A 72,089-nucleotide genomic window follows, 5' to 3' on the forward strand; every position below is an offset into this window, starting at 1 on the left:
AACGAACACTGGAGTTCGCTTTATTGCGAACTCCAGTGTTCGCAATGAACACTGGAGTGTACAACGAATCCTCTTGATTCATTGTACCTCTTAGAAAAACATATTTGTTATCTTTATATATTTTAATATGAAAAACAAGAATCACCAAAGAACAGTTTTAATATAAAAAACCACATAAAATTAGAAGATTGGTGTTAAAAAAGGCATTGCTAGAATTTACAGTATAATTGGGTAAACCTCATAATTAACCTTCGTAGGCTACAGCACACCTCATATCTGAAAAAAAAATATTCATAAAGATTGATAGTTCTATGCAAGGTCTTATAATAAAGTTTTTTTGAAGGAGGATGAATGCTCATTTAAACAGATAAAAATCATAATATTTGTTCTTCCTTTTCCAGAATTTGGTGAAATTTTACCACATAGTTGCATTCTTTGGTTACTCCCATGACCTAAAGCAGAAAATGTCCAACAGTCTGCAGTAATTAGCAGTTTTAATGAGTTGTCACACATACTTTACAGCAATGGAACTCAAAATGCTGGAGTGAGAGGAAATTAAAAGGATTGGCCAGAGAGGGAGGAAAGACATTTGACCTTTTGAGTCAGTTTTCAGCTTTGCATTCCAGAGAGCTTGTTATTTTCAACAGATCTGTGTGATTTCTAGCTCTCTCAACTTCCTGTGGCTTCTAACCTCACGCAAGGAAGTAGAGTTTCCACATGTCCTTCATAATAACCACTTGACTTTGGATTGTGCTCTGTGCTGATTTCATCAGACCTTCACCTTCTAAGGCTAAATTTACTCAGCCATCTCACGGTGAGGACCCACTGCTAAGCTTGGTTTTGCTCTATAATTACTGACCAACCTAATATTACAGAGAAGTACCTCTAAACATATACCAAACCAAGGAACATTACTTCCCGTTTCCAAAAATATCAGCAGATAACAACTCACGTAACACATTACACAGGCCCATCGTGTGCAACGTTTCTAATTCAAAAACTGTATGAGAAAAATTGTTGTTAGTTTAAGAATCCAAAATCCATTGCTGATCTTCCTTCACCTGTTTTACTCAGGCTTGTTTTTTTGTTGTTTGTTCTATGCAAACTTCTCTTGTAAAATAGTTTTATCCATTTAGACAAATTTGTGAATCTGAGAGCAAAACAAAGACCAAGGCAAGATTCCCAGATGGAAGACACAGTGGCACAGTAGTGGCCTGCAGACCACAGTGTCCAGTAGGGAATATTCCATTGTAAAAGCACCAACAATATTCAAAGAAAAAAAACAAATCCCTTACTTGTGGTTGGTCTTTTAGGTTGCAGCCAAAAAAGGATAAGGGTGGATCACCACTGGGTTTTGTCTTGATGTGTTGTGGTTACCAGATTGCCAGTCTGCTACTGCAGTGCTTCCAATGCCTCTTTCTCCTTAGAGGGCAACAGGTTCACACGGATGGCTCAAAACAGACACACCCTCAGCGTTTGAGGGATTCTTCATGTGAAATATCTGATCAGACTTCAGGACAGAAGTGCCTGCTGCAAATCTTACTGAGGCTCGAGACTGGCAGCCTACAATTAACTATAACTATTATACAGAAAGGAAATGGCACAGTGCTTTCTATAAAATGAGAGATCAAGAGTTACTATGGGAATGATCTCATGTCTTCTTTTCCTGAAAACATTTACGTAACCTTCGGCGCTGAAAATATAACAAAAATGGTAGAAATGCAGGCTAAAAATGGTATTTGTGGTTGAGTTTTATTTTCCTGGAGGAACCTCGCCAAAGATTAATGAGGTGAGGTGTTTAATTATAAAAGAACACGTTCAGGCAGACTCGTGAAGCTTTGTGTATGTTGAAATTATCAATGAAACTATTGTTTTTCTTTGTTTAAGTGCCTTTGAGTATAACTGACATTACATAATTACTACCTTACTCTTGATTATTAACTTTGGGGGTTATCTAACCACTAGAAAACAACCAGCCATTATCCTTAATTTATGGTATGGTTCTAACAAACAGACATGCATTGACTATTAAAGTTTAACAATAATCTAATGCTTTATCTTGGAAGTTTGTTGGCTTTTTGTACTTCGCTGTGCTTTGGAATACAAAGCACAGCAAAGTGCTTTGTAAGTGCTTTGGCGAGACCCGAGAACAGGTGAGACCTGATATCGACTGGTATTGGTCAGTATTTGCTTCTGTATGGTCGGCCTGCTTTTATCCTCTCCCTTTGCCGCCTTCAGCTCCTTCTGTAACTCAAACACAATGCAATTAAACATCTCACAAGCGTAAATCCCAAACAGGGACTTCTTTGTGAGACGTGTGTCTGGGTGGGTCAAGGAGGCGTGTGTGAATATTATTGTCAGGTGGTAACCACCATCCACAGGTCCAATTGTGTGCCCACAGCTGTCTTAGGGTACTCAAGCCCTGTGGGGGCACACTGTGTCAGGTCCACATGCTTTTTCAGGAAGTTATAACAATCCTGAAGCATGTGGACCTGACAATGCGGCAGCAGCAGATAGTGGATGGGAGCTAAAAGTGCCGCAGCACGTTACAGCTCCACCACCAGGCCGTCAGTATCAAACCTAAACGTGACGTCACGTTCAGTTCTCTAACGTAGGTGGAGTGAAAACACATTCTGATGTCGGCTCCCAGAAAGTCTGACAACTTAGCATACTGTGACACAGCATAGTCTGTAAGTGACTGTGAGTTCAGGGAGCCAACCTCATGAATGTCAGACTGGGTGACTTCCATGGTGTACACAGCATAGCTGTCAAATGGCAAATGACACAAAGATAAGTTTCAAGTTACTTATGATTCCAAAACACAAACTCATATTAATTGCGCAATTACGCAAACTAATGTAATGTCTTAAATAATAAAATGTACTTTATATGTTAATGGGTATATAATAAATTTATGTTTACATGTCTCTATGTGTCCCCCATGCGTCCCCATGTATTCAACATGTCTCCCATGTCCAACGTTTCCAGCCAACGTCATGTGTCCAACGTGACCCATGTGTTCAACGTGTGGCCTGCAAAGAAAAAGGAAAACTGAAAACGTTTTACCACATCCATGAAGACTGCACTTTGATCAGTCCATTTTGAGAAAATAGGGCCACAGGGGTCAAAATGTTTTCAAGAACCAAACTTTTTCAGGATAATCGCTCTCAAGTTCTTGCGTTTTAGATCCCAACATATAAAGGGCAGGTATTTGCAATAACTCATGGGGAACTACATTTGGGGGAAAACTAACATTAATGGTTCTCACAAATTTAGGGAAAAAATAGTGATATAGTGGGTCCTGCTTTTGATGTGGGACCTTAACAGCATTCAGAAAATCCGGTGCCATCCATCTGCTTATTTAAACCAGGCAGTCAAGGAAAACTGGCTATATAGCTATTATCAGCATAAAATGAAATACATTTTACTTAGCACCAACAAGTGGCAGCAGGGACAAAGACCTGGGAAATAGATTATTGTGGGCCTCAGCTAGGTGCAGATATTTTAATAGTATTTCAGACCAAAAACGATAACCTGGACTGGTTTTAACTTGATAGGGTCTAAGCTGTAATTGACAGCTAAGTCACATTTATGACCTAAGCAATTATCCCCTCAACCAAGTATTGGAATATTGGTTGTGAAAGACGGATATGATTGACAGAACTTTATTACACTGCGATCCAGTATGAAAACGATAAGTTTGGGTGGCTGTCTCTTGTGTCATGCCAAGAATCACAAACCATCTCTGGTGCAAGTAGCAAGGAAATTGACTTCATGTAAGCAGAACCAAATGTGTTTATACGAAAACAAACACTGAAGCAAGCAGACTCTTCTGAACCATATGCTGCCACTGCCCGTCTTTATCAAACATCAAGTGTTTTGATATCAGTGTCTAAATACAGTCTTTCGAATATTCCAAAGTTTCCCCAAATTGCTCTTGCGCCATTTTGTCATCTAGGTCAAAACATGTGGTCAGAATGACCAGTTTTATCGGTCTGTACATCAGTTCATTGTTTTAGCTTCTTCTTGCGTCTACAAAAACAAGTGTGTTCCTCTGAAAGGTAAAAATCATAATTTGCAGTCCACATGTGGACTGAACTTAAAACTGGCAACTGAAATGATCAAACTAAACAAAGACAGCAAAAAAGGTAGGCCCAAAATTATTCATGCACCTGGCAAATTTAGATTGAAAATGTCATGATGTGAGAGTTTAAGAATGGACCTAAATGCAGACAGGAGCTGGGAGCACGTTAATGGAGAAATACATACAAAAACTTACAAAAAACCATGGGAGCACAGGGACACAGAGCCAAACAAAAACCAAGAATCCAGAAAAAAACACCTTCAGGAAAATCCAGGAAAATCCCATTGACTGGTATCCAGGGTCAATGGGAATTAACAGGAGGAATTAGCAAGGAGTATGAGCAAGAGAAAGGTTACCAGGGTCAATGCTGGAACAAAAGATCTGAGCTGATTAGCTAACAGGTTGCAAGTGTGAGGGGAGAGAGAGACAACGTGGCACAGGGGGCGAGAGAGAGCACACAGGAGCCAAGAAAATAAATCTAATACTAAGGAATAACTCAATCTAAGACACATGACAAAGTAACAAAGAATAACTAGAGACAAGAAATAAACTAGAATCACCAATAAAACAGAAAAAAGACGAGATGAAGGGAACAAAAAAAAAGATAAACAAACCTCAAAACAACTAACAGAAAAGGCTTTTCCATTTTTACCAAGAAGTTTGTTTCTGGAAGGAAATAAGATTGGCATCGCTGCAAAAATGATCAATCTAAAAAGCGCAATTTGGGTCAGTTTGAAAAAACAAAAGTATTTTATTTACATTTTTATTAAACAATGGCACACTGATATTTATTATCTTCTCAATCAATGGAAAAGAAATATGGAATTACAGCAATTAAAGCCTTAATATGGTTGCAAAACAGTTCTTCACATTTCCACTGGTATTTCACAGTTTGTCTTTGGAGCTTTCTTTCAATAATCTTTAGAAAAGATTGCATCTACTTTAGGATTGATGGATTGTAAACAGAGGGACCCAAACGCAAGCCTCTTTTTTTTTTCATGCACTTTTATCGACCTAAGACACGTAGCCTCTGTGTACCCGTACAGACACACCCTGACACCAAATTACCCTACACTGCTATTTTTTTTTTTCAGCTGAAATTCAACCTACAAAGAAATGATTGAAGGCGCAAAAGTCAGACTAAACACTCTGAAAGATCATTCAGAAGTCTCCAGAATAGCTCATAAAAGTCCTGCTTTGATTTTCTTAGCTGGCTATAAATGGAGCTCCTGTGGCTTTTGACAACTCCCCATCCTCCACCCATCCTCTGTTCCACTTTTGTCTTCTCCATAAATCAATATATGTTTGGGAGTGTGGGGCTGCTGATTGTTTTTACAGAGTGTAGATGTGTAATTTGGATAAATGGTATGTACAAACAGTTTGCTATGACGATGGTAAACAGTCTGGCTGGTTAGAAAGGGAGTGTGCTGATAGTCTCAAGGCATGCTATAATTGGTAGTGTATAATCTGAGCATATTTGATTACCCACCTGAATGATAGGCGTGATGACAGGCTCGTAATAATCCCCCTTTTTTTTGTTAAATCGCCCGGATCAAAGTTCCCATTTCTTGTCCCTGCCAGCACATCATTGGGTTGCTTATAATCATAGATATTAGGCTGCCAGAAGGGAGTCCATCCACACAGGTATATTATTTGTGATTTCATACATAGGCTTGAAATGGTAAATTCTATTGACTTTTTTTTTTTTTTTTTAATCTTCCCGCGGTTTTAGAGTGACGCTCAGGAGGAGTGTGGGATGTTGGACAGCGGGGATAGGGAGGGAGAGAAAAGGGGGCGGTGGGGGAGTCAGTTCCCCAAACCACACACAAACTCAGGATGAGTGAGACCTCACACAGGATACAAATCTTACGTTTCTAAGACGGGGTCCAAGACGGTGTATTAATGCTACAGCTGCATTTACTGCAGCCAAGTATTTCTTTGATTTGAAATTGAAGGAATTTAATCCAACTGCTTACTACAGCTGGCAAAGAACTTTCTCTTGCAGCGAGACAATAAGTATGCATCGAACGGAGGATTTTGTCATGTAAGCAAATACAAAGTTTAATAAACATGTTTGCTTCTTATGGTTTTGTTGCTGTAGTTGCTTTCCTCCTGACATTTTTTCTATTCTGGGACTATTTGTGAAGCATGATTAAGTTTTATCAGATTTTTCCACCTGAACCCTGGATGTTTGCAGCTGATACTGAGATACCATAACCCTCCAGGTTGATACTGTACTGTACTAAATGCTCTCTTTGCCAGGCCTTTGAGGATAGGTGGGCAGCCATGTTTTGGAAGGTCTTGGACACTGCTTTCAGATTGAAAGAGATTTCATTCAGGCATAAGTTTTCTTTTTTTAAAGTAAAGGAGGCTTATTAGGGACTGAGCATCTTTAGAAGTGCCTTTATAGCCTTTTTTCTATTTTACAATTATACACTGCTTTGTGTTGGTCTGTTGCATAAAATCCCTATAAAAAAACATAAATGGCTATGGCACATAAAATGGGGGGAAAAAAATAATACTCAGAATATTTCCCTAATTGTTGTCAATACAATAGATGTGTTCATTCTAAACAGAACAGGATGGGAAAGTTGAGCAAATAACCGGCCAAGGCAACAATAATAAAATTGCAATAAAACAGCTCTTATATTAAGCTTTGGCTCACAACAAAGGATGGAAACTTTGTCTAAAAAATGTGTTTCATTTAAAGCTGACACACAAACACTTAATGAACAGGTGTTGGTCCAGCAGAACACGTCATGCATACTTTCTTTCTTTATTGTTCATTTGCATGGGGAGACATGTTCATTATGAACGAAAACAGAGCACTATACCAATTATGGCCTTATCTAATTTGCAATGCATGTCCCCAGATGGAGCTTTATCAACACAAAACAATTTAAAAAGACATTAAACAACATAGCAAGATAATAATAAAGTGAGGATAAAGAGAGCATATGTTAAAGAGGCCTCCCACCGCCAGTGATTCGAAAGTACAAAGCATAAGTTAAGTGTATAAAAAATATGTTTTTACTTTTCAGTTTTTCGATGGATTTTTTGTCATTCCACTTTTTAACATTTGTGTGAAATGAAGATTAATGATTTCAAAAATCTTACAGTGATGCACGAGGCCAGAAAATACACAGCTGCACCGAATCTCTCCTCACTTTTTTGTCTCTTTGGAGTATTTTTCCACTAACTCTAAATTGCACTGTGCCTGAACCCAGATATCCCCAACCTCCGCCCTCTTCCTCAAACATAATTAGAGAAATTTACAGTGAGCTAGCCATGTGGTATCCTGTATATACAATGCACAAGTGCAGAAATAGTTGGGCCTCTTCAAGTGATGTGCCTGGGTTTAAAAAGCTGTGGCTGCATTCCTCATAATTCCTCACAGAAAAGCTGATTTGGGCTAGATATTAAAGATAGGTTTCTGGAAGTTTATATATTTTCAGAATTTTTCAGCATGAAGCCAAGCAGAAGTTTGTAAATCACCTATGTAAAGTTAGCAAATAGTTTGTTCCGTTTACCAACAAATTTCCTATGTCATTAGTGAATTCCAATTATTTTGACTGCAGTATTTGTTTTAACGCAAAATTCAGTTTTATATATATATATATATTTTTTTTTTTTATTATATTTTATATATTTTTTTATTTATTTTTTTATTTTTTTTACATATTTTTTCAAATCTCACTGTTTTGTGACAGTTTGGTATGAGAAATATGCTCCCAGTGCTACAGCTATAAACAACCAATTAGTGCCACATTTTATTGTGATTTTCTTTGATAGAGAAAGTCTTGTGTGGTTGGGGAGTGGAAAGAAAATATTTGGATTACAATTAAAAGTTTGAAGTGTGGCCTTTATTAATCGAATAGTTTCTTGAAAGCACAATGCACCATGGTGGGATAATTTTCCCAACAACATGAAAACGGATTAGAAAATGAATGGAGCTAAATACTGGGCATTGCTGGAAGAAAACCTAGATCTATTAAAAGTTGCAACAGAATTAAAACTGGGGCAGACGTTGTATGATCCAGCAGGACATCTAAACTACAGTTGAGCTACAATGTAATAATTTAGATGAAAGGGTATGTCAATGTGTTAGAATACACCTTCAAACATGCAGACTTAAATCATATTCGGAAACTGTGGTAGTATTTTGCTTGTAGCTATGGACTTAAGAGACTTAAATCTGAATTCAGATTACTACTTAAAAAAATAAAATAAAACCAAGCATCATGAGACGTAACTTAATGTATTTCTTCAATGTAACATTTCAACAAAATATGTTTGCAGATGAATGCGCAGTGGGATTAGTAGGGTAATGTGTGCCACAAGCAATTTCTTTCAGAATCAGAGGTGATGCAACACATAGCTTTGTGTTTTTGTTTTTATAGGTCATACCTGTACCACTGAAGCATACCTGGGTTGATCATTAAGAATTTGTTAAAAATAGGCAAATATCTTGACAAACATATCAGATTTTTACTAAATGTTTTAGGTATTTGTTTGTTACATGGCCAGGAGACCGAAATGATAGATAGGTAGCTGCTGTCGTCACATTCCCCAGTTTTGAGACATGGGCCAACTGTGATCACACACTGGCTGGGTTAAGACATTTCAGTTGTGATTATAAACACACTTCTTAAAAATCCATTCAGGGCAGAGTGTAAACTGTGGCAATGCCTAAATCACTGCACTCCCCCTGGGAACAGTATAGTTATTGACATATTTCTATTTACGTCAATGTATGTTATTCTGTTACTTTACTTTTAAGCATGAAATGTCAACAAGTTAAAGCGTGCCTAACACAACCTGCCTTTTAAGATTCAAATACAACATCTTCTTTACATTTCCTTGCGTTGGACTAAAATAAATCGAGCTTTCTTTATCCCTTCCTCTATTTGATAAAACCATTTATGTGGCACTTTTCTATCTCGGTCAGAGTGCAGGTTTTGCTGCATTCCTGGTTACAATCAATGTCACCTTTCAGAGGGTATGAAGTCGAGCCAGTTCAGGGGGAAATGATGGACACAAAAGGCTCTTTCAGCAGCAATAAGTCTCCCTCCCTAGTCTGACCCAAATCTCCCCCGCGTCCACCCCCCCCTGGCTCATAGCAGCTACTCAGACATTCAGCCTTCATCTCAGCTTTACAAGCAGCAGAAACGTGCCTTTGGTCAGGCAGCCAGCAGCATATGGTGAAAACATGGCCCCTAGAGGTGGGGACAACTCTCTAGAGGTTGTGGATGTTAAAATATAATGAGAACTGATGAGAAATGTGAGACCTTAGATGTTTCATATCAGTGAAGCACCGGTTTGAATTTATTCAAACTGACTGAACATCACTATTTTAAAGCATGACACCTTACCCCATTTCACCCGCTATAGGTTCCCCATCTGCACGCTCTCAGTCTTTACATCTCTGACCTGCAAAGTTTTCTTTAGGTGTACATGTACATGTTTGCACACTCCCTCCAAGATACACTGAACTACATTCTTACCTATGTATATCATCACACCACACCTCAAAACACACACGTGCGGCTCCCTTCAGAGCAAACAGGCCTGATTGATTCTACATGTGACATGTCTAAACGTGATAACAACCTGAAACAGGTTAACATGTAGGTCTGTCTGTAAAAGTGATGAGTGGGCAAGATGATAAGCTGATAGGTCTTTGGAGAAGGACCTTTGACCCTTCTTAGTTCAGTGTGCTCCTTATTGTTGAAGTGAGAGTGAATATCATGGTAAGATCAAGAAAGCTGCCTAAGATCCTCAGAAAGAACAGTGTAGCAACTTCAGAGACCAGATAAAAAAAATGTCTCAGTTGGGTTTAAGCATAGAGATACAAGTGTCAATTAAATTCAGTTCAATTCTGTTCACTAATTTACAACAAACACTTGTCCTCTTATACCACTTCACATGTAATAAAAAAAGTAAATTCAACTCAATTATATAGATTCCAAGTCAGGAAGTTGCATGTCAAATCAATGTTAACGAAGTCATGAGATGCCTAAGTAAAATGGGTATCTCATGGCAACACCAAGCAGGTGATGTAATCCAAACGTTGTTCTGCAGACGTCTGCAGGATTTACAGGAAGGGCTGACCTGGTATGAGAAACCGGAACAGGAGCACAATCATCAAAATAATACAGGAGCAACCAGATTTTATTCAATCTCGACAATAACTTAAACATGTTCGCTTTCTGAGTTTCCAAATTCAGTCACTCACATCTCTCTGGAAAAAAAGGTATTTTTATTTACAGAAAAGCAAATGTTTGGTATTTTCAATAAAGCAAAAAATAGCAGAGGGCAGGAAAATGTGAAAATTCTAACAGGTGCACTGAAATCTGCTGACTTGCTTGTTAGTAAAAATACTGAGAAAATAGCCATTTTCAAAGTTTTGTCAATAAAAGTCTTGAATAAGCTGCTTCAGTACAGAAAATCAAATTAACATGCTATCCAGCAAATAAAGAAGTCGAGTAGCACCAGTAGTAGTAAGCTTCAAACTGTGAAGAACATTTTATACATGAAACACAATTACTCCAGTTAAATGTGCACATGCTTCAGCTGCTTGTTTGTGAAGATACCAGTGTGTATGACGGCTACCATGATGGTAAAATCAGTATTATAAACATTATGGCAACCTACAGTACACATAAATGTTGTCTGATTTAGCTTTACTTCCAATCTGCTCTATGCCATTTATTTCAGTCACTTTTCTTTACCATTTTCACTCTGTTTGACAGAGATTCTTTGAAAAAAAAATAATTCTTTCAAAGCATTTGCTTTAAAAAAAAGAGAATTGCATCGTGTGATGACAAAACACAAAAACGAACCAAAAAAATAAAAAAATACTAAAGCAAAAATAAAGAAAAAAATAATTTATAGCAGGGCATTCAAGGACAGTTCAAGGATCAACAAAGGACACAGCGATGTAGCGAGTGCCATTGGTTGTGGGTAGACCTTCGTGGAGATGAGTCAGGCGTCCTGGGTGCATGAAGCTCCAGCCTTTTCTTGGTGATTCTATGGAGCAGTTGTACCGATGGAAACGGCAGCCTCCCCCCTAATTTGGGTGTAAACAGAGCAGATGAAAAACATTGTGTTTTTAAGATGCCCAAAGTGCAACAAACAAGAACTTTCACCAAGTCCCTTTAATATATCCTTGCTAGACCACAGGTATTTTCATTTTAATGTCTTATTCCAAGCTAGCGTTGCCCCATCGTCTCCAACATAGGAATGTTTTCATGGAGTCAATAGATGCTTTTCTCCAAAAAGAGTTTTACTTCTGTCTCGCAAAATAAATTCTGTTTGTCTGATTTAAAACACTTACAAAAACATCACTTAGAAAAACAGTAAAAACATGCAACTTTGAAGGGATTTAAACACCAGGCCAGAATTAAAGGTTCTCATCAGCTTGCAGTATTAGTAAATTCAAACAGATGTATTTTGAACAGGAGTTGTTAGAACAAAAAAATTCTCAAGGGATATACATAAAATTACATATAATTTGATGTATTATATGTACATAGTACATATAATACAATACCAGGTCAGCCCTTCCTGTAAATCCTGCAGACGTCTGCAGAACAACGTTTGGATTACATCACCTGCTTGGTGTTGCCATGAGATACCCATTTTACTTAGGCATCTCATGACTATATATATATATATATGTATATAAATTACATATATATGTAATTTGATTTGAGACAGAAAATACTGAGAGGCAAAAGAAGTTTATAAGAGAATTCAAAAGAATTCACATTCATATTCATATTCAAAAGAATATGAATTATATTATTCAAGACAAACATTTGCTTAAATTTTATGAAGGGGCAAAAGCGTTTTGGTTAAAATAACCAAAAGGTCCAAGATTTTGTCTATCACCACTGCATCCATTGTGTTTCTGGCCAAAGAAAGAAAAATGACCGACCTAATAGCAATATTAGAATAAACTGCTCTAGTCTAAAGAAACCAAAATGGCAGTATGTGACTTATTTTCAAAATGCATCTTACTTGAAAATCAGTATTCTTGTTGTTGAGAGCGATGTTGATGGTGAAGGTGGAGGAGTCGTGATGGGGCTTCAAGAAGGCCTGTCTGTTGGGTGTGTATTTAACTACAAAGTTCATCAATGCGTATCCCTGCCGTGATAGAACAGAAACACACTGCGTTACTGGCTAGTCAGAAATGAATGCATTTGGAAAATCTGAATGACACACAAATAGGGCCTGTAAACATCATCAGGCTAAATGTTTTTATAAAGTAAAACAATTCCTGAATTGTGTCCTATATTTAAAAGAAACACGTTTCTGGCAGCAAAACAACAGAGCCAGAAGGGTGGAGCTGTGTGTGGAAAGCGTTGCGGAGGGTTGCTCTGTGAAGCAGAAGGTCAGCTGGAGACTGCAGCTCCAGGGAGGAGCTTTGTGGAAATAGTTGGTGCTTTATGAGAGATCCAAGGTTTCCTCAAGCAAGAATGAAGGAATCAAAGCAACACAACTTGCATAGCGTTTTCAGGGTATTACATTAGAATCTGGGGAAAAAAAAGTCAATTGGACATTCTATTCATGATATTGTTACCTCTCCCATCCCCCGGGGGGTTTATGAGACAAGTTTTAGCTTTTAGAAGAAAGAAGAGGGGTTTGAGTCATGTCAAACTAACCTTTGTGTAATAGCCGGAGAAAACCTTCAATGTGACGGGCGATATGAACTCCCGGAGAAAGTGCAGCCACTCCTTATCAAAGCCAATTTGTTTCATGTGAATGTCATCCGTCGGAACGGTCTCGTAGCCTCCGGCGATCCTCTTGTCCTGAAAGAAGGACGATAAAAGAAAGTAGTGCGATTAACAATGGAACAAATGACCCGCCGTTCTCAAAAGTGTGTGACCACAGCTTTCACCGTGATGATGATGCTGGTGTGTCTGTGTGCCAATAAAACCACAGGCAGGGCTGTTGTCTGTCAGCATGAAGCTTAATGACCCATCCAGGAGAGTCACTTCCCGAACAGAGCTATTCAAAGTGTCTGTATGAATTCAGTCTGTCCCGGAAAACTCACAGACACACCGTATTACCAATTTAAAGCAACATAAAACAGGCCAAACACCATGAAAATAAATGTTGATCATTAGTTCTTTCTTTAGTGCAGCTTCTCATTTTAGACATGGGAACTACTGTATGTTAGTTCTGTGTCTATGAGCTTTTCTGTTATAAAGTAGGAAGGCAGCATTGTTAGAGCTCCCAAACCAGGGATGCAATTACTCAAACTTGTAGCCCTGGGAAAGAGATAGGATTTGTATCCTTGCAGGGTATGTATTGAACTTTATCAGGTTTAATTATAACCTATTTTCAGAAGATTTTATGTCACACCCAGTGATTGAAGTTATAACTTCAAACGCTGGTTGACTCTTATTAAAGCCCATGCTGTCATTCAGCTAAGACTGAGATGTATTTGAGAGCATGAAAATATCTTAGCCACAAACTGTTACCTCAAACTAGCTATACATGCTTTTGGATTTTCCATTTATTTATGAAACTAAATACATTTAAAAACAAGGAACTAGCTGTATTCAGCTTCTACTTCTACAATATGACTTTTTACATTGCATATAATCATTGCAAAAAGAAAATTGTAGGAATTGACACATTTTGTAAGCATCTTGGGTTTCTGTAGTGTATTATGCTTTTTTGAAAAAAAAAAATCCATTTGACCCAGTCATTGTTCAATAACTATTGGCAGTGAGGAATTTGTGGTGAGTGGTGACTGAAATGATTATAGAAACCAAATTATGCCATATCATTTATACAGTGAAACCTTAGAACAGGGTGTACTTTTCTCTTACCATAACTGTAGATGTAGCCATTAAATCAAAAGTTATACATAAGAATAAAAGAAAAGAAGAAAAAAATTGCTTAGAAGCAGAATATTATTTTTAAACACACAAAATGCTTATAAAAAGCAAAAAAGAAATCCCAGAAAACAGTGGCCACAGGCATGCACTAGTATTGCAATACCTTTCACTTTTATGCTCAGGAAGTCTCCACCAACAGTACTGACCTCATGTTTGCCTCCAGACCATAAACCATAATGCTCCATCTCCTCAACTATTTCATCACACGCCTTCTCTGAGAGCACCGGGAACCAGAACACATCTGGACAAGGCTGCAACACACACATGAACACATGCATGGAGTGACTACAGAGGAAAGACTTGATTCACACCTGGGGTTGTAGCTGCTGTAATACAATACCCAGACATGCTAAAACCAGATGTTGGGATTTCCAGGCGACATTATGTCACTGTCTTTCTCGCACTCTCAGTCGGTACATGTGAAAGCCACACATAAACACAAACCTCCTCCAACTGGTTCTGAGTGAAAATTTGTGTGTAGTTTGGGTGGATGTACTTCTCCTTCCAGTCCTGCATGCAGAAAGATTTTTAGATAAGCAGACATTTTTTCACGCTGTTTACGGACTTGCATACCTCACAGGGCTAATCACTCTCCCTACCAGCCAGGAACATTTTTTTTTTTGCACTACAGCTTTCTATTGTCTCATATTTCTAATCCTTCCATTACCTCTAATAAGTTTTACAGGTGGCAAAAAATAGATTTCACATGCATGTAAAAATAATGAAAGACCATAATGACTTACCGCAGGGTTTTCAAATATCTGCCACAAGTCGTTGTTGTAACGAGATACGTTGTAATTAGCTGTGGAAATGAGCCTCCCAAACTCATGACGGTTGGTTATGTACATGAATACTCCCTGCAGCAAACAGGGAAATAAATGCTCTTAAATGCCATACAAATGCTGAAGGTGAAAAATCTCTTGATGTCTCACTATTTACAACAGATGTGCGTCTACATAACCATAAAACATGCAGATTTAAAGCTCGGTAAATCCCTTAGTGGTTTTGGCATACGAAAGAGAATAAAAACTGATTTAAGTGTGTCTAAAAACACACTGAAATCATGCTTAACTCTAGGTTCAAGTAGACAGGTGGCATATAAATAATCCGAGATTATTTATTGGTCAGTCTTCTCTGAGTTGCTCTTGTAAGGACAAGACAGAGTCATTAAGGGGTTTGGGGGAGGGGGGAGGAAAGACCAGAAGGGCATCTTGGGATGAAGCAGATCTAGAGAGGACGCTCTAATTTCAGTGATGCATAGGGAGGGTGCTGTGTGGGAGTGGATCTGGACTCACTATCAGACTAGGCTTTGTTAATGTCAGAAATCACAGATTATGGGTCTGTTTGGCAGTCGTGTGGTGCCGAGTTTCCAAATTGCAAATGTCTCGGTTCGTGTTTGCAAAGATGTGATTCAGGCCAAATGCATAAGAAGCGAGGTAAAAGGGTGTGTTGTGTTGGAGCCTAGTCTGAGATCAGTCGGTGTGTTCAGTGGGGGAGGTGCTGCTAACGCGTGATTGGCTTGTAGGGGTAAAGCATCAGAGTAGAGGACTTGCAAAATGACTCTTAAGCCCTTTAAAGTCTATCTAAATCTAAACTGCTTATAAATTTAAACTTTTCACAAACAAAAGGTTCACGTTATTTTCCCCAAAACTGTAAGAATTCTTTTTTTGTTGTTGCTTCTTACACTGTGACAGACACTGTAAAAGCATTCAAACCCTTGAACTTTTGCTTATTATTTTTGTTTTTTTTACATTTTTTCATGTTTCATACACAAACGCAGGTCGTATCTTATCTGTTTTTCTTTATGCATAGTTGAGAAATTGAATGAAAATAATGTATTTGTATTGATGCCATCATACTGGAAGATGAACCTTTGCCTCTTACAGCTCTAGACAGATTTTCCTAATTACAATGTATTTACCTCCCTGCAAGTCTCACCAGCTTCCCTGTCTGTGTTTATAAAAAACAAAAAAACAAAAAAAAAAAACATCCTCACAGCATGTTGCTGCCCACACCACAGAGACCTCTATTTTTCAGGTTGACAGAAATTAATTATGAACTGATTGCACTGGTTTTAAAAATGATGTATTCTTCTCCTTACATGTCACTAATTTGGCAAACTTGTGTGTGGGTTAACCATATGAAATTCCAATTAAATACACTGAAGTTTGCCATTGTAAAATGACAAAATGTGGAAAAAGTTCAAGGGGTCGTAGAACTTTGAGATCGTAGAAAATTCTCGATCTCAATGTTAAATGTTATTGGAACCTGACATTTTAACTTAGCACTACCTACTACAAGAGTCACAATCAATTCATGTCTGAGTGCAATACCATTGAAAATGAAAATATCAGACAGCAGAACAATCAAAGCAAATATTGACCTTTGGGGACCTGAGCATATGGAATGATTCCGGAGAAGGGGAGTCTTTTTCCCTGTGACTGGTCTACAATAAAGGAGAAGCATCATGTAAATAAGGCTGTATCAATTTTGCTCAACAGTAGGAGACAAAGTGACAATTAAAATATGTCCATGTCACACATAGTAGAACTTAGTAGGAGTGAAAACGCGCCCGCATGATCAAAAGAGCAAGATTCCCTCTGAAGCTGATGTTTTTTCGGGGTTAGTATGGGAGGAGTGCATCCAGAGCAGGGCAGTGCTTCAGCTCTGATGAGAGGTGACAAGTAGGTGGCACAGAGCGGAGCCAAGTGAACAGTTTAAAGGTGTTCAGAAAAGAAAAAAAGCAAGAAGCAAGATACGTGTTGTCAGCTGCCAAGCCAAGCATTACAACTGACTGAGATCATGGCAATAATGGTAGCAAAAAACAAAGGATGATGGGATGCAAGTAGAGCAGAGTACCTTAAGGCTCTGTAGACAAACCAAGAACATAGTTGGGTCATGCCTTGGTGACAAATACATTTCAAAACACCTACATACTTCCCTGTTTTTGGTTTCCATTGAGTCACTGACTTTTGTTACAAGTTAGATGTGTTGCATTTTCTACTGGCATTATTAAGCCTTCTTGGTATATAAACAAAATCCTTTTCTAATACCTTAACACTTCTGTCACACTATTGCCTAGCTGCCTTGTATTTTTACTATTCCCAGCATGCCATTAAACACTCCAACATTTGCCATTCTACAAAACTGATATTGTAGCATATGCATTTATCTTAAAAAACATTTTCAGATGTGCCAAAATATGTGCCAAGTATAGAAACAGTGTGGCAGAAGCTTATTAATAGCAAAACATATTCATTGTAATATTAAAAATCCTACACACCATTTTTCCCCCACCTTCTTACCATTTCTCTGGAGTTTCTACACAAAGCCATATCTGGGTCCAGTTTCTCCAGAACAAAATGATTCCTTTCTTTAAGTTCATTCCTCAATACAGTTCCCTTGATGAGGTATATGTGCGCCATGAAAGGAATGTTCCACACACCCCTTAAAGCAAAAAGAAACATAAAATATTTCATTTTACTATCTTAAGGGAAGAAAGAGAGTTTGGTGATTTGATTCACTTCATGCATGATTTAGGATTTAACAACTACTGACTTGTAGTAACTATGTGGTTAACAAAGTTGATGTAAGTTATGTGATATTCAAAAGTTTGTTTTCTTTTTTTTTTTTTTTTTTTTTTTGCTTGGGACTGTTTGGTTTGGGATCCAAGTAATGACATTTTTAGATTATCGTACATATTAATTCCTGCCAAAACTCTTTATCATCCAAATGTCAATTGTTTATATAATCTGCACATAATACAATTACTGTACAATTAGTGTTGCTAATATGGCTGTTGTTTGGCACTAGTATGTTGTGCAGTAGTCTTTTTTTTAAACAGCCATTTTTTAAAATGCCAGCAAGCTCATCTTAGGCTACACACATTATGTTGACAAACGGAGTCTAATCAATCTGTTCTTACGCCTTTACAAAGAGAGTTACAGTGAGAATGATACTGTAACAGTTGTCTAGCAGAACAGCAAAGCAATTTTCTGTCATGAAAAACACAGAACATATTACGTTGTCCTGAGTAGCAATGGAAGGTGAGTTAAGTGTAACACAGCACTATGTAGAATATGTAACAAATGTGCACTTTAAAGGTGAACGTTCAAGTATTTGCACTGATTCCAATGAGCTACTGGACTTGTGTTGCTATGTATCGCTAATAGTGGCTAAAAATGTTGTCAAAACGCTGAGATGCATTTGATAGGAGTTACATCAACACTCGGAGATTAAAACATGCATGCTGTGTTTAAAAAGATGAAAAAAAAAGAAACGTTGTTCAGTGGTATACGCTTGACTCACACTCGTTTCCTTTGTACAATGTCAACATAATCCTCAGATCGTGCATAGTAGCCATCCAGACTCAAGGCTCCCCAGAAATTTGACCAGAGCTTGCCGTGACGAGTGACAAGTGGTCCAATGACTTTTCTGTGGAGGCAAAGTGGAAAAAACGGATAAAACTAGACCACCGTCTAATGTACAGATTCCCTTTAAAAACCTGCCGGAGCTGAGCAATTAACTTTTGCTTGAAATAACTGCCAATTCAGTAACAAATCCCATAAACATTTAATGGAAACCAGGCCCACTTACTATGCTTGATTGAATTAAAATGATTCCCATGCCTTGCCTCTGGTTGTTCTAAAAATGTTTCACTGTGTCACATTTTGGAGGGGAAGTGCTTTGACAAATCTTATTATTAATGAAAATATTCTAAATGTATTGTGAAATATTGTTTTGTTACAGCTTAATAAAAAAAAGATACACCAAAATTGTTTTAATTTAAATTAGGTAGTCGTATGTTCTACGACAGACTCGTGCAAAGCGCATTCTCTATTCTTTTTTTTTTTCCCCAACAGCCCCAGTGCCAGGAGAAAATTCCCATGGTGCCTTTAAATATCCTAGAAAGTCTCTCGCCTTGCATGCTTCCAGTCGGTAACAAAAGCCACAGTGACATCCAGTTTATGGGAAGGTTTCTTCACAATCATACGCTGCAGATGGGGAAAAAGGGTTTGCGTGTTTTTTGTTGTTGTTTTTTGTATGTGTGTGTTTTTTTTTTTTTTAGGTATTTCCAAGTAGCATTTTAGGACTAGTGCGCCCGACTCCATCTGTTTCTATGAGGCAGGGCAAAAATACTGGAACACAAAGCAACCTTTTTAAAACTTGAATTAACTTGGCTGTAATGTTCTTGTGGGTTTGCCACTTTAGGAATGAATCCCACACTTCAGCACGCTGACGTTACAGCTAACTTCTGTAACTTCTGGTATGACTCCTGTTTCAGCTGCTGTGTGAGTACCTGTTTTGTTCAATGAGGAGCTTCAGCGTTTGCCGGTTGGTGAGCATGACATCGGAATCTATGCTGAAGTAGTAGCCACATGAAGCATCTTTGCGGCAAAGATCCCTGATAAAATAAACACGGAACATTGTCAAACATCTCTTCTTTTAATGCATAAGAGAATTTTAAGCACATAGTCTGAGTATCTTTAAGCTTTATGTAGATGATGAATTATATAGAACATTGGTTGTATATTTCATACTTAAGTGTCATCTATCCAGGTAAATGCAGAGAGCATGAATTGTTTATAGTGGGATTCAATTGATTTTGTCTTTCAGACTGGAGATGTTAAGAAACATACATTTAATATATTTAATTTAAACGTATTGAAGATATTTTAACTAGAGATGCACCGATAGATTAACTTTTAAACAAACTACAGGAGGATTGGAAACTCAAAAAAATATTTTTCCAGTCATAACAATGTATGTTAGCATTAGACAGGTTGTGCTCATAGTGCAGGAGTTGTTATTTAAACGGGAAATGCAATTTCCATGTAAGGGAATAAAATTCCATGTAAGGGAAAAAAAAATGCAATTTCCATATAAGCTGTACATTCAGGCAACTATAGTAAAAAACTAAACCTGTGAATGGTTGAGAATCCTTTTTCCTTTTTCTCTAATTTTTCAGTTTGGATAATTTCATAACTGACTTTTTGTGTACAAAAAATGCTGTCTTTTTAATTACAGTTCTTGAAGAAAAGCTTGTGCTAGCAGGTGAGATTTGGTGCATCAGTAGCTTAAATACAAAGGTTTTCCAGAGCTATCCCATTATGAACTGGTTACCTCAATCTTGTTTTGTTTTTCAAGCACAAGATTCTGAAAGATATTTGACTTAGAGGAAGCGGACATACATTCCCATGTTCCTGGCTTCTCCTTGGCTCAAATTTTCCTCTGGTCCCACAACTTTGAAGCTCTTGAACACATCCCTATTCTCCTCCCAGAACCTCTGAATGTGCTTCTCGTGATAAACCTCCTGGGCAGGGAGCCAATATTAACAGATTATTGGGAGGGATTTGAACTGCAGTAATGTAGAAAAAGAAAACCCCAAAAAGCAGCTGCACACACTCACGTTGTTATGAACAAAGAGTTTCAGTTTATCTTTTGGATAGTCTAGAGTGAGCAGTCGCTGGAAGAATTCAGGGAGGAATGGAGTTGGCTGTTCAATGAACACTCCGACCAGCACGTCTGGATACTCCTGTTTGGATAAAAGGAAAGATAAATCATTTCTGCTTTAAACAGCTAATCAGAGTGATGCAACACTGTTTCAAATAAATCAAGAATATTTACAGTTCGCTTCAAACGTACAGATATATAAACATTATGGCTCTGCAGATGTCGCCAACATCGCAAAGCACTAAGTAATGCTTCAACAGAATAGCCTTACTTAGTGCTATTCTTTGCATTGCATGCTTTTCTCCTACACTCAAGCCCAAGTGATGATTGAAGGCACATAAAAGACTCACGAAATGACACTGTGGACATGCTATACATAGATGGGAATAAAAGAGGACACAGAGATGAGGAAAGACTTTCCCATGATACTCTGCTTAGCCCACACGGGCCAGTCTGGACTTGTGATCGTCTTGACCAGTTCACAGCAAAAGGTCTGGGCCAGGGATAAAATGCCTCCTTTGCCGAACCGTCTAATTTGCACGTTCCGCAATGACTGTATTTCAGGCACAGGAAAGGAACCTCAAACATCAAGCCAACACAAGCTTAAATTGTTACACCAGGACTGTGGATAGGGCCGACCAATAAAGAAGAAAAGGTCGCATTGACAGACTGGAGCATTTACAATAAGGTTTAACATGAAGCAGACCCAGAAATTGGGCTTATCTGGATGGCTAGTCTTTGTTGGTGGGTTAAGACGTCCAGTGTCTTTGCAGGGCCAAAGGTTCAAAGTTAAAGTTCGTAAAAGCCACACAGGACTGTCAGTGGACTGAGTTCACCCGAGTAGAAAGGCACAGTGTAGACACAGTTGGAACAGTGTTCCCACGTGACCCGATGTCCTGGTCGTCTCTGTCCCAAACAAACAAAGAGACACAGCGGAATGATATGTCTTCTCAGACTATTTTACTTCAGCAAACATTTCTGCATTCATTGTGAAAGGTCAGCTGGAGGCTTTTTATGTGCCTCAGTTAGTGTGAATGTACTTTTAAAAGTTTAAAACATTTGTAGCCACTGGACATTCTCACATTTGTGACAGGGTAACTGCAAACTCCAGTCTATTTTATTGGTATTTTATATAAAGAAAAACACAAACAAATAAACAAACAAAACAAGGCAAGCAGTGCATACTTGTAAAGAGGATAGGAAATTATATATTTTTCCTTTTTTTTTTTTTCTCAAATCTGAAAGTTGCGTTCAACCCTCCCTTGTCAATTGGTTTTTAGAGCTGCAAGTATTTTGGGGTATTTCTCCAGCATCGTTGCACATTCAGAGACTGAAATCTTTGTCAATTTTCCTTGCAAATTAGCTCAGTGTCAGAAACCGCAAGCTACTGTCTTGGTGGGTTTGTGGTGGCATGAAATTTATAGTCAACATGTGCAGAATTCGCTGAGAATAAACACATTTTTCTCATTTTACGCATTTAGTTCCATTGTTTAAATCTAAACCCAGGTTCAAAATTCCCACAACTTTCTCCTGGACCTTTTCCTGTATTGTTCTACATATTTTTCTACTGCATTTTAATAAACCCACGAGGCCTTTACAAAAAAGCTGCATTTCCACTGAGACTAGAATTAATAATTGTAGTCTCCAAGGTAATTGGTAGAAGTGAAATTTTGCAGGAATATCAGAGTAAAGTGTCCTGAATACAAATGCAAGCCATGTTTAAATTCACTTAGAATTATATGCAATTTTGCATTGGACCATCACAGAAAATTCCTAAAGCAACATTGACATTTGTGGTTGAAATGAGAAAGGTGAATGATTTTTTTTTTTTTCAAACGCAAAGTCCTGATGTTATTAAACTGTGAAGAAAAACTTACAAAAACAAAGCAATAGATAAATAAAAAAGAAATCGGTGATAGATTCCAAGCTCAATGCCCAGAGTGACAAATTTGATAACATTCTTCACAGATTGCAGCACACTGCCTGAGAAGCTTCCGAAAGCCTGCCAGTCTTGCCCAACTCCAGCCTAGACTGACAAATTTTCAGCATGACCGCTATAACTCACTATTGTGGAAAAAAGCCGGATTGCGGAGCCCACTAAAAGGCAGGCTGGTCAACAGTGACTCCCCTTTAAATGAGCACTTCTCAAAACCTCAGAAACCATATCCTGCACCACAGCCATGCAATGCTTCCCTTTTCTCCAGAGTGGATCACATCACGTTTGTGCGCCTTAAAAATGTCCAAAAACGTATGAGGCTATTATTGCAGGAGAGAAGGCCAAACTGACAGCCTCACTTATCTGTTGAAAGAAGACAAACCGAGCTCTGCTCCGTCTGTCTAGACGGTTACCCGGAGCTAGACGGCTCGTACTGGAAATACAAGAAACTGTTTCATCTTTTCCTTACTTCACCAAAAATTAAACGTAAAAAAAAAAAAAGTTTCCATGGCAACAGTTTTAGAAAGAACAAGCATTACAAACAGATGGAAAAGTGCTAAATGTGAATCACTTACATGTAACTGAGACAAATCCATAAGATCGTCATCACAGTGGCTGCACCCATGTTCATAATTCCATGAGTTGGGGACATAGTTCCCCAGGTAGTTCAAGTACATCTGTGGAAAGAACAAAGTCAGTGTATAATGGTTATTTATTTTCTATTCTAGACTTCTATTCAGCAAAAGTGGTCAAAATTAGTGGTGCAACAAAACGATTGGTTTAGAAATCAGAGAATGTTCAGTAATTCATGTAATGGACAAATCTGTGTATTTTGATTACTGTAATAAAAGTAACTGGAATACAACATTTCAAATATTGGTGCCAAGTATACATGACTAGCTCATATGTTGTTGTTTTTTTCATCTCAATTAACATTTTATTGATTTTCTTGTTTTAAGTTGTGTTAATATTATTTTCATTTGAGCCTCCTCTATGTCAGTCTTGTAAAATGAGAAAAAGACATTCTAGTTTTGTTTTTCAATTAAATAAATCCAAAGCGAAACACTTATGTACAGAAAATGAAATTAGGTCATTAGTGACAAGAAGTCAAGCCACCACCAATATTGATTTTAAAACAATCTATTTCACCAATGAGTTGGTTTGTATTACTCTAATACATGAAGCATTGTGTAAACAAAAGCAAGTAGACTTTAGAAAAGTAAGAAATATGTTTGGTAACATTTTTTTTATCTTTTTGTAACAATATTTCTCAGCAATATGTCTCATAATATTGGAAACCCTGTTTATTCCCCTATACATTGTGCCATATAAGTAAGAGACATGCACTGGATTGAACATTTATCTAAAAAAAAAAAAAAAAAAACTTGAGTGTTTGGTAAAAAAAAAAAAAAGTATTTCAAATTCTGACCACTGCAAAACTTTTTCAAGTGGTATCCTAATATTTTTTAAATTATTTACTAAATATCCTGATCTCATTAACTGCTGCTGAGTGCTTGGATATTTATCTTAACAAAAGCATTTTGTATAAGAGTATCTAATTTACTTTGCTAATTTCCCCATGCTAAAGTAAACATATAATCTTCTTGCAACCAGAATGAGCTGCAGATGATTAAACATGAGGTAGTATTTAAATATATGCCAGTTATTCAACTGTCCAGTCCTAGAAAGGCATGGATTTAGTGCTCTACCATTAAGCGCTTCAGCTCCAGCTGGTATGACATTTTGGGGAAAATGACTCAATAAATTGGTGGGTTTCGTTCAAAGCTCGTGTGGTCATTAGTGGAAAAAGATTGTGATGAGTTAAAGGACGGGAAATATCAGACTAAACTTCCGCAGAACTGCAGCATTATCTTACAGACATCCTGTTAACTTACTGACTCTCTTGGACTGATAACTGAATGATGGCATTGAGCAAATGAGAAACACATGGTCAGGAGCATTAGCAAGCAACCTTGACATGGATGAGAAGCCAACTATGGCGAGGGTCATCTGGCAAGTATCCAGTAGGCTGCATTTTTTTTTCCACTCATTGTGGGGGAATGTATCAAGTGAAATACACTATTCATCATGAGTGGTTACTGTGAAAGACATAAAGGACTAGGGTAAAAAGAAATCCATCTAACATCAAGGTATACCAGTTGTGGTTTCAAAACCACCAAAAGTTCTCATTATACTGTTCCTAGAGTTTTACATTCCTTACGGTAAGTTGCCAGACAGACTAAAATATTTCCTGGTTTTATGGAGCATAGAGCAATGTAGTGCTGCTCCTCCCCAACTTGTTGCTGCACAGGTGGTTAGGTGGCTGAATGAAACAGCTAAACCTTTCCCTCACTTAGAAGAAAGACAAAATCTTCTCTCTGGAAATATCTCCAGGTGTGAATAATGACCATCTTTAAAACCTAAACTGGTTTGAACCTTATTTTCCTATCTTATGTGTTCCATCAGGGCTGCACAGTGGCGCAGTTGGTAGAGCTGTTGCCTTGCAGCAAGAAGGTTCTGGGTTCGATTCCCGGTCTTTCTGCATAGAGTTTGCATGTTCTCCCTGTGCATGCGTGGGTTTTCTCCGGGTACTCCGGCTTCCTCCCACAGTCCAAAAAAACATAACTGTCAGATTAATTGGTCTCTCTAAATTGTCCCTAGGTGTGAGTGTGTGTGCATGGTTGTTTGTCCTGTGTGTCTCTGTGTTGCCCTGTGACAGACTGGCGACCTGTCCAGGGTGTACCCCGCCTCTCGCCCGGAACGTTAGCTGGAGATAGGCAACCCTCCCGACCTCACAGAGGGACAAGGGTGTAAGAAAATGGATGGATGGATGTGTTCCATCATACTTATTTCCTTACATGTTCTCCATTCATAATTGCCACATTCTGTTAGTATTGCCTCAGTTAGTTATATGCACACAGTCTACTACAAACAGTAAATAGACTGAACATTTATAGCATCACTTTGACCAAAGCGCTTTAGTGCAAGTGCCACATTCACTTAGTCGAATTAGCTAACATGCACAAACACAAATAGGCAACTTGGTGTGAAGAGGCTTGCCCAAATGCAAACCAATTGCATCTGGCATAGGGGGAGCTGGAATTAAACTCATAACTTTACAATTGCAGGGTAACTACTCGTTCCACAGAGTCATAGCTGCCTCAAGGTGAAATAAAGCACTGTTAAAAGTGCATTCGCTGAACATAGTAATACATAATTTCACAAAAGAAGAAATAAACAAACAAACAAACAAAAAAACAGCTTACATTCCACATACTCAAAGTAAATACTGGTTTAGAATGAAATAGCACAACTATGTGAAAAACTACGATTTTGTTTTATAAATAGTAAAATGTATCTAACAAGAGTTGAATCATTAAAAAGAAAGTCTAGCCAGTAAGGCACCTTAAACTTTGATGTGGTTTTAAACCCTTTTGTTTTTTAAAACCACAACTTCTTCAGTCTTTATTCAGACAGCTTGACTAATTACACAGTTAATATCAAGTAGTTATAATGTTACTCTATAAAAAACAAAGGATAAAAATATGTATGCATGTCCTGTTTAATCAACAACTTTAAAGTTACCACAAAATTTACCAGGTGGTAATTCAAAATGTTTGATTTAGCAAATGGTTAACAAGGAAACAAACAATAAATGTTAAAGATGTTATTTTTATAACTAAAAATAATTATGTGATACATTATCTGAGTAGCAGCAGAAATAACTGTTGCTTTTTATTGTCTGACTGTTAAAGAAAAAAAGTTGGATAATGATAGACATTTTGCATACTTTTGGGGTTGCTTGGAAACTAAAATATTCTTAAAGAGATTGCAAGCCCATTCCCACTTGTACCAAAGGGCAGAGCTTCATACTCACTTTAGTGTTTCCATTTCCATGGACGACAACAGGCAAAGAATTGTACGCTGTGTTTCTTACTCGCACTCTGTCGGTTCCAAACTTAAGAAGCACCTCATCTGCCAAAAAACATAAAGACCACCAGATTTCAAGGTCAGATTTGATGTCAATATGACGTTAGTTCACCAAGAACTAAGTCTTCTCACTAGCTCAGTAAATACTAATAATTACTTACCAACAGCCCCGTTCAGATTCTGGAAAATCTGGCACTTGTGGTCCAGAGTCATGTTCAGAGATTCCTGTAAGATGTGAACATAAAAATGTACTAGGTGTCCAAAACATTTCTTTTGAAAAATGCCAATACAAAAACAAAAAAAAAAACAACGACCTACTCGTTTCAATGGATCCAGGTAAATCTTAGTGTAAAAGAGCTGGTCGTCATCATTGTCGTGGAGATCCCACTGTGAAACTATTCTGTTTACATACGGGGCATAGCCAATTATACCTGCAAATAAATGAACAGTGTGAAATGCATACCAACGTGTAAATGATATGGTGAGAGATGTTTACACAACTGGCAGGCTGCTGGGTGGCTGGCTGGCTTAACAGCCTCCAACTTCATCCGAGGAAGCCATGACGCCTTAAACAAAGTGTGATTTTTGGCAATTATCTGAGGCACACATAAACACAGGGCAGGGACGTTTTCTTTTCCACAGAAAGTAAAAGCGGTTTGCAAAAAGCTGCAATCCATTTGTTGTGACCATCTTACATCACACACTTAAACTCTAAATGTACATTCTCATGGTATACTCCTCTCTAACTTGAGCTCCTTTTTCTTCTCTCACTCTGTCGCTCAAGGACAGCAACCACAGTAACAGATTGCAGGGTTTAGCTATGTTGCTGGTGTGTGTCGTTTTATATCCCATCATTGGGGAAAAACCTCAGACACTGTAAACAAGTCAATGGACAGACATGACATAATATAAATGGTAGGAACGAGGGAAGAAAGTTCAAAGCAAAATCATCAATTTTATGCAGATTATATTGTTGGTATGTGGTTCATTTTACAGATCCTGGGAAAGTGCAGTGAACAGTCTGCCTTAGTCTTCCTATCCTTTAGAGCGAAAAAGACACAATGATCCTCTGATCCCTCTAAAATATTCCTTCTGCAAAATACCAAAAAGTCATGAACAATGTAGCATGAAACTTCTGGATTTAATTGAACACGGTAATAGATTATTATGCTGAATTTACTCCAATTCAAATGTTCCATCTTTAATTAGCTTTATCCTGGAATTCCCAGACATGATCAGAGTTTTTGGGATGTTTATTAAGGCATTATTTTTTTGATGCCTTGATAATACTTTGCATTACAGCAGCTCAAGGCACTCAAATCCTGATCTATGTCAGTGCTCTAATGTTGTCTGAAACTAATTACAAGAAATGTTGTAGTGGAATGTACCAAATAGTGTGGTGTACATGTCTGCAGTCTGCAACCTTCCTGAGCATTTCCAGCAAATCCCAAAAGTGCTAGACCAAACTGTGATCCAATAGAGGTCATTGGAGAACAGTGAACTTATTGCGCTGCACAAGAAGAACAGTATGAGATTAACTGAGCTTTGCAACTTAATCATCATGCTGGCAAGATGAGTTTAACTAGTGTGAAATCTATGATGTAAAAAATTGGAAGAACAGTATGTAAAATTGAGACTTGGCACTGGAAAACATTTTGTCTGACAAAACTTTGCTTTATATCGAGGAGCAAAATGAAAGTGACCTGAAGTGACCTTCTTGCTCTTCTGTTTAAATATTCACAGTCTAACACCAATACGGAATCTCTCCATCTCAACTCCTCCATCCCCAGAGTACTACACTCTCTGTGGCACAACTGTGCATGTCCAAATGCTATAAAACTTTCTTCACTGGTCACTTGGGCGGTAGCCGTAGGAACACAAACAAAACCTGCAATTTCATGCAAACTGTGGCACAACTCAGGGGCCCAAGACAAATCCACATGTCAAGTCAATGACAATGAACGCAAAAAGCAGTCTCTGATCAGTCTGAGACAGCAAGGCTCCACTATGGGAGGTCGCACCAAATTGATGACCACAGGGAAAGGAGCAGTCCAATGCTCCAGAGAATTGGAAACGATGGGGTTTAGGTCAGCCACAAATAAGCTTTTGCTTTGTTGCAAAATGTTTTACCTACGTAGATTTTTTAAGTCTCCATGATGCACCATTTGCAATTACTTTTAGAAAGCATCCCGACATGTAACCGTAATTACGTTTAATGGACCACTGGGAGGATAACAGCTAAAAAAAGATGTCTAAGCATAAGGTTAAACTTTGGGCAAATTTCCTCCTCCCACATTCTGCTCACCATAGACAGGAAATACTTCACAATCCAAGTTTACTTGGAAAATATACTCAAATTTTACACCAGGAATTAGCAATAAAGATCCTGGGGTTTTCTATTTTAAAACTAACACATGCTAATTACTATTCCTTTTTGGTGCTGCTACACTCTTTGCACCGAATACTAGAACAGTGTGATTAGCCCACTGAATTCCAGAAAGAGGCCTGCAAGTCCTCAGAGTTCAACAGCTAATGGTGGAATGTGTTACATCCAGAGAACTGGGGTGAGTAAGTGGTTTTAACCTGTGTAATCCAGCATTACTTCAATTTTCTACGCATGCATAGAGTAGACTGCAATAAAATCTTCTGCAAATGTTAGACATAGTGTAAAGTGTGGTTAAACACAGGTATCAAATTGGGGGTGGTTTAGGAGTTATTGTACCCTAAAGACATAATATAGATGGAAACCCACATATTTAAAGCTCTGTGTGGAATCCCTGTACTTATACTATGGAAATACATCTATATTAGTATGTAAAAGACTGTTATAAGCTCAGACAGACAGTTTAAATAGCTACATAAACAAGCAGTGATCCCAGTGTTTGTTGCACTCTTCTAGATTATGCCTTCAGGTAAAGTGCTGAGACACTGTTTGCCCCTTTACAGGTTTAATTAGATTTTTTGCATCACATCTTCAAACCAATGCTAAAACCATACAAAAACGCCTTAGTAGAAACTTAAAACAAATTTCAAATGGTGAATTGATGTTAACTATCCAATGTTAGCTGTCCAGACGAACCTAGCCCTATGTGAAAATGCATGTATCAAGTTTCCATTTGAGCAAAATTCTGTTTTGAAATATCTGTTATCTCAGTGGTGCATTAAAAAAGAACAAACTTTATTTGATGTGGTACATGTTATAAAAAGCTATTTATGTGTTAAAAATATCTGGCAGAAAGAATTTAATGCATGACTTGAGATACATATTTCATTGACAACTTTTACTGATATCATTACGCATTTTTACAGAACATCTGCTAATATTTGACAATAAATAAATAGAAATTTGAGAAATGTGATTGTCTCACTTTTGTGCTAGTCAATGAATATATTTTAGGTGCAACGTTAGTTTGTAAGATTTCTGTGGGTGAGTTTTACAGTGTGAACAGCAATGATCAGGCTTCCAACAGCAATCAAAACACTTCAGCCCTTAAAGACAAACTGAACTTTTGGAACCCACCTCCAGAGTTGAGGTAGCGCTTGCCACTTCGGACTAAAGGGTACTTGTCAGCTAGCCTCTTATCTGGCCATATCACTCCCTCTGCAGCAAACAGCACTTTGTGATTGGCTTGTTGGAACTTCCTGAGAATCTCCTCTGGTCCCCCAGCGAAGATAAGGTCATAACTTAGGGGGGGAGCAAAGAAGATACAATATAACAGATCGTTAGCCTTTTATTTATCCTGGAGGAGCAGTTTTGTCTTCAACATATTTCACTGAGTTTGACACAGAGTATAGGCTTTCATTTGTCTTGGACTAATAGAAATCTGAATGTAAGCAAAGCATAGCACAGCGTTTGTGTTTGGTAAGACTGTATGAGAATTGGAACCATGGCACTGCCTGTGCAGTGCCATGGTTCCAAATGGGGTTTATTTTTCCAGACATTAACACACACAAAACAACATAATTATCGGATCTTAAAGTATCAGTAATTTAATTTATTTGGTGCTTTTATTAGTTTGGCGTGTGCAGTTGGTCTTTAGAGCTAAATTGTGAGAATTTCACAAGAGTCATTGACTGTAGCTTCTTCAATTAATGGGAGCTTTTATTCTGCTCGTGTGACAGCACGAGTTTGAAAGCTTGAGAGCATATTCAGCTTGTATGTGGGTCTAAAAATAGTGCAGTATGTGGCCCATTTAAAGAAGATGGCAGGAAAAGTAAAGGTTGAGCCACGAGAGGAAGCCTGACGTAGGCGAGGAAGTTGAAAAGTTTTGCTGACATCTGGCAGACACATGTTCATATAAAGATCCCTTGCGACTTGTTAAATCATAAATCACGTACTTATCCCGTTAACATAGGTCTGCTCTCCATAAAACCATTCAAGATTGTGTCTGAGAATTACACGGAAATAAATTCAAGACAAGTCTAGCTTGGAAATCTCAAATTTCCATTTATAAGTATTTTATTATATTGCTTTTCAGGCTGCCTGTAGTGTTTACCAAAATGAGAGCGTCTGTAATGGAACTAAAAAGACTAAATAATATCATATGATTGTGAAGGATATGTTAAACGATTTTAACACTGAATTGAGTGATGAGTTAGCCAGCAGCAAGGGGAGCAGCAATGCTAAACATGGAGCTCTTTATTTATCATGGCAGAGGGGCAGTGCGATATCTGCCTAAAGGAATTTCATGCCACATTTTTTATAGGATAAATAATTGTATAACCATGTATCATTTTCCTTCCACTTCCCAAACATAAAAGATGTTGTGCTTTTCCATCTCTGACAGTAACAATGCAATGTTGAAGTTTGAGGCTGTAACTTTACAAGATGTAAAAACGTTATAGGGAATCAATCATTTTGCTAGGCATAGTAATGCAAAAGACATTCAGTAATAGGTTTAAGTCTGAAATTATGCTGCTTGACAAGTGTTTGTAGTCTTTTCTATTCATTTCAGAAACTATGCATGTTCTGAATCGCATTTCTTTACAATAAAAAACTGATAAGTTAATTCATACTTAACTTTATAGGTGACTGAATCGTAAAACAAGATGCAAGGTCGAATCAGTACCTGCCAAAACACTCCTGGTGGGCCAGGAGGATTTCAAATATAAAAACACACTGAATTACTTGTAATCCTCTGACATTTCCAAGTAGTTTATTAGACCACAACTGCTTCTTTTAAAAGAGAGAAAATTACTCTCTAACAACCTGCTTCAAGGTGCTATGACCTGCAATTATGACTAAAATTATACATTTAAGACGTCACTGTAAATATTCTTTTTTGCTCTATTTAAAGATAAAGACTTGTGCAAAGTATTTATTTTAAATCCCCTCGCTTTACCCACGGAAGTATTTTCCATCCGTGTTAAAAGTTTACAGTTCAGCTACCTGTATTTGAGAATCGTTCTCCTCACGTATAATAATGCCCGTTTCTGAATGTTTGATTGGTGTTTTTGCTTCAACAAAAACACCTTTCACTAAGAAGTTCTGGCTTTCAAATTTGTTATTACAGCACATGGTGGTTAGCATTTGCACCAGGCTGCAAAAAGTGCTTTGGCTCCCTTTTTTGGTCGGAAGTTAAATGTAGATCAAATGAAAGGTAAATCAAACTAACGTTTGTAAAGTAACAAAACAAACTCAAAGCCAAGTATGTCATATGTTACAATAAAAAGACTGATGCAAACCATTAGTTTGGCTCATAACATACCTATCCACAAACAAAACGACAAGATCTTCCTGAGCAGCCAGATTCTCCATGGCCTCCTTCAGTAGTCTGACTTTTTGCCCTCCACCAATAGAACGACCAACATCACCGCCTTTCCACATCTCTCCCATTCCCAAGACCTGATGCAGACAAAAAGACAGACTGTGAACTGGCTGAACACATAAAGTTTGGCTGTGAAAATGTCCATTTACATCTACATCTAAGCAGCCATAAGTCTCCTAATTGGAAAACCTCTGAAGGAGTCGACCCCATGTTTCTAAGTCATACGTCAGAGAGCTGGAAGGAACATTTCACTAATTCCTATTTATAAATGCTACCAAAAAACCATGTACATGTATCCATGTACATTTTTAATGGGGAGATTTATTTCATGTGTGTTTTTGCTGATGAACAATGGATATAAAAGGTCTACCCACACCTCTTGAATTACCATGTTTCTGTGATGTTAAAAACATTAGACCTTTTAGAACAACACGTCTAATTCAACTGGAAAAAAAAATAACTCTAAGAGGGAAAATATGAATATGTAGATTACACCCCTAATCTATATTTTGATTCAATTCAAATCTTCTTGTATGCACTTCTGTCATCAGAAGCAGAACTAAATCTCAGAGATGATCTGTGAAAGAATCCCCTGGAGAGGGCGAGGGACGAGAGATGTGATCAGAATCTGACAGATTTGGAGAGTCTTTATATAACAGTGGACAAATACTGCTGAGTTAATGAATGGAACACCTACGGAAGAAGACTGAATAGTGATTCTGGGTGAAAATGTGGAGAAGTATTAGTTTAAGATATGTAAAACAAAGCAACTAGGTTTTTGCACCATTTCAACCTCCACATTATTATATCACTATTTTACCTCAAACATCTGTCTTTTAGTTAATGTTTGAAATCTGGAGTTATTTATAAAAAAGATGATGACAATTAAGACAGGAGGTAGACTTTCATAACCTTCAGTAAAATGTATACTGGTTATGGACCAAAGTCTTAAGTAACTTGATAGAGAAATATTAAAAGCAGCTTGTCAACATAATAACTTTTAAATTAATATTAATAATAATTTTCATTAAGCCCACACTTATGTGTTTTTTATTTATATGTTTGATGAAATTCTAATTTTAAATGAAGAGTTAAACAATTATCATTTAATCACAATTAAGGGTGAAGTGAGTTATAGAAAAAAAATAAGAAGTCAAAAAATAATCTAATTTACTTAAAATGACAACATAATTAAGACCCCAATATAGTTATCTTCTCTGGTTCTGTAACCTGATTACTGAAGATTTGAGATTAGTTTTAGAATCAAACTACTGTAAAAGTACTGCATATAGGGGCGCATGAGGTTAGCAGTGCAGACATGTCCCCACCAACCTCCAAGCTAAGAACAAACAAAATGGTTTCTTCTAACCACAAAAGTCAATTATGGAGCTACATCATGGAGTTTCCTGCACATCTGTGTTTCCTTTAACAGGCTCAATTGATTCTGGCAACTGTGTGTGGAAAACATTTTCCTGCAGAGTGTGTGTTAGTTCTGTATAATTACAAACAATACGAATGTTTGGGCATGGATTTAGTAAATGAGATGCTCTTACCTTCACAGTGTAGTTGAAATAACTGGCGGTCTGCATAAAGCGCTGGAAGCCATCTGTTTCCTTAGTTGCCACAGTTAAGACTACCAGCTTTTCTGAAATGGACACAACTTTGGTTAAAATTCATGACATATTTTTTTGGCTGCTAAATTATAGGGATGAAGGGATATGTCCATACACAGGGAAACTACAACATATAAAGTTGTAAAAAAAAAAAAAAATTGGCTGGAGTTAAAACATATCCGCAAACATTTATTTTCCTAAGCTTAAATATAAGTATTGAGATTCCCTCTGCTATCCTGTGAAGCATGTCCCTTGTAAACCTCAAACCTATGTCAACATACTGTTGACCATTTGGTGTAGCAGTCTGAACCTATGTCTTGATTTAGGAATGACTGTTGTAATTTTAATTTCATTTAAAAACAGTGGCACATTTTCAAACACAGACTCAATTATCTATTTCCTCTTGGGATAGAGAGGTTCCCAGAAACCTCAGGGACATTCCCAGTTGCCTTGAGTGCTGAAGTTTGAGGTTTTAGAACGGGTTAGCCAAACACACATTTTCACCAGTAGTCTAATGTAACACTAGAAAGAGGAAGAGTTTTTTTGAATAACCTCCAAACCTTGAATGGAAGGTTTGGTGAGAAAATTTCCAACATCTCTACATCTTGTTCATCAGATGTTATTACTGCACGGAGGGAGAAGACTAATTTGCTCCTGGCAGACAGTAGAAGTCTGCTAAACATGAGCTAATCTTCAGAGAGGGCAACAAAAACTTATTGGCCCATTAAAACAGTTTTATAAGACTACTTGAAAACGAAAAGCAAATCTGACCTTTATTTAATAGACAGCATGTTACATCAACCATTTGTAAATCATTTATGAGTCAATGGGACATTAAACTGGTTATGAATCAAGTCTGAAAGAGAATCCCCCTGTGTCTTTTAAAAATCTTTAACAGAGCTAATTGAAATGACATTTTGAGCCTCATCATAGCTAAAGAGCAAGTACAACCCTCATTGATAATAATGCATTTTACACTGATGAGGCATTACAATATGACCACCTGGCTGATAGTGTGCTGGTTCTCTTCTGACACCCGTGTTAACCCTTCAAGGAATGGACTTTTCTACTACCCTGAATGTATGATGCATTATATGACACCATGATGTTAGAGGCAGAATGTATTTGCAAGTTGTGAGGTTGAGCCTCTTTAGATTGGACTTTATTATCCTGCATAGTCCATAGATGTTTGGTGTAATTGAGACCTAGTGAGTTTTGGAGGCCGAGTAAACACCTCAAACCTGTTGCTGTGATCATTCGCTTTCAGGATGAGAACATCATCCTGATTTTTATAGGTCCATGGTCCAATTCTAATAATTATGTGCTCACAGCTGGCACTTCCAGCAGTGGAAAGGGGTCAGCATAGACACCCTGACTGGTCCGAAGCTGTGTAGCACAAAGCATATCAAAATGTGATCTGCCAGGGTTTAAAAAGCTTTTCTATCAGAATCTGTTCAACTTTTTCCAAATTAGAGCTAAACTACACCAGCAGTTGGATCAGAAGACATGGTTCAAACTTCATTGCCCACTTGCAACAAAAGAGCCTTGGCCTCTGTTTCTTTCTTCAACCACTTCCAATAGGTATTGTAGGTAACACTGCAAAATGGGAAGAACTTCACTTATAGAGATTCTGTAATCCAGTCCATCCCAATATAAAAAGTGTAAAGATTTGTGGAACTCAAAAATCTTTACACTTGAATATTTTCTTCCAGCTTCAAACACATCAACTTTAAGAACAAAATGTTCACTTGCAGCATGCTATATCCCCCTCCTTAGCAGACAGTATAAAAGAGAGATAATCTGTTATTCACGCCTGTCTTTAGTTACAATGTTATGCCTGATCATCTTGTGCCTAATCCGCAGTTAGGCACAAGATAATTGTTACTTTCTGTCCTAGTATTACAATACATTATCCCAAAAAAGGCAGTTCAGAAGACCATTGGTTTTACCACCAGGAATAAAATGTAACCTATTGTGAGCATCATGCATTCCCTGTTCCAATTCTAAGTGTGAAGAAAGACTTGAGCAAAGCACTGCCAAGGAGATAATGTCCCTTAGGAAACACATTTTCCTACAACTGTGTAAAACAGCAGGAGCTGTTTTACAGAAATGTAAAACGATTCCATTCATCAATTACAGGCCTCTATTTCCCCTAACAGTTAAATCTACACCCATGGTCAAATATTTCTAATGTATGTTAAAGGGAATAAAATCAACTAACACATCACTTTTATATATAGAATAACTATTAAGGTTCATCCTTCCTTTATGTTTCTACTGTATTGTGTAGTCACATGCTCACTATTAAATCCTTGAGCAATTCCTTATTGATGATACTTTTTTTGACTTATTAGTGCTTACTGTCTATCACAGTACTTGCTTCTGTTGATATACTTCTTAGAAGGTGATCACGGATTCTCAATTACGTTAAGATCCAAAAAGTTTCTTGGAGGTAGTTTAAAATCTTACGACATTGTTATCAATGTTTATTTAACGCCTACAGTTTCAATTTACAAAAAAAAAAAAATCTGATAATTGCCAAATGTTTCTGGACTTTTGAAATAAGTTACTCTCGGTGAACATTATTTAACTCTGGTCAAGGAGCTATTTCTTAGAATTATGAGTAAAACGACTACCTTGGATAAGCATCAAATCCACGCATGGACAATAGCAGAATGTGCTGCTGTTGGCTCAACACTTTGTAGAGTTAATGTTATCCTGTCCAAAAATATTATTTTCAAAATATCCCACCTTGTAACAAAAGTCATTCAGTGACTCATTGGTGTTTTTCTTGGACATAAGATTTTTTTTCTTTGCCACATGTCTTGTCTCAAGGCCAAGTCTGAGAAAAAAATAATAATCTGTGAAAATATGTTTAATGTTGAAGCAACAAAGCTACATTTTCATCTGATTACTTTGAACAAATAGTTTGACATTTAAACATTCACAAAGAGCCAAACAATGAGAGGTTCTACTTCAGCAAAGACACTGAAAACTAAAAACAGCTTGCAGTGACATGCTGTTTATGAGTATTTCATAAACTACATTTATGAAATACTCATCATGTCACCAAGATATTTCCCAGTAGCAAAAAAGAGAAAGAAAAAAAGCACATATAACATCACTAACAACCCCTTTAACATTTCCCTGAACTTATAGAATCACACCTTTTAGTCTTTCATAAACATAAAGGCCAAATGAATGCATTCAAATATGCAAGCTCCCATGAAAGTACACCCTAAACACCCTGAAGTGCACACTGTCTCGGATTTAAAAGAGACGAGGAAAAACGTAGGGTTCTGGCCTTACATGAACTACTCAGACAGTTTGCCTGTGGTTTCTCCATACACAACTGGTGGAAAAAATGTGTCATCTACTGCAAATAATATCGGAAAATCTTTGTTGTATATCAAGATGACCGTGTGTGAAGAGATCACAGCATAGTAAGCAAATACATTTTTACTCCTATTGCATCAAATCAAATCTAAATTCTGCTTGTAAAAGAAAAGTCTCACATCTCAAACAACTGTAACAGCTAACTACATACACTCATCAAAAGTTCGCTTTTCCAGACCATCGGTATCTGTATTCAAAACAACACTTGAAGGAGTTGACAAGTAGGAAATTTCTGTTTTCTATAACAGTATATGTTAAATCAAGTCAAACACAGCATGACTTTCTATGGGTAACTTGACAAAACAATACATAAAATCTCCCTAAAAGACAATAAGTGCTACTACTATGTTTCTGATTATTGTTTGAGAGGTCAGGCTTTTGTCCTACGGCTATCTGCATGAAAAGAGGAGTTTTCTTTCACTTTTTTAATCAAAAAAAGTGTTAAACAACCATGTTCTAGAAAATTCTAATTAATAACATTGGTAAACAATAGGCTAGTTTTAACTGTCATTTTAGTAACCAATGTCAGAAAAATATTACACTGTTTAAATGTGGTTTCTACAATACTTGAGTTCACACTAATCACTAACAGACTTCTCCGCAACTCTGGACACAATATAAAAAAAACTGACGTCGTCTATTCATCAGCTGAATGTACATTTCTAAGGTGACATGACACATAATACAGTATATTCACTAAAGCCAAAGTGCAGCTTCTTGTCTGGCACAATGAGTGGAACATTGCCTACTACTATAGGCATGCGTATGTGTTTTTAAGTGTATTCATCAGTAGCAATACAAAAAAAAACTAAACAGCTTGTGACCCTCCAGATACTGGAGATCTTATGGCTATTTCAGTTTAAGGTTATTGTTTCTCTTTATTTATTTTGGAGAAACAATCTTGACTTTCTTATATGTCTTGGCCAAATTGAGCTTAAAATTAAAAATCAAGCTCTGTTCAAGTCAACCAAACGTTTTTAACCATATAGACATCCTCATGAAGACATATTTTTATTCCTAATTACAATTTCTTGCTGTTAAATGGAACACCATCTTTGTTCCTGCCTTATGTCATCAAACACCCTTTCTGCACCAAGTTATCTTAATCTACTCCTTGTACTCCTCCTCCCAAAAACATAATAATGTAAGTATTTCTAGTATTTCTTCAGCGGTGAGTGAATAAGAAAGACACAATTTACCTTAAGACACTACCCTCACAACTGTGTTCACTCCAGATTAAGTACCAATATGTAATAAACTAGGAATTAAATAATGTTCTTTTGAATCACAAACACCCAAAAATGCCAGATGTCTCAAATTGTTCTCTTGGGGACTTCTAACTCCTCTTTTCATGACAGTGTTTTCCACACCAGTTTTTGAGTCCTACTCAAGTATTTGAATAACTGTATGTAGAGATATATTGTAACGCTTCATTGTTTTTGCTTAGACACAGACAAAGAAAGTTTAGCAAATCAAATTATGTTACATTTTTCAACTGAAATCTCATCTTCCGCAAATTGTTCAATTCTTTGAAGTGTTTTGTTTTTTTGGGGGTTTTTTGTCGTAGACTGACAAATGTTAAAGCACAGTTGAGATCCAGATATCATCAGCAAACAAGGGAGCTTCTCATGAAGCTGGTATTTTAGAGGACGAGTGTCCAGTCAGAATAAACAGCATTCTCTCCTGACAGTGCTGTTTGAACAGCCCAGGAGGAGAGGAATGTAGAGCAAACGGAGCTACTGAATTTCTTCACCAAGAAAGGCATAGACTCTCTAAGCAATTTTTTCCTTTGCACAATTTTTGTGGCCCACGTTTGGTTGCGATGTTTGGCTAAACTTTCACACTTCAGTGAGCAGAAGTCCTGATTTACTCGGTAGAGAATAACTTAGGTATACGTTTCTTTTCAAAAGGGAAACCATCGAGGGAGAGTATCTCAAAAGAGTAACAGGATTTATTTGTTGGGGCTTCTGAGCGCAAACTGCTGCTCTATTTTGGGCATTCAAACAAAAGAAGGTTTTTACTCCAAGAGTCACTAAAACTCTCAGTTCAGGGGAAATACAAGCGATTTCAGGAACTTTGATACCATTCCTGTGATCAATGTAAGTCAGATCATCAGTGCCCTCTTTGTGTTTGTATTTCTTCAAAACACAAATCAGAAAATGGGAAATTTTCCCAATCTCAGGAGATTGCGCCATCTCTTGAGATAGATAACTCATCAATAATTGTTTATGTTTTTAGCTAAAAGAGGAAAAAGAGAATAAGCATATTTGTGTGAAATATTAAGAGAACTTTGCAAAACTAACATAAAACTCAAAGAAGTTAGATTAAGGTATTTGGAAGTGAGTTTAGCACATTGCAGTAATTTAGTCAAATAAGAAAAGAAGGGAAAAACATAAAGACATCCTATTTATAATGTTCTTTTAATGTTGCCCTAATGCACAAAATTATCATGAAATTTTAGGCACACTCTGAACCCACAGAAAAAATAATAATATTTTCAATTACATGTGTGAAACCACAGGCACTTTAGCCTTAGGATGTGGCATGCCTCTCTAAAATATTTTGCCAAAAACAATTTTTGTCACGTCAGAGAAAATATTGCGTCAAGAATAGCTCGGAATCCTACAAAAGCAGCTTTGATGTTTGCTTCAGGTGGCGTGCCAGCAGTTATGATGGCCATTTTCTTTAGACCATTAAGTTTCCAATTACTGAGATAATCCTCACTCATAAATTAGCATTGCACATTATGAGGCAGATTTACCAAACGATACAATTTAGTAACTGTTAACAAGTCATAAATAAAGTGTGTGGGAGTGTTAATTTTAGTGGGCGAGGGCCTGAAACTGCACCTGATACACTCCAATTTCATTTTATTTTTGAAATAACCAAAAATAAATACCTTGTCTGTTGTGATGAACCAGCTGTAGGGTAGCAGAGAGGAGCAGGAAGGGTGTGAGCAACACAAAGACCTTATCTGTTGCTTATCTGTCATAGTGATAGTTTTAACACATTAAAGCTGCATAATGCAGCTTTAAGAAATTTAGCTGCAGTTTTGGTTTGGTTCAATTTTTGGCTTTTGTTCAATTTCAAATGACATACACAGACCTGATTGCTGCCTAAGCTATAGAATAAAAAAAATCCATTTAAACAACCCACACCATAACCCAATGTAAAAGAAAAAAAGAAAACATTGAGAACAGATCAGAATCAAAGCCACTGACGTCTGTCAGTCTGAGGGTAAAACTAAATATTTTTAAAGACTGGCAACTCTGGTAGGCCACACTGTGAGCTAATCTTATCTACAAATGTAGAAAACATGGAACGAGGACAAACCTTTCAAAAAGTGGCCAACGGAAATTACATAGCAGTGTACCTACAAGTCATCCAGGAGGTCATAAAAGAACCCCAAACTAAATTCAATCCAAAGATTTATTGACTTCTCTTGGCTCAGTTAAATATAGCAGTGATTGTTTGAAAGTAGGAAATAGAACAGCAAAAATAGCATCAATGATAAAATCCTGAAAAACCAATGATGAGCAAAAATAACACAAATCCCTGTCTGTCTTACTATGCCCACAATGATCGTGACGGACCCTAAAACCTCTGAGAAAATATTCTGCAGACTGTTGAACAAAAGACTAACGTTTTGGAAGGTGCAGTCAATGAAACTACATCTAACTTAAAAAATATAAAAATATAGCATTTAAGAAAATGAGCATTACACATGTAGTCAAATATGGTTGCAGCTGTTTCATGATTTGGACATGAATTCCTTCCTCAAAGGCTTTTGGGTTATACAGCAGGTGAAAAATACACTGCACTCCAAAATACACACCTCTAAATAGCTTAACAAACAAAATGAAGGTTTTGTTGCCTAGCCGCAGGGTGACCCTCAACAGGCAATTAATTCTTGACTAAAATGCAGCAATTCTGTAAAAACTATTGGCATTGCCACTTTTGTAAGCTAATGCATTACGGCTGATGGCAGATGTTGCCACCAAGACTGAAACAACCAGTGGTAAGGTTTAGGACTCAATTACTGTTTCACATAGGCTTCGATCACTCTCAGGATTTCTTCACTTTTCTAGAAACTCACTATGGCATAGCGTCTTTCGACTACAGGCAAATGAACTATTACTAATAAAAACTTCAAAGAGCATAAATCCTAATAATCATGAATATTTATTTAAGGCAGTGGTTCTCAAACTTCCCCCCCCCCCCCCCCAGTGGTTTCCAAACTCTTTCTGGGACCCCCCTGTGGCTTACAAATAGCTGTCTGGTTGAACGATGTATGTGAGCGAAGGGGGTGGGTGGATTCTTAGAGACTCCCTGTTATACTCAGCCCCGGTTCCAAACGAACAAGGGGTGGAGGGAATCAACTTTTTGGGGGGCAAAATGAATCATAGCTGAACATAGACAACAACACCAGCAGCCTACAAGCTACTTGTTAACAAGCTCAAGGTGTAGTATTGATATTAGCTAGCTAGTCATCCTTTAGCTAACATTACCTGCATCCAACAGCTTTACTCAACTCAGTCTGTTAGTTTGGGGGAAAAACTGTGAAAAGTTCTTTGCGCTTTGCTGGTTTGCTGTCATGATTCTAACACACCTGAGTAGCTCTGCACAGCAGCAGCAGGTCTCTGCTCTCCTTCGCGAGCAGCAGCTCGCGCTGGGTCGACGCTCGCGCTACGACCCTGCGCGAGCGTCGTAGCGTTCATGTTGCGTTTAAAGGCGGCTCGGAAAAACAGGTTACGACATGTTAACAACGGATTAAACAGTTTTAACTGCTGATAAAAGTGACAGAGGACACAGATATAGGAAGTGCGGAAGCCCCTATTGTATCAAATTGACAAAGGAATAACAGAGAGTTGGCCATTCTAAGGTAAAAACACAGCGCATACTGTTTTCATGTTTTGTTTTGTTTTGCAATGGCACGGCGCCCCCTCTAGGGGGCGCGCCCCACAGTTTGGGAACCTCTGATTTAAGGTATCAGCAGTCTAATGTAAATGTTTGCAAAGCCAACAAGAATTGGCATATGTCTCACAATAACATAGCCCTAATTTGCTTGATACTGATAGCTTGATAGCTTGATACTGAGACTGAGACTAGCTCAAACTTTTCAGTTTGTCAGGCTAACCGAACTGCATTGCAAAAAAAAACCAAGATGGCATAACTGGCATTATATTCTTTTATATTGAATATTTACTATTTTATTGGCATTGATTGGACTGAATCAAATGTAAATGAGTGAAAAAACAGTCAATGCCTAGCAATAACCTAAAGACTTCTTCAGAAAAAAAATACAGATATTTCCTCAAGAAAACAAACAAGAAAAATCCATAAAAGTCTGTCTTTGAAGTACATATGAAGATGCTATGTGTAACTCAGTAGTTTTTAGAGTGCTTTACTGTAAAAACACTCTAAGTTAAAAACAAACAGCTCAACACATGTTTGGCTGAAAGAAGGCATGGACCCAACCTTGTGGTGATACAGTGACAATGTCTTGCGGGATGATTATAGACCATGCCTGCCAGCAGGGTTTGTTAGTTTGTTAGACTGGCATTACAGGCAATAGAGAGTGTTGTTTCACAGAATGGCATAGACAGCCTTAGGTGGAGTTTCCTTTGCATTTCTATAAAGTTCTCCTTGCTGTCACGTCAGAGATGTCTGGGTAAGGTATAATCTAGAGTCGCTTTTACTGTGTAGAAGAGGGGCACTTTACTAGATAATGAATGATGGCATTTACCAAGCCTCACCTAAATATTAGTGTTCCAAAATAAATGTTACCATTTAGGTCTCCTGGGCTAGTTTGACATCTACATCGTCTTTTTTGTTTTTAATTGTATTGTTGTTTGTATTAACTGTGATTGTATTGCATAGCACTTGAACAAGTTGTGTATTTTTTAAATGCATTTTTTTTCTTCAAGTATTTTATAAGTTTTTAAACTTTGACTCCTATTTAAAAATGTTTTCTTGAATACTTTTCTTATGGGATGTAGAATATACTGGCACTAATATTGATGTTAGTCATATTTTCAAATATCCGTATCGGTCCAATAAATAAAACTGGGTTGATATCAACAACCAATATGTATTTCCATCTTGCTGCCACTGGTTTCTGGTGGAGGTTTGTATGTGGTATGTGTTTGGTCATGTGACAGTGGCGGTGACGTGCTCATGTTTTATTACTTTCCACTCTGTAAAGCTATTTTTATGTACAGTAAATCTACCAATTTGGATGTATGGAATGGAGAAAGTGACTTTTTGATTAAAACAGATCATAATTTAAATTTTAACATTCTTTAGCTAGGACATTACTCCTTCAAAAACATCCAGATTACACATATTTGATAAGAAATAATCAGTCCATGAGTATTTTGTATGCATAATGAGGATGAATGTTAAGAAATGGGAATAGTATGTTGATAAGCAAAAAAAACAAATGGTTAGTTAACTTAGCATTAGGGCAGAACAAATCAAGGACTCAGATAACACTTGACCAAATTATCAAATTTAAGATACATCTCTCTAAATGCCCTAAAAAAATACTAAAACATTTATTCTGATACTAAAATACAAAGTATTCAGTATCAGAGCAAGGCACAAAACTTTGCAGAGTTTCTAACTTACACCAAGACCAACATCTTAAATTCACTACTTTGTTAGAATTGCTGTTCAAACAGTCAAACATAAGTGAAAGGGTCCTTTCAGGTGGCTGGACAGCGGCTGTCTGCATGGCCCAATTTTTGTAACTTTCCAAAACTGACCACACCAACAGCAATGTCCACTGTTCCCAGTGACCGGCCAGGTGCAAGCTGGTGAGAAACGGAGAGCTCTGCATTCCTCCTTCTTCCACTGCTCCCTTTCACTGTTGAATCACTGTCTGTATCTGAGCTCTGGCCGCGGAAGGGAGCTCTCAGGAAAGAGATGGGGAAAGCTGTGAGAATGCGGTGAGGTTTAGATTCTCACAATGAAAACTCACATCTTTGCTGTGAAATAAGCCCAATCCTTTTTTATTTTTTTTCTTATTTCTGACTCAACTATTGCTGCAGGAAGCCTGTCCATTATGATTAGTTTCACATTAGGTTCCACTCACAAAACATTTCCTAAAAATGGTCAATCTTAATCAGTTCAAGATTGTTTTTTGTCAGTTGTGTGTGGAAGCTACAGTGAAGTGTTTACCTTACAGTTAGGATCCTATAGAGTCCCGTAAACCAAGAAATGTGTTCTCTTTCATAAACTTTTTAAAAAATTCTAAATGTAAACCAAACATGTGTTGAAAGTGCCCTGGGGATTTAAACCACAGCCTCCTGGGTGTCCTGCAAGTGAGTTCACAAAGGTCATTTCCTCAGCCCACTATACTGCACAGTGCCAGTCTAAGGCATAAGAGAAATGAGCAGCTACAAGCAGGCCAGCTACTAGAGCTTGACTTTTCACAGAAATTACCCTTGTGGACTGATACAACCAGCAGACTAAGCCAATGTAATTTTCATTTTAATAACTGCAGTCTTTTAAGAAAGGGCAAATATTTAATCTCCATTAATGCTGCTTTGAATGCAAATAATATGATCACTTTAGGTTTCAGTCATTTTAAACAGCTAAAAACTGCAGAAATGGTGCAACCATCTGACAACATGTTAGGCTTCAAAGGCTTCCAGCACTTCTTTTATTTATTCAATATTGTTCACATGGACGGTTTCTTATCTATGTGCACCTAAGATAAGGAACTACTCCTGATATATATTCACACAAACTCATCCAAAAAAAAATACAAACTAGCCCTCAATTTAGTTGTAAGCTCAGTAGTAAAACATTTATTTAGAGATTATAAACATAGCACAATGCAGCAATCAGACTCAAACAATTTGAAAGAAATAGCAGTGGTGGCTTGAGGTTGATCCAGGCACCTTATCAAATTCTGGTCAGGGTTCTACACAAATTAAAGATACAGTGGAAACACAGATTTTGGTACATTGTTTTACATTTAAACTTAGATTGCTCGATAAAAAACAAGCTCGTTCTTCTAAAACAGACTAAGAGTATGATAAAAGCTCATGTTTTTGTTTCTAGTGGTGTGTTTCTTCCAGTGATTGTTTTTTACAGGCCTATATAGCAATTTATCTTCAGATTTCCAGACTAAACATAAACATTTAAACATCCACATATTTTACAAGACCTCTGTGTGAATGTCTGTCTGGATTTGAGGGTAATTTGGTACAATCCGCCAGAAGCAATTTGCCGACATGGAAGGGATATCTAGGTCAATAAAAGTTAGACATATGGGTTCAACAGTACAGGTTCAAGGAGGAAATGCTTTTCTCAGTTGCCCATAAACAAACTTACAAGCACATCTCTGTTTCTCAATGACAATTTAAATGAGTTATAAACTTTTTTTTTTTTTACTTTCTACGGTTTGGTAGCCTATATCATGTGTACCATCTACCCTCGTTGCGGTATTTACAGAAAAAACTTCAAAGACTCTGCTCACCAATTAGCGCTTCTGGCACTAAAACTTTTACTGCATCTCGTATGTAACATAAAAGCTGCGCCAAATAGCATAAAACAAGACAAGACTGCGAGAAACCGCACTATCAATTCCACGCTGTACACATATGTTTGCTCCAAACACGATGACATTCCCACACGTGAATGCACCCTGCATGTTTATATAGGCTGCAGTGACATCATTTTCGTGGTATAAATCTTAGGCATTAGCCCAGAAGTTCCCTTCACATAGTGAGCGGTATTCACACATTAACTCACTTTAAAATTAGAATAGGCGCAAAAAAAAAAAAAAAAAAAAAAAAAGATGATGTCTTACCATTAGGAATAGGCGCAAGAGTTTGAGGCGTATTATTTGAGAAGACAGAACTTCCAAACTTCATGTAGAATGATAACATCAAACAGAACCTGAAGGGGTCCATGGCTGTCGCTGGGCTTGTTACCGGTCAGTGTGACCGACTGAGCTTCCAATTCCCTGCCCGTCAAAAGAAGCCCCGGAGGGGTCTAACTCTAAGCTCTCGCGAGGTTAGAATAATTGAACAAGTATAATAGGGCGTTTTCTGGACGAGCAGACCTGCAGCCACTGGAGACAAGTTTGTTCAGCTGCGGAGGGGGGTTGTATATAAGGAGCACAATTCAGAGAAATTAGAGCCCAGCAGGCGTGGTTCACTAATTGCCGCAGCAGCCACTTGCGTTTCCGTAGCAGAGGGTATGAGGAGGGAGGAGAAAGGGAGGATAACGGTCCTCCTCACGGACACAGGGACGTCCTGCGTGAAAGTGCGACTAAACACAGCTGTGTTTGTGCCCCACACCCACTGGCTGTGTCTCCACTATGGTTTCCTCCCCTCTGAGCGTCAAGCTGACCATTTTTAGCTGTACACTCAAGCTCATTAAGGGAAACGCATGGAAATCACACCCACAGCACAGGAAAGCTCAACAATTGTGGCACCCCCATTTTAAAACCTAGCTTTCAATAAGGCAAAAAAATATATATTCCCAATAGCAGTTTTTTTGTTTGTTTTGTATTGATTCAAAAAAACATTTTAGATGTTTCATTGAAAATATATATCCTGCAAATAGTGTGCTCTGTGACAAAAACCTGTTGAATATTTGCTTACTACCACACATTTAAATTATTTTATTCTTTTGGTTTGTTTTGGGGCTACGTAGGAAGTGTCATGGACCAGCACAACATAATGCAGGATTACGAAGAGGTAAGAAAGTCACGGTTGTCTAATTGTATCTGCTTCTTTTTACAGGAGTAAAACCCGTGTCACAACAGTGGTATTTGTAGTTGGAGAACTGAGTTTGTCAAGATTCCTTCAACCAGTCTTGACAGATGTTTATTTAGTAGTTGGTACCGTTTCTGGTAAATACATCAGCCTCAATGTTATAAACCAATTGTCCCTCCTTACTTTGGGAAATGGGTGAATGAAGCAAAAACACAGGCACTGAATGTGGCTTCCAATTACTGTCAGACTTAATCTGTGTCCCAGCTGAACCTTAAACCAAATGCTACATCTCATTTGTTTCTCTCCATTCCTTATTAATAAGAAAAGACATACCTCCCCCGACTGGTTTCTCCTCCTTGCAAACACTTGACAGGACATTGTGATGACTGGCAGTAGATTATTTCCATAATAACATAAGCAGGGGGAATGAATTGTAAGAATCCAAGTTTACGAGGAGGGATTTTTATTTTATGAAGAGGATTTTGTTTCCCATTGAAGTCACAATATATAGAGGGCTTTAGAATAAAGTTGCCTCTTAAGCGCTAACATTGTTTTTTTGGCAGTGAGTGGCAGAGCTGATGACTTCCAGCATATGTAATGACATCATGGGTTTATGCATCCGAATGCAGAGTGAGTAGAAATTCAAGCTTTTATATGAAGTAAATTACATGCTTCCAGTGAGGCCCTGATAAACCTCGGAAATGCAGAGTTGTGCCAGAAAACCAGCATAAGAAGCTTGAATTGGACGTCAGCCATTCTTCTTAGCATGCAACTCACACTAGAGTGAGTAAGGAGCAGGCATGTCTATGGAAATTGGTATGTCATGAGAAAATTACCACTTTGACGCTTGCTGTCTGTCTCTCGTATTGTAACACATCAGACAAAGGTCAGTCTCCCCACTGTGAAACTCAAACACAAAGTAACAATAACAGATTACCCCTCGTCTTGGTTGTTGCTTAGAGGTGTCAGTTCTACATTTGTATTCAAAGGTGATTTTAAACAGCTCAAGACAAATACATGACATAAATACATTCATTTGTTTGTTTGGGCTTGTGAGCGATTGTCTGAAACATGAAGATAATAGAATATGGGCAGGGGGGTTGGAAACGGTGACACATTTTTGCAGAATGATATATGGCGTTGCTTTATTTCATTGGCTTATTTCATTTCACACCTGCCATCGATTTTGAAATTCATTATATTTATTAGTTTGAGGAAAGCATTACACGTGTTAATATCCTTTGAGCGGATTATCGTTCCATCAATGCCATGTTCTGAGAAGATTATTCTGAGTCAGATACCCACAGTGTGTTGAAAAAGTATTCATGCTCCTTTTTATTTTACACATTTTTGAAATATTTAGACGACAAATGTCATTGTGTTTTGTTTAGTTTTATGAGACAGACCAATACAAATTAAACCATTTGGGAGAGGGATTAAAAAAATCTAGTTTTCAAAATTTTTATAGTTTGCATTTGTGTTCAGACTCATTTAATTTAATATCCTTTAATAAAATCAAGGCACCCAAAAGCCTGCAAAAATGAGACCATGATTTATTTTATTGTGAGGTAAATGCAAATAATCCAGAATACACAATAACCACCTTAAAATATTGAGGTGGCAGTATCATGCTGTGGGCATGCTTTTTTTTAATAACCTTTTTTTATTTTTTTATTTTTAACTTGGACAAGAAAATAGGAAATACCCTAATGGTGATATTCCACATGTTCAGAAATTGTTCACCAACTCACCAACCTCCAACTCAAAATACAAACTGACTACACAGCACATTAGTTTAGATATTTATTTAAAGTAATAAAGTAATACAGCATTTTTTACCATGTGGTTATGTGGTACTTTGTGTTGGTCTACCACTTAAAATCCCTATAAATTACAATTGGTTTATACCATAGAGGTTGTATTGTCAAAGCATTTTACAAGACAATGCGTTTGTGCAACTCTACCTTTCTGAGTCGGTACTTGCAAGTAAACTGTAGGTAGGTAGAGGCAGTGAGACTGGCGACAATTTTAAATGTGGGGTACAGGAGCAGTGGGTGAGAAAATGACATTTAATTGCTCAAAAATGGTAAAATACCTCAGTAAAGAGGTGGCTGTGGTTAGCTGGAGGAGGACAGAGTAAAAGGCTTGGAGCCTGTGTGGACAACAAGGCAAAGCTGCAAATAATTATCTCCACTCTGCCTGGGTACCAGTGGATGCTGCAACGGCCCTCAAGCTATAAACATTTTAGCCAAAAAAAAAAAGCCACATGGAATTTTTTTTATGTCACAATGGATAGTGTTAGTTTTTTTATTTCGCTTTATTTATTATTTTCTCAACTCACAAGCCTGCAGACTTCCCTGATGACAAGCATTAGTGATGCCGTTCCTTGACAGCAGTGATGTATCCTCTGTTTTGGTGCTGTTGTGGAGACAGTGGGTTTGCAAGCACTGTGTAATTAGACTCCACTTAGAATGCAGCCTGCAAAGAGGGTGATGAATAATAAGCAAAAACCGTCTTCAAGCGAACGTGCCCATGTTAACATTTTTTAACTTATTTTGTTTTCTTCAATAGCTACAAAACTGTTAGGTTATTCAAAAAGTTGTTCATAGGCTACACAAGACAGCAAATTTCTTTGAGAAGTAGTTGAGAAAGACCTTGAATTTCAATCTACTTTCTACACCACTTTCAACTTCTTTTAGTGGTAAAACTGGATGGTTTTGCAATCATGCTGGTGAGTCACATAACCTAGAAAGTCATCCCCCTAAACCTTTTCTCGGGAACCCGCAACTGCTCTATGATTGTTAAAGAATAGGTTGTATTTTTATCTCAAACTCTTTGATCACCTCACAGAAAGTTTAATTATGATCCAGATGGGTGGAAAGCATATCGGTCATTTACTTTAGTTAGCTCATCCTCCTAAAAAAAAAATGTAATCTCTGCGTCATGCCCTGTTTAGTTCAGACTCTTGTGGTCACACTTATGGGAATGCAAATCATCTATTGACCTGGGGTGTGGTGGAGAGGTAGACTATAAAGGACCTCTTTAGGGGATTTGCTATTGGTTTGTTTAATTAAAGACTCAAGAACTTTACCCAGTGAATCTTTTGCATTTTAGTACTTGTGCAAAACTTTTCCGTAAGAGGCTATGTTTTGATTATTTCACTTCAAACCTTATCTAGGATTTTTTTTTTTTACTGTGAGCAACAGTTGAAGATATTTGCACATGCTATACCTCAATTAATTTTACATTTGGCAGATTGAGGTACTTGGACAGTGTTCTCAGAATTACACATAATGAGTTCTTTGGGCAGTTTCATTAGAATATCCTTATTCGGCAACCACATGTTAAAACCACAAAGCTTGTGAAAATAAAAAATAAACCCTCCTCCAAACCTTTCCTTACAGTGCACTCTCATTGCCATGGAGGATAGCCACACATTACTTATTAGCTTTTCTAAGACAAAACCAATGCTGTGATTCCAATCATTGAAGACAGTGAAAACTAGATTTTTGTTAAACCTATCTCATTATGGGGTGGCACGCCACTCAAAGGTAAAGAGGCTATTAATCTTTGACGCAGGCGTCCATAGTTTCTGTGCTGCATGTCTTCCACTCTCTGCCCATTTCCTGTCTAATTACTGCAATTCACGGTCACTAGTACAGATTGTTAAAAACCCTTTCTTGTTATTTACTTTTACTTTCTCATTTTTGTTTTGATACCAAGATTGTTGTTCCCTCTGCAAGTCAGGTACTCGGTAGTCCCACCTTTTTCTGATGGAGAACTAAGGTCGCAGATTTAAAGGAGCAAACACTCCCCTCAGCTGCTTCATACTCAGTACACATAGACCATCATGGCTGGAATGCAGAAACAGACAAGCAAGGATAAAACCCTGAGTTTTCCAAACGTACCCTCGTCTCCATGACTACACTTTGGTAGTTCATAAACACCTATAACAGGACGTAGAACAAGAGTAATCCCATGGAGAGTTCAATGGGAACAAGCTCAGTTTTGTGGTAAGATCTCTTGCTTTAAGGTAAGGTAATTGTATTTATATGGCACATTTTCAGCAACAAGGCAATTCAAAGTGCTTTACATGAGTAAAAAATTAATCCAAACAAAATAAACCAAAGGAAAGAAAAAGAATAGGAAAGAAAACTAATCTAATGTTGTTCTAAAGTATGTAAACTAAGTGCTCCTGTTCAGGCTTGCTAAGTAACTAATTCCATTTCTAAATAGTGAGTATTCTACAGTTTCTGATAAAATAAGCTAAAGAGTGTCTGATTTAATTCCTGTTCAGGGTTAAAGTGAGTACTCCACAATTCTAAGTTTATTCTATATCCTTTTCTGGGTTATAAGTAATATAAACCAAGCAGTGACTGTTCCTGTTAAGTATTTCTGGATTCCAAGTTCGTAGTTATTCTAATTCTAATTCTGATTCTATTTCTGGGCTGTATAATATTGATCTAAATAATGCGTACTCTACAATTTATGATATTACTAATAAACTAAAATAATCCGTTTCTGGGTTAAATAGGGAGTAGTTCGCCGTTTCTAAAACAAAAAAGAGGAAAGGACACATTAGGGCAAATGGCAACATTCAGACAAAATAAAAGGCAAAACAAAGACACGAGTGAAGGCGGTGACGTCAAAGGGCCATGAGTTCACATTACTGAGGTGTTGTTATCAACGCATTATGTCCTTGGGAGTGTCCAGCTTCACACCTTCATGGATACAGGAGGGGGTGAGGAGGGAAGAGCGTTGTGTGTTTACATATCTTCAAGGAGATTGGAAATATGCTGCCGTTCCGAGGCCACACAGGAAAAGCCAATTCATAAACAGAATGTCTTAGGTCGGGAAGATTATAAATTTAAATCTTCCCCAAAGTCTCTCCGATACATCTCAGTTCCCAATCATCCAAATTAGTTTGGTCATTCCACTGAACCGAAACTAGCAACTTCTCCAAGATCAATTCCATCCTGTTAGTGAGTTTTAGAGTCCTCGTCTCTGTCCACACCAACAGTCCGAGTGTTCGCCAGTTTGGCCAAGTCCGTCACAAATTTGTTGATAATCCAGGAATCCACAAACTCCAAACAGCAGAAATCCTGTTATCATGAATAAATCCAGGGTGAATCCCATCGGGTGTGTCCCTGGAGGACAAGCGGGCTCTCCTGTGCCCAGACTTCTTGTCAAAAATGTGATCAATTGCATTGAGAGATCGGTTGACCAGATCCATAATTTGTAGATTTGGATGATATGCAAAGAAAGGCTCCAAAAACATAGAAAAAGACAGGACAAAAACAGAGCAAGTAGGACATGCATGGGCAGGGAGGAAGCAGGGGAAAAAAGTGTCCGCCTTCATTGAGCGCAAGAGAGAAAGTGAATTGCTCTAGTTGTTCAAGAACTGGATGAGCCAAATGCATACAGATCCACAAAGCAAATGAGGTCTATAAAATCACATTTCTTACACCTCAGTAACTCTGTGACGGTGGACAAAAGCCACAAATCTCCTAAATCGGAATCTCATCTAATGGTCAAACCCTGTTTTTTCAAACACTGTAATATGTTTTCAAGGAGGTTGAGATGTGTGACCTCTTTATATCTGGAACATACTTTCTGGTCCCTGGTTCGCCAAAGGTCCTGCTGTCAACTAGACTCATTAGATGATCATGGGTGAAAGAATAAGGATTTGGACACAAGTTGCAGACATAAACTTCTACTGTTGGGTGACTGGGCTCAACCTTACAGATAGTGTGAGGAACTCAATCATCATAGAGAAGTTTGAAGTAGAGATGCTGCTGTTCTGCATGTTTTAGAGGCATGTTCCACTTGGAGGAGATTAAGTAGACTCAGAACTCGATGGAGGGACCCTCTTTCGGTCTGGCAACACTACAGGGAACTGGTGAATGTTGCTGGGGACAGACATATCTGGTTCCTTTCCCAGACCTGGTGCACCAGCATCACAATTTTGGATAAACAGAAAAAAGGATGGGCTGGCATTTTTGTTTAGTCTTTCAGCGAGTCACTTTTGTCCATGTAACTAAAAATAGGATCTGAAATGTTCTTACCACACCTCGACCAGGCATATTCATAACATGGTTACTGCAAAAACTCCTGTTTAATAAGCCTTGACATCTAAAAACTCAGCATCGTGTGCTATCTAGGAAATCTAGCAGTTTTAAAGCTTAAAAGTAAATTGAATTAGGGTTATAAGCTTATAACCCTAATTATTGAATTAGGGTTATAAGAAGTGATCAAACTTAAAAGGATCATAGGGCTGTTTATTGTAAATTAAGGGTAATATAGTTGCCCAGGAATCACGGGATCTGCCAGGCTGCCACAGCCCTCAAACAATAGAGAAAGATAATTAAGCAATAACTTTACACAAACAGAACAAGATGACAATTTGACAATTTGTTTTTTTATATAAAGAGAAATGTGATTGCAAAAGACTTTTGGCTAGAGAACAATAACAAAGCTACAAAAGAAGAACACAGCAGTATAGAGCGCAGAAACACACCGGATCAGATCTTTCACATTCTTTTAGAGTTTGCCACGAGTATAAATCTGGTCAAAATGCATCCAGGAACTTAAGCTTTCAAAAGTTTTCTGTGTAGATGTTGTCTAAGCATCCTTCATATGTGAATGTTGTTTCTTTTATTATTTAAAAAGTGATAGAGCATTTAAAATAATATAGAATTCCTTTATATTCAGTGCTAACTTAACATTTTTATTATGTATCAGACTGTGTGATCTGTTTATAGCTTTACTGAATGGAAATATGTTTAAAATTTTGATGTGGGAGGCTGCTTTAGCCAGCAAGAGAAGGATTGTAAACAGGCGAAATTTGCTTGCATTAATTACTTTCCATGTCACTGAGTTCAAATAATGTGATAAGAAAAATTTTAGGTTCCAATTTCTTTATTTTTTTAACACACTTAGTAAAATGACATGGCCAAACATTTTCCAAATTTCACCACTGATTAGTTGATCAGTTGTGATCATCGTCTCCCAGATATTCCATTTGCGTAGGACTTCTGAGATTCAGGCTCCGACAAGAAAAAGAAAAACAACATCAGAACCACAAGAAAACTTGCACAATCAGTTGGAATGAGGACCAGTCACCCTGTCAAGATTTGGTTGCGATAAGTGCTGCTACACTTGAGTTAGTGTGTGTAATCGTAAATTCCTGCAAGACTGTTTGCCTTCTTTCCGTTTAATCTTGAGAGACAAGAGTTACTTTCATCAGAATGTAAATTTTCATAAGTTTGAAGATAATTCTACATTATTAATGGTGGTTTTTTTTCTTTGACAGTTTTTCTTCACTGGATATTTTTTGATTTTCTTCAGCTGGGACTGAAACTTGAAGCACTAGTGTGTTTTTAGAGATTTTTAAGTTAATTTGTTTTTGGTGTTTTATGCCTTGTGTGTGTGTTTTATGATTGAGCTCTCCTTAGTGGTTATGGGGAGCTCTCTTCAGGGTTGTCTGGCTGCCTAGCACATAAAAACCCAGAGGCAGGACCTAAGTCCCATCCTCTGCTTCCATCAACAGGCATCCTGCCACTTGAAGAAATGCTTTTGAATCTATATTTTATTGGATTGTGGCGTTGGTTGAGTTAGGAGTTACCATTAATTCTGTTAGTCCATTTTTGCTTTTAATGTTTGGATAGGCAGGGAAGCAACTACCAAATATTTTACTCTTAGACGTTTCCACCTCTTTTTTTTTTTTTTTGGCAGTGCTCTTTTGAAATTTTAGTTCCACCACTGAGGCTAATTTGGATCGTATGCATCATGTGTCCTTTGGGCCACTTTCATTTATGAACCAAGTTTTACTGAAATATTAGGGTTTTTTTCAATCCTGTCAAAAATCCAGATGGCTTTTAAACTGGCTCGCTAATTACTAGTCTGTAGCTTCGCAGCCATGGTCCCACATCATAATGCTGTCATGACCATGTTTGACTGTGGGCATTGGTGAGTGAAATAGTGCAACCCACTTAGCCAATACAGTACACTTGACTTATGAAGAGCTTAACTTTAGCTCCTCTTTTGTTCTTGATTTGTCTTTCTTATTCTAGAGTAAAGTAAACAATTATGTGACAATTACAGATTGTGTCTTTAACCTACTGGGTGTGTTGTTTTCTCAGGCTGTGCTTGCTCAGATGTGGATTCAGCCATGTGTTTGTCCCAATATGTTTGAAACACAAATAGCTCAAATTCCAGTGAGTGCCTTTGAGAACACCAGTACAGAGTCACCTCATTGCAGAGCACAATGCATTCCACAGAGCTCCCAGTGCATGCTAAGTTGCAGGAATTATGAAAGTATTATTTTTTTATGACTTGTCATAGGATGAAATGGCTCCACTGGCTCAGATCTGTATATGTTTATGAACCACAGTTTGCATTAAAAATGAAAAAAAAATCTCCTGATTCAAAAAGAAAAAAAAAATTGAATTTAAAATAATATTTAAGGTCCATATTTTTAAATATAAGCCAATCCAAATATGTTTAATGAACAGGGACTGCTCTGTTAAAAACTAAATGGTCAACACCCAACACCCAATACGATGGGAATCCATCAGGGGTGTAAACAGGGTACAACAAACGGTCTCTGGCTGCTCCATCTGGCAAATCCTACTCAGTCAAACAGAACGAATCAAAAATGTCTCAACTGCTGTTTGTTTAAATTGCTTGACTCCCATATAGAGAACATACAGAGACTTTACCGTTTATGAGAAGCCAAGCTTTGACATGTGTCCATAAGAACACATGTTAAAGCTTTGGTCAAAACAGGGTGTTCCACTTGACATCTTCTCACTTGAGCACCAGCTCATTTATTTCCCACAGATTGAGATCTCTCAAGCAGCAAATCACTGTGTTATTGACATCTATGTATTCCTGTGGTCGCTGAATCTAATTCACACCAAATGTTGACTATTACTCAACATCTGATTTTGTTGTGCAATGTTCAGTTTAATCAAGAAATGAATGTTTTCCAGCAGTGAATCAGAGATGTTTTCTTTCTGGGGGTGAGGGGAGTTTTCTGGTCGTGGTTAGATATGCGGTTAGACCCTTTCAAAGAGAAATAAACACATAGAGACAGATGCTCTTTTCCCATTCTTCCTTGCGTTACAGCTCAAAATAGGAAATTAGGGGAGATGCGTACTGAGGGCTACCAAACCAGTTATCAGAGAGGGTGTATGTATATTTTTGAGACTGGAAATACAGTGGCATAGACTGCTTCCAGAAAGTCTTCAATTAAGTATAAAATGTAAAATTGAACAGGTTGCAATTGAACAATTTGCAAATTTTATTGAGGTGGTTTTACAGACTATTTGCACAATTTAAGCCAAGCTCAGTTTCAATACATTGCAAGGACTAAACATTTTATTAATTCACAGTATTAGTGCAAAAGTAGAATACAGGCTTTATCTGTTTAAAAGTTACACTGCATCACATTCTGTCCCAAACCGAAGGTTACGCCCAAACAAAATGCATCTGCATCTCAAACTTGTACTGCGCTGTAAAATGATCGGGTCAGCGGAAATGATATTTTACCAGATTTACCTTGGTAATCTGTATGCCATTAAATTAGAAAAAGACAACCAACTCAAGAACTACTCATAAAGTCTCCAAATCAAAATGGAAATAGATCTGGTGAATTAAATCCACTTATGGTAATTCTACAAGTAAGTGTCGGCTCACTGAAGGCAGAGAAAAACACTGTTGACAGAGGACATCTTAGGTTTACACAGGTATAATCAATTTCTCTAACTGGCAGTATTCTTTACAAAAATAAAAGTCTATAGAATTTCAGGACTTAAATATGACATACAATGTCTTAAGATGGGTCTTTTTTTCAAAGTTTGCAAATTGATGGGGGTAGTAAAAAAAAAAAAAAAGCCTAAACAAAACAAACCAAAAAAATTATAAAACTCCTTAACAGCACTATAAAAATACTGGCATTATTAAGAACATGATCCATGTTTTTCTTGTTACATTTCCACTTGGTCAAAGAGCAAGTAGCTGCCAGTGGCTTTAATAGAACCTATTGGCTTTGTATGCTTTCTAATATTTAAACTGCAAAACTATCACAATGGAACTGCAAGAACATGGATACACATGCCATGCATGCTCCACAGGATGGAAACAAAAATAAATAAATACATAAATAAATAAATAAATCATCTTGATATATGTAGAATTAAATGCAGGTGTGTAATTTCCAAAATCAGTAGTAATCAGAACTACAGTGCAGCAGCATGCATTTCAACCTGAGTATGTCCAAAAATACAGACTAGTATGGAAAAAAAATAATAAATAGATAACCAACTTCTATTAGTGAGTTTTGAAATTGTTCATTTGGAAAAATGAACCAATACTAAGTAATTATCTAGCTCCCTCTCCTGGTCACTGCTGACATGTCATAAGAAGCTACAGTTCCTCCCTAAAAAAAATTATACATATATCCACTGTGTAAATAAAATTATAGATGCTGCACAACCTTAAAACGTTACAGTATATGAATCACTTAACACACACTCAAAGCTTGTTTTGCTTTTCACAATTCCAAACTTCTACATTACATGAATCGTTTGTCACACCACCTAACATACCTACAAAATTGGCAACGTGTGTGTTAAATATCTGAATGGACAAAATTCTATTAGCATACTTTTTTTCAAAGTGTATAACGGAACATGGCTATTTTTCCTTTTCTAAATCTTAAACCAGTGTCTTCTTACTGTAAAAAAAAAAAAATTCATAGCAGTTATTAAAACTCTTGGGCTCAATATGTAATCAGTAGCCATCATGTAAATACACCCTATAAATAAACACAGCAACATCCATACAATCACTGCTATTAAATAAAAAATAAAAAATATAATAATAACAAAACCCACACAGCCACAGAAACACGACAAACGAACCTGAGCAGCTGAAGCAAAAAACAAACCTTCTACATTTCATTGTTCATGCAACGTTAGAACTTTTGGGCTCATTTTTGTACTCTATTTATTGAAGGTTGTTTGATCGATCTGCATTTTGGGACTGATCATCATGGCTTTGTGGCCTTGTTCCACTAGGAATGCGATGTAGAAATCCTGCTTGGCTCCTAGTCTCAGTTGGTAGTCTCAAAAAACATGAAATCCTGTTGTTAACGAGAACAAGAAGAAAGTGTTAATGATGAAGCCAAAACTAAAACTGGTACTCATGTGTCACTTATTGGGTGGAAATGTATCATGAAAGGGCTCGGAATACATTTACTGAATGGAAATCGACAGTAAGTCGACAATAAGTCATATTTTACCTTTATTTTATTGTACGTGCAGCTCGTTATTATTAGTTTGATCCAGATACTGACTCAACTTTTAAGTCTGGTCCACAAAACACAGTTGCAGTGAAGGCTTTGGGGAGGTCACTCCAAAAGATTAATAGTAACCAGCTTTATCTATTATCCAAAATTCAATTTTGATGTGAGTTTGGGGATAGCGATACCAGATTGTGTCCAATGTTTAGCTCTAGATCCTGATTTTATGTAAAACTAAAAACATTAAACGAGGCTTTAACGAGACCATGTATTGAAAGGCTAAAGGCCAAGAATGAAGCCCTCAATTTAAAGTCAACACCTTCAGGCTCATCTGAACTGTGCAGGTGCCAAAAGGGAAAGACCAATGCCTTATTTTTATGGATAGAGGGGACAATAATTTAATTTTGTGAAGGTGAGATTTTCCAACCAAAAAACATTGTTTCAACTGTCAGTCAGAATGTTGGTAGCATTATGTTGTTGGGTTCTTTTTGCTGCAATTAGTGCTGGCACAAAATAGAAGGAATTATGAGGAAAGAAGGACTCCATCTCCATCCCTCTCTATATGCATTGAAGCACACACCAAATCTGGCTTTAGAGTGGATAAAATAGGACAATAGTGAGCTTTTTGGAAAGCCAGGCCTTATTGGAAATTTGCAAACTACCCTCAACAGTCAAGTCTATGTTAGAACACTGGCCAAAGTTCTCCTCCGCTTCTGCCTCGTTACACCTTTAGACAACCAAAATCACAAGATCACTTTTTTTTTTAAAGCCAGAATCATGCTAGCTGCTTGCTGAAGACTACAGAATGCCTGTGGTCAACTTGCCTCAGGATATTTACTTAAATACTTAATTGGGCGTATGTAAACAATTGACCCTGTGTGGGGAAGAAAAAAAAATCTCTAAATTCAACCCTGTGTAAGAAAAATAATCAAATAAATCATCGAAACCCCCAAATTAAAATGGCATTCCTGGCCTTTGTAGGTCCATGTAAACGTTTCATCCATACTGTAGCTCAGTCTTGGACTGGGTTTCGTTTTAGGTCATAAATAATACTAAATGTAGCCTAAGTGGTAATCTAATTAGAAGCTCCATGAACATCCTGACTACCAGCAACAAGAAACTTTTCCGATGAGAGCAGGGTCAAGTGAGGCCAGGGCGTCTGCGGCAACCGCACTTATACAGACGCTTGCTTTCAAATTGCAACGTGAGAATCCCCAAACTGCATCCTTTACAAGATCCTGACATTACAGGTCATAATCACATTTCAGGCTGATTTACTGCTATAAGTATATGTACTATAAGAGAAATGTTTTTTATGCTGCACTTACAATGAGAAAACATGCGCCGATCATTACAGCTTTCATCCTCACATCCAGATCCATGGGAAACTGGATGCCGAAGTTGTCAGCGTCTGTGAATGCCTCCCGTAGCAGTCCTGTCCACTGCTTGCTGATTTTTCCGATCTTGCTGACTTCGTCCATTGTCAAAATCTGTGGAAAGAAAGCATCCAGGATATAGAAAAAAAAAAAGTGTGTTGAATTAGGATACGGATCGGTGAGCAGTTTATAGTCATGTATATTGTTACTTATGACCAAAGGAATTTCTTTGTTTCTGTAAAGTCTTCAAAGACCCGAGAGAGAAATCATGGCCGTAAAACATGTTTCATTTTCCCATCCTCAGGGTCTTGTAAAACGTCTACATCACTGACCCCGAACCCCCTTCACGGCTCAGTCCAATAAAACTACGCGAACCACGGAGCAAAGGCCAGGTTGTGACCAAAATGTCAGTGTGTCCTGTTCGTCACTGGAAACTTCCTGACATTTGTTAAAGGGAAAAGCTGTTAGACTGTTTGATTCAAGTCATTTAAATAAAGAGTCCCACCTCGAAGTCAACATCAGGAAGGCAGCTCCAGCCACAGAAGGGCCCATGGATCTTCAGTACAGGTTCATTGTGTTCATTTGCTACAATAAATTTAGGAGACAACGGATGCCACTGCTGTATCACGTAGCCCACCGTGTTGCCGGGCGGCGCCTGCACCTCCAGCTGGAAGAGGCAGAGAAACGTGACTGGTATTTATTACACCCTAAACCACCAAGCTTTCAAAATACAAAAAACAAATATTGTGCCATGCATACGTTTTGACATCATGCCACAAAAGTAAACCTATTTGACTGGAATTTTATTTAATAAGAGTTTTCTATGTTATCGTCCTGCTTGAAGATAAACTTACTCCTGAGTCTCAAGTCTTTTACAGCCACTTTCTGCTGAAGAACAACATCCCCACACCACGATGCTGCCGCCACCACTTCACCATAGAATGGTGAGATTAGGATGTTGCGTGGCTATAGATATTTTGTCACACATAGTGTTTTGCAAGGTCAGAATGTTTGTTTTTGGCCTCATCTGACCTAAGCACCTACTTCCACATGTTTAATGTGTCCTGTTGAGAAGATTTTGCTGGCTTTACGTTCAGAACTGTATTTTTTGTCACTTGTCAAAAAAAAAAAAAAAAAAAAAAAAAGGCGATTGAACTCACTTCTTGTAAGCAGCACGGGAAGAAGCAAGACATGCACTTCAGCGGCCTGGTGATGCTGATGATCTCCTGGCCAAAGTTGTCGAGGACATGGATGTTAAAGGGCCGCAGGGGGCCGCAGCACTGCCGGCTCAGACAGTCGTTCTCCTCGACGGCGTAGAACACATTCTGACCCATGACGTTTCGCACCTCATACTTGTTATTGCTTTCAAAACCGACTAGGGCTGTGTGAATTGAAGCACACAACATTAGCTGTTGTTGCAGCAAAAAAAAAAAAAGAGGAAAATACTCATGCTATATACTGTACCTTCAACAACCTCAACCTTCTGTTTGATGAGGAGCTGATCCACCTGGAATTTTTTTTTTTTTTATGCAAAAAAATAAAAATAGAAACAAAGAAGGGAGTTTGTTGGGGTGGGGGTTGTTTTAGACATTATGTGGCAGGATTCACAAGGCTTGGACAAAGGAGACAATGCATGAAGTGTTACAAAAGGTGTATGGTGACAGATCATGTGGCACACAAGTGTATTTTATTTCACCACGCATGGAACATCTGAAGGCCAGAAACTTTTTAGAGGCTTCATAGGAAAAGGGGTGAGCATGCATATTTTAAGTTATTATTTATACATAGATTTTTTTTTATTTCACTTCACTGACTTAGAATATTTTGTGCAGATGTATTATCAAGAAATTAAATTAAATAAAGACATGTAAATACAAGTTGTAATGTACCAAAAACAAACAAAAATGCCTGCTGGCATTTTTGTTTCACAAGGCACTTTTCACAGTGCCTTGTGAAAAGTACTTTCACAAGGCACTGGGAACATACTTTTGACTTTTTCAATGCATATCAAGGTGCACTTTAACTTTAATGTAGGGCAACATGGTCTTACAGTTGTCAGGTACTCTAATCCCGGTGGACACCCTGGTATTCCTGGGCTGGGCACAGCGTACATGTTCATGTTTTCAGACCTGTTGATGTGTAGGAAACTGTTTAAAACAGCAAACTGGCGCCATCTTGTGATAATTTAGGTCACAGTCATAAACAAGTGCTGAACCATCGCAGTTGAGGAAATTCATACAGTGTCTTTGCTTCATTTAACAAAATATATATATATATATATATAAAAGTTAATATCTTTAAATATAAAAAAAAAATGAGGAAGTGAGTTTTCCCTCAAGTCATCGGTATCGCCAGGGGGATCTCATTGCTACATGGGGTCTACGTGCTTGGTGGGCGACACAGACATTCCTGGTTATATCTGGAAGTGAAAGGCTTCCAGATATAACTCGGCAGCGTGGGAAATCCTCTTACTTGCTCTCGTTTACACGCGAACAACAGACTTAAACGTGAACTCCAACAATAAGCACGCCAGCCGTGTCCCTGGAGGTTGCATCAATGGAGATCGCGGCGACGGGTCGTGTTAGAATGTTTACTCCTCACGTCTCGTCAGTTAGAGAATCGAGCGCTCACCGACCTCTCATCTGCCCACCTCTTCATTGAAACACTCGTGCAAAGCTTCCCGTATGGCTGCTTTTTCCACGCGTGTCGCGCACAGCTTGAAACTCCACATTAAAACCGAGAAATAAAACGCGAGACAAATAAATACTCACCGGTCTTTGACGTGCTACTTCCAATAATAACGGGTCACTCAGAATGGAAGCAAAGCCGTGGAATAAACCTCTAATCTGATTGGACGACGTCACAGCGCTTCCTACTCTCCTGCGCCAATGGGAATATAGAACAGTAGATCTAAGCGAACAGAAGCAAACAGAAGCGACTAGAGCTGAAATAAATAGAGCACACGGAGGTGTTGCAAGCTGGGAGTTTTAATGCAGGAAATCCTTAAATAATAAAAAAACATATATTTATCAAATGTTTCATCTGTTTTTCTACCTTGTTATCGACTCAGAGATAAAGTTTGAATCAACAATAGGAAATAAGAATTTATCGTTTGGCCACTCTTGGAGTCAAAGTTTAAATCCATGATTCCTAACTATATTTACATAAACACAACTTAATGTCAGCATAGCGAGAGAGCAAATTGTTTGATATGTATTTGCTTATTGTAACAAAACATGACAATTTAAAACCGATAAAATTAATAAGAGTAAAAATAAGTGGTAGATAAGAGAGGCAGGGAGAGGCAAGATCATTTAATGATTTAAAAACAAAAAAATTGAAACGGAACTATAAAATGGACAGGCAAGCATTGCAGAGAGGATAAAATTGGAGGGACGTGTGCTCTTCTTTGTGTTCCAGTTAAAAAATGCTGTATTTTACATGAACTGAAGGGATTAGAAAGATGACTTAATAAATCTAAGGTACAAGTAATTACAGCACAAACCAGCCCACTTGTTACAACGGCATGGGTTACTACTTTTAATTTATCTTTCGACATGATAGTTTTTAAATTTGCCAAAGTGAAACATTTAGAAGCAAATTTCTGGTTGGTGGGATAAACATTTGACATTAGGCCTTTTTGCCATATCTGAGTGTTCCATTGCTTACTCCAAATTTCGAAGTTCATCACAACCTGATGACGGCGATAGGATTGCATAAGCTGCCAAAAGCAGAGACACGATCACAAGGTTACACCTTGACCTTTCCTAGAAATTCTGTCCATAAAGGTTATGAACCAAATTGGTGGCAAAGGGAAACCTTGGCGGAGACCAACTCTTACTGTAAACGAATCTGGCTTGCTGCTGGTAACGCAGACCTAGCTCTGATACTGAAAGTCCATATGAAAGAGCCTGGTACCCCACATTCCCAGAGTACCCACCACAGGATTCCCCAAGGGACATGACTGAATGTCTTCTCAAGGTCCACAAAACGTATGCTGGCTGGTAGAGGTAAAGGTCATTTTATTTATACACATTTTTTGCAACAAGGCAATACAAAATGCGTGAGCAAACTCCATTCACCACCCAGCGCTCTGCTGAGGGTGTAGAGGTGGGCCAGTTTTCCACAAACAGAATAAAAACCACATTGATCTTCCTGAATCGAAGATTTGACCCTCCTCTCCAGAACCCCTGAATAGACCTTACCAGGGTGGCTTGGGAATGTGATCCCCCTTTATGAATAGGAGGATCACATCTAGACCCAACGTCCATCCATTATAATTTCTCACTGGAAATGACAGTATGAATGAGGAGGTCTTCGAAGTATTCTACCCACCGATCTACATAGTCCTGAGTCAATATCAGCAGCATACTATCCCCACCATAAACGGTGTTGGTGACACACCACTTCTGCCGCCTGAGACACCGGATGGTGGACCACACACGCCTCAAAATTGTATGGAAGTTGTTCTCCATGGTCTCTCCGAACTCCTCCTACGCCTCAGTTTTTGCCTCAGCGCCCAGAGCCGCATTCCATTTGGACTGCCGGTACTCATCAGTCAATTCTGGGGTCCCAAAGACCAACATAAATACAAGAAAATACATACCAAAAAATCCTAACTCCAGAAAATCAAATAAGTTTGACTACAGTAAACAAACAACTGTGCAGAATATGATCAGACTAAAATTTAAATAAATAAACAACATTTCAATAATAGAGGGAATAATAAAGTTTAGCTCTAGTCAACTTTTGGTGGAGATGTCTCTGATGACCTGAGGGTTTCCAGATGATTCATAATAGCTGCACAATAATGACATCATGCATGGTGGACTTAAAATGTCTCTTAAAAATGTCACCACATTATTTTGGTTTTAGAATTTTTGAAATATTTTCATGTACATTGTATTCTATCTTTTTTTTCTAAATAAATTAGATTTTGTTTGCTTTTTGACATGGTATTCTGTCTGCAGTGATAGTGTTTTCCTGAGGTTGAGATGGGAGCAGTAGTGGTGAAACGGAACCTTTGTTTAGGGGACGTTGCTTCCGGGTTGGTTTTGGGGCGGACTTCCTGTTAGCCTCAGACGCATAGCTCAGACGCAAATGCGAATGCTAAAAGTAGTATTTCAGTTGTGATTGTTGAAATTTATTTCATTATTCTTCATGTTAGTACACAGTGAAAACACATCAAAACTACTCTGTACGATGTTTACCTCTTATTTTTTATCAGGAAATAACACTRTGTTGAGGTTCCTGTGCACCGTTCTGCTGGTAGTCGTAAGTTTTATCAGCAGACGTTAGGACTGGCAGGATGCCAACCCGTGCTGGGTAAGTCCCGCGGGGTTAGGTAATTAGAAGTCCTTACTCCTGTTTTTAGGAGTTCTGTTTTTCTAGGTTTGTTTGAATAATATTCAGTGCATGTTGCTTGTTGACTCATAAACTAGTTCAGATCATGAGTAAAGTGAGCCCAGCCAAAGTTAAAGGTAGAGAAACTAATCTTTGTTCATGAAGTGTGGGAATTCAGAAGTTGAAACAATGCCATGTTAAATTTAGTATTTTTTGCAAGTCATGTTATTCTGTTTTTGATCATTAAGTTAAAATCAGTGTGCGTTTTGATATCCATGCCAGCTAATATGCATCTAAATGCAGTAAAACTAAAAACTAGAGGTGTGCCGATCGATCGGCCACCGATCATAATCGGCCGATTTCCGTGGAAATGTGTATCATCGGTGATCGCCGATCACGGTCTCTTGTTGCCGATCACACAAACCGATCACCTGCATCTCATTTCGCAGCCTGCCTATGCAGCTAGGCTCCTCTTTCCTTCACACTGCGCAAATGCGCAGCAACAAATCCTATGCGATGTGGAACTATAACGCACTGAGTGAATGGGGAAGTTTGCCTGTTGCGGCAGAAAATTGAAGCACGTGGGGTGAAGTACGTCAAAATGCATCAACACGACGAATCTAATATGGCATAAAAACAATGCCATACTTGATGGAGTTTGGCTACATCGAGGCTCACAGCAGTAAAAAAGACATGGAGGATCAGACAGCAGGTAAAGCAGTTTTCACTCAGTAACTCAGGATTGTTTATTGTAATGGATCCTGTATTTGCCTTTGAATGTTAAGTTTTATACTWGAATTTTTTGGCAATGTTGAGAGGTTTTATTTTGGCTCTTTGCATTATTTAGCCTCTTCAGAGCCTTCATATGTTTTCAGTCTGTTAAAGATAGTATTACCGATAGCAGTACAATTTGCACAATGCCTGTTTTTTTCTTGGGAAAAGTTATTAAAAAGTAATTTTTGTCTAAATTAAGGTGAATTCATGGTTCCTTTTTCCACATGTAACCGGTAGTGCTTTTGATTAAAAAAATAATAATTATGTGATCGGTATCGGTGATCGGTATCGGTGATTGGCCCTCATGGGTGATCAGAATCGGTATCGGCAGGAAAAAACCTGATCGGCACATCTCTACTAAAAACAGTTGCTTTATCCTGTTTAATACACTATATCGTGGTTGTTCTCAGTGATGGGATTGTAACGCGAAATGGGTCATGTATGATGTTACTTGTTAGTATTCAGAAAAGTAAATTAGTCTTATAAAACAAAGGTAATGTAAATTATTAATATTGTACACTGTAAAAAGGTTGTTGGTTAACAAATGAAACAGACGCAATCTGAAAACCAGTCGTTCGGTCATCATTACTGAATCTTACTTTATTATTCTTCAGATTGTGCACATCACTGTTTTCGCTGTCCTGGTACTTGGGACCTGTAATACATATCAACCATATTCTATGTCCCAAAATACTGTTTGGATGTAATACTTGGTTGGCTACATTATTCACAGTTTTAAGCACTCATGCACTGCATGTTGATGAAATATTTGGCCAGCTGAAAGGATTCTAACAACCTTTATTGCTCACACCTGATGTGCATTTGTTGTGGATGATGAGATGCTACAGTTCGCAAAAAAAAAAAACAGAAGCATTTGGAAAATATAGGTGATCATAATCAAAATTGTCATCAGTTTTCCACAGTGGCATTGCATTTGCAAATGTTCTTTAAGTGCAATATCACTGTATTGTATGGTATTGCATTTAAAGCTAATATGTTCTTAGCTTGTAAAGTGGACTGAGAATAAATTTCAAGCTTGCGATGTTGCATATTAATTATTGAAAGCATAAATTAAGAAAGTTGTTAGATTGTCCTAGAGTCCTAGAGTAGGAGAGCTGAATAATAGAATATTTTGCACAAACCTTATTTTTTCTTCCAAATAATACCAAAGCACAAACACAATAAAAAAACTCTAAATTTGCACTATGACACTTTGCATCCACTAGAGTGCAGTGTTGAGCTAGAATCACAGGGTAACGTTGGCCAAACGGCGGAGTTACCCCTTTAGTTGCAAAGGGCTGCACTCAACCCTACTCGGCGCACACAGATGCACACAAATGCACTTGCTGCCGCTTAATAAATTGTGTGCCGTTGTTAGGTCGAGTATCCTTATTTGCGAATACAAATTACCTGATTTTCTCAAGGGCTGGCTACTGATTTTTTTTTCAAGTAACGCTAATGAGAACAAATGATGACTCGCACGCAGATCTGCTGACACTTCAGGTGCAAATGCCTAAAAATGCGTTTTAATTGATTGGTTTTATGGCCATCGCTTATAGTGACCTTGTGTTGGTAAAGCAATAGACAACTTTGGTGTTTTAAAACTGTGAAATAAAAATGTTTAATGCATTGGGACCCAAACGGACATGTTTCTTTATCATACCAACTGCTCACAAAGAAGCAAAACACATGTTCTTCATCAGTGTGATCAAAACAAAGTGATGCAGTGACTGTGAAATAGTCGCTCTCATCTGAATAAACAGACTGGACAGTCAGGGGTCTTTGAAAGCCTTTCAGATTGACTTACTGACTCCCACAGCCCACTTACTCCCACTGGGGTGAAGCCTTTGGATAATATGCATGTGTGTACCAATCATAGAGGCTTTGCGCTTGACATTCCTACCTATTCTAAGATTCCTTTTCTTCTTCTCTGCTCTTATTTTTTTTTTTTGTGTAAAGGTACTGCTCTTTATACGCTTGGGTAATCTTTCGTGCACTCCTAACGAGGTTGTCAGATTGGCCGCATAATGAGGAGCCTAAAGATGAATGTAAAAATACCCCCATTACACCACTTTCATCCTCTTGTTCATTAGGTTAGCATATAAGGTTACAGTGCATCTAGCCCCTATGTTGTACATGGACAATTGAGTGTCACTGAAGGTGCAGCTTAACCTTGAAACGATTTTGATCTTCAGTGTAGACATATTTTTTTTTTTCTTATGGAATTTTGGTAACTGGCAGACGTTTTCTTGAAGTATTCACACCCTAGTTTAAAAATATTCCAATTAATAATAATAATAATTTTATTCCTTTCCAAAAAACCCCGGCTTTTGTTCCATCTTTGTCTCTCCACCTCTGCCCATCCCTCGCCTCCCTCTGTCTCTTCATTTCTCTCATTTCTGCACCCCTGTCAAGTGCTTTGTTTGCTCTGACTTTCCATGTGGTTATCTGAGCGCAGACAGTATGCCTCGCCCTGGCACAGGACCTCAGTTTCCAAGGCAACTTTATAATTGTTTTGGATGCGTTCCAGACGCCACTGGATACCAAGGCATTATTGATGTCAAAAGAAACATGTATGAAATGAGGAGATGTGGAGGTGTCCATATGGTTGCGTACACAGCCATGCAAAGCCATTTAACGCTTTTCTCTTTTTTCCGTTTTTTTTTTTTTTTTTTGCAATGGGAGTTTTTTGTGACATCGCTGAATAGATCCCACATGTGCCGCATGATATTTCATAATTTTGATCTCTCCGTATCACAAAAGGGGATAATGGCACGTGAAGTGAGCCGCTGAACTGTGCAATATTTCTCCTATTCATGTCATTAAGTCATTGTCACAGTATGTTCTGCCAACCTTACTGAATACAATGTGTCTATTATGCTTCTTTAGCCCCAAAAAATAGGAAGCGAAAATAAGGATTTGGTCCATCTGAGCTCAAGTCCATGGCAACAAAAAGGTTGGAACTGTGCTGCTACTGGCTTTAATTCACCCCAAGCAGGCTTTGTTTTGACAGGAGAGGCTGTTTGGTTGTCACCATAACCATATTGCGACTCCACAACCCACCCTTCTTCTTGCGCACCAACATATGCACAGCATCACAGAAGCTCTTAGCCACGAATTGAGGTCATTAAAATAACATATATTGTCAACAGCAACGAGATGAGCCCAATCGCTCCGGCTAAATTACCAATCTACAAATGTCTCTCACAAGTTGCTCAGGGAAACTCTTGGAAACAGTATTCTTTCATATGTTTAACTGTGTAACTGAAATAAGGCCCTGACTGATCTTTTTTCCCCTCTTCTCCCCTTCTGATCTCTAGCCTCCCCTCCCTCGGCTTAATTTATGACCTGTGAGGAGGAACCCAGGGAGTGAGAAGTGAGTGAGACTGGTTTGAAAGCCGTGAATAGGGAAGGGGGCAACAGGCCCTCCAAATAACACAAAGGAGGCAACCACAGCTGTTTGGAGGCAACACAAGCCCTCCGCAAGACGCTGTCTTCTTCCAGACCTACACCCGTGCTGACTTTGCAAGCAGCATGCTTGTGTTTGAAAGCTGTAACTTCACTTCTTGTAGGTGAGAACCAATGCATTTTGAAGTTCAAATGTGTGGAAACAGAAAAAGTGTCTGGATGAAAACATTTTCTGTCTTGAAAGAGTGGAAAATCATGCTGTGGCAAAAAGATAAAAAAAAAATCTACTTTATTTAAAAAAAAGAAATGTTATAGTGGGACAACTAAAGTTCAATCCAAAATTTAGGGTAAGAAATTAGTTTGATGTTTTCAATTCAATACTGTCAGGACGTTTGGGTCAACAGAAGTTCACCTTCCACTGCATAACTTGGAAGTGTATTTTGAATGTCTGTCTTTCTGTTTGACTTTATTTACAGTGGCTTGCAAAGTATTCATACTTATTAAACTTGTCACATTTTGTAAAATGAAAACCAGAAACTATGAGGCATTTTGTTGAGATCTCATGAAATAGACCAAGACAGAGGTATAATTAACTGGGAGAAAACTGACGCATGGTAGTCAGATGATAGTAATTCTTATGCTTTTTTTTATTTATTTTGTTTTACAAATAATCTAAAAAGTGTATTTAGTCCCTCAATTCCATACTTTTCATTTCAGTATCAGTCTTTTGGGAGATGTTTCCACCAGCTGTGCACATCTAGAGACATGCTTTGCACGGCCAATAGCAAAACAAGTCAACACATGAATATTTTCTGATCTAAATCATTACAATGGAGCTTGGAGGTTGTTGCCAAACTGGAAGGTGAACCGTCACCACAGTCTCAAGTCTTAAGTTTTATCAACCTTCACATAGTACCTGACTAGCTTCTGTCTTTGAGGAAGAATACAGCAGATGCTTTTTTGTTAAAAAGAAAGTTTACATTTCATTTAACCAGTTCACCTTCTTCCACATGTCTGCTGTGTCTCTGCTGTGTCTCTTACCTGGTCAGTTTCTTTTAGAAAACGTATTTAATTGTTGTCCTGTCAACAGATTCCTTCATCTGAGCAGCGGGTCTCTTAAATTCTTCCTGAGTTTCTGTGGAGATGTTGCCTGCTTCTCTTATAAATGTTTACCTTTCCCAATCCAGTCGGTCAGTTTTAGTTGATGTACATGTCTTGGTAAGTTTGGAGTTTTATCATACTATTTCCAATTTGAGATGAGGAATTAACAGGCACTCTGGAAAATATTGAAAGCTTACGATTTTATAATCTAACACTGCTTTAAACCACTTCACAATTTTATTAATTACATATCTGCTGTAGACCTGGGTTTCCATTTTGTGGTTCATATGAAATTGTTTTCTTACAATATTGAATAAGAGAACAATATTCCTAGACTTTGAAATGGGAAAGAGAGTCTAGTCTTTACTAGACTCTCTTTGCTAACTAGGTGACTTCTGAAAGCAATTGGTGGAACTGAATTGTACTTGGTGATAATAGTAAAGGGGGCTGAAAAATTTTTTCCATCACTTTCACAATCTTTATCTGTAAAAAAAAAATGCTCAAACCATGCATCATTTTTCGTAGGCTTAATAATTATCTATGACTTTGTTTTGTTCTTATTTTTAATAGACATGGTAAAATATGAAAATATTTAATGGGCATCAATACAGTTTCAAGCTACTTATGCAGCTATTAGGCTGCCATTATGTCAACCTTGTATTGACAGATTTTTTGCATCTATGTGCAAAGGTCAATCAAAATTACTTAGGTAGATGCAAATAATTAGTATGGTTTTGAATGCAAATCCCTGAAAACAAAACAAAACAAAACAAAACAAAAACAAAAAGAAAAAAATCCTAATATTAGAGTTTTCAGTTTGGTTTTTCCTCCTCATCCTGCTCTTTTCTCTCCTTTTCATCCATCCACACAGAGAGTATCCAGAGCCATCTGCAGGCCACGGTCCATCCCCAAAGACAGGGGATCACAAAGGTGTTATTTTTCAAAGCTGGCCCTGTCCGCCTCCTGCCGAGGGTGTGCGGCTGTGGTTCAAGGGAAGGTGGGAAACTTCTGAGGCCCCGTTCCCCGCTTGTAACCCCTCCCTGTCGCCCGCCTCCCCAGGGGCAGCCCTTTGAGGGTGTCATAACTGCGGCCTGTATAACACGGGTTACCGCTGACGGCGGTTGGTCACAGTTGATGAAGCCTTTAAAGCTGTTTCCTTTCTCATGGTTTCTGTTAAAATTGTGGAAAGCGGTACCGCGGCTTTTGGCTCTCGGACAGTTGCAGCCGTAGGAACAGGGAGGATTTTGGGAGCACGGCGAAATCCTGCATTTTGACTTTCGATAAGTAGAGGGTGCTCCTGTTCCATGTTTGATGTTGCTCGGCGCATTGCAGCCCTGCATTGCTACCCAGTATCCCCGCTCTTCAAAAAGAAGAAACAATGAAAGTATTGTCTTCATTTTAGGGTAGTTTGTAAGTCGCTAGAAAGGTCAGTCTTTTTCTTTCGTAGTAGTCATATCAGCATGAATAAAAGCTTCAGTGAATTGTTTGAAACGAGCTTTAAGTGGACAGAGCTGCAGATCATGCAGCTGTTGCGGTGCCATCCTGTTGTTTTGCAGCATCTGGGGAGGCCGGACGGAAAGTAACGTGGGACAGAAAGCCATGACGGTGTGGTGGAGATAGCATGAGTGGGGAAACACAGCACTTGGTGCTCACCTCTTTCTCCAGAGAGTCCCCGTGGACACAGGGTCCTGCTGGCACACAGTAAAACTTGATTGTAGAAAACACCCATCACACTGAGACCACTAAAGGGGAAAATCAGAGAGGCTTTTATTTTCAAATTTGGTTGCAGCAGCAGACGGGAAAGAAATGGCTTCGCAAACGCTACTGTTCTGCTATTTTTTGTGGATTGTTGATTGTGCAAAATTTTGTTTTACCATTATTGGGTATTTTGTAAATTTCATTGTCATTTACATTTTTAGATTCAGATTTTTATTCCATCAAAATTGTCAGCAGCTGG

General features: G+C 37.9%; 2 protein-coding genes across 5 annotated transcripts; both read right to left on the bottom strand.

The window, feature by feature from the left end:
* Positions 1-10,228: 10,228 nt before the first annotated feature.
* plod2 (procollagen-lysine, 2-oxoglutarate 5-dioxygenase 2) lies at positions 10,229-46,321 on the bottom strand. Of its 2 annotated transcripts, XM_008396812.2 has the most exons (20): positions 45,913-46,321; positions 33,636-33,727; positions 32,023-32,159; positions 29,835-29,998; positions 26,633-26,745; positions 26,476-26,539; positions 26,262-26,359; positions 22,960-23,061; positions 20,405-20,530; positions 20,187-20,308; positions 19,295-19,399; positions 18,304-18,429; positions 17,301-17,442; positions 16,379-16,441; positions 14,739-14,852; positions 14,440-14,505; positions 14,142-14,246; positions 12,751-12,897; positions 12,107-12,232; positions 10,229-11,153 (listed from the first exon to the last, which is right to left on the bottom strand). In XM_008396812.2, exons 1-20 carry the CDS (start codon positions 46,013-46,015, stop codon positions 10,998-11,000), a joined length of 2,271 nt encoding a protein of 756 aa, XP_008395034.1. In that variant the 5' UTR covers positions 46,016-46,321; the 3' UTR covers positions 10,229-10,997. The 2 variants fall into 2 exon arrangements, with proteins under 2 accessions (XP_008395034.1, XP_008395035.1); XM_008396813.2 differs by lacking the exon at positions 16,379-16,441.
* A 9,784-nt stretch (positions 46,322-56,105) lies between these two features.
* On the bottom strand, positions 56,106-62,386 carry LOC103456928 (phospholipid scramblase 1). 3 transcript variants are annotated; one of them, XM_017301992.1, is made up of 7 exons: positions 62,278-62,386; positions 61,557-61,635; positions 60,971-61,013; positions 60,667-60,887; positions 60,012-60,173; positions 59,459-59,620; positions 56,106-57,971 (listed from the first exon to the last, which is right to left on the bottom strand). In XM_017301992.1, the coding sequence occupies exons 2-7, from the start codon at positions 61,623-61,625 to the stop codon at positions 57,942-57,944; spliced, it is 687 nt and encodes a 228-aa protein (XP_017157481.1). In that variant the 5' UTR covers positions 61,626-61,635; positions 62,278-62,386; the 3' UTR covers positions 56,106-57,941. The 3 variants fall into 3 exon arrangements, with proteins under 3 accessions (XP_017157481.1, XP_017157480.1, XP_017157482.1); XM_017301991.1 differs by lacking the exon at positions 62,278-62,386 and adding an exon at positions 62,157-62,271; XM_017301993.1 differs by lacking the exon at positions 62,278-62,386 and adding an exon at positions 61,979-62,271.
* Between the last annotated feature and the right edge of the window lie 9,703 nt (positions 62,387-72,089).

Source organism: Poecilia reticulata, linkage group LG20 (assembly GCF_000633615.1).
Source record: "Poecilia reticulata strain Guanapo linkage group LG20, Guppy_female_1.0+MT, whole genome shotgun sequence".
NCBI lineage: Eukaryota > Metazoa > Chordata > Actinopteri > Cyprinodontiformes > Poeciliidae > Poecilia > Poecilia reticulata.

What these genes read in the sequence shown, in the direction of transcription:
- plod2 (XM_008396812.2), bottom strand. Translation starts at nt 46,015, where the DNA reads ATGGACCCCTTCAGGTTCTGTTTGATGTTATCATTCTACATGAAGTTT. An exon ending in CTCCTCATTGAACAAAACAG is followed by an intron (nt 18,430 to 19,294) that starts GTACTCACACAG and finishes TTGCCTCCACAG; the next exon opens with AAAAGTCATTGGACCACTTG. An exon ending in TCTCCGGCTATTACACAAAG is followed by an intron (nt 12,233 to 12,750) that starts GTTAGTTTGACA and finishes CTATCACGGCAG; the next exon opens with GGATACGCATTGATGAACTT.
- LOC103456928 (XM_017301991.1), bottom strand. An exon ending in TTCCTGATGTTGACTTCGAG is followed by an intron (nt 59,621 to 60,011) that starts GTGGGACTCTTT and finishes TTCTTTCCACAG; the next exon opens with ATTTTGACAATGGACGAAGT. An exon ending in TCGGCGCATGTTTTCTCATT is followed by an intron (nt 57,972 to 59,458) that starts GTAAGTGCAGCA and finishes CGTTAACAACAG; the next exon opens with GATTTCATGTTTTTTGAGAC.